The sequence below is a fragment of the Canis lupus genome, chromosome 33, assembly GCF_003254725.2.
Source record: "Canis lupus dingo isolate Sandy chromosome 33, ASM325472v2, whole genome shotgun sequence".
Lineage (NCBI taxonomy): Eukaryota > Metazoa > Chordata > Mammalia > Carnivora > Canidae > Canis > Canis lupus.
In genome coordinates this window covers 14,199,119-14,271,207 of record NC_064275.1, presented here as the reverse complement: position 1 = coordinate 14,271,207, position 72,089 = coordinate 14,199,119, and the positions used below count along the sequence as shown (strand labels likewise).

At 37.1% G+C, this 72,089-nt stretch overlaps 1 protein-coding gene across 1 annotated transcript; it reads right to left on the bottom strand.

The window, feature by feature from the left end:
* Positions 1 to 12,864: 12,864 nt before the first annotated feature.
* LOC112678847 (T-cell receptor-associated transmembrane adapter 1) lies at positions 12,865 to 49,614 on the bottom strand. Its single transcript, XM_025478212.3, has 6 exons — positions 49,397 to 49,614; positions 35,912 to 36,019; positions 28,954 to 28,990; positions 22,464 to 22,525; positions 20,312 to 20,400; positions 12,865 to 15,541 (listed from the first exon to the last, which is right to left on the bottom strand). The coding sequence occupies exons 1-6, from the start codon at positions 49,401 to 49,403 to the stop codon at positions 15,284 to 15,286; spliced, it is 561 nt and encodes a 186-aa protein (XP_025333997.1). The 5' UTR covers positions 49,404 to 49,614; the 3' UTR covers positions 12,865 to 15,283.
* Between the last annotated feature and the right edge of the window lie 22,475 nt (positions 49,615 to 72,089).

Below are 72,089 nucleotides of genomic sequence, written 5' to 3'. Positions count from 1 at the left end.
GAAAGGCTTTCCTCTTAGGTCTGTACATTGTCAGAAAAGTGGCGAAACGTTTTGCTTCGCAGGATATCTTGGAGCAGTCCCACAAAACCCTTGCAAGTTCTTGGATGCTGTGTCTTACGTATTATGGCTCTACTACTACAGAGCTCTCTTGGAAGAGTACAAACAGAGAAATGTCAGAACCAACTCCTGGCCAGCATGACCAGGGACAGCAGTTTGGAATCACTGTGGATTTTGGATTTTTCATAGGAATTCTTTTCTGGCCCTACTCAGGGAAAAATTGTTTCCAACATGCAGGGCATAATTAGACTTATTGTATAATCTCTCACTTTTTATACATCATGATAAATACATTATAAACAAACTGTTCCTTGACAAACAGCTTTCAAAACACACACACAAAAGATGAAAAAAAAATACCATTAAGCCTATTTTCTTCCCTAGAAAATTCCTATCACATCCAACAGCTGTTTGTTATTATGTTGTTTAGGTGGGGGTTCCTCCCCCCATGCCATATCTAGAGATGAAAGGAAAAAGCTATTATGGATAAACCGTGATGAAATTACCAAAGCCCAAAGATCCAGTGGAATGTTTTAATATGAGTATATTTAATTTTGGAGAAGTGGGACGAATTTCAAATTTAAGTAGAAGCTTTTGTTTTCACGTCAGAATCTCTCCCTCTTCCTTATTGAACACAAAGTTATTGATTATTGAACAAACGTTTATTCGATTTTCATCGAACACCTCCCAAAGCAGAGTCAGAGTTTGCTTTTCGCAAAAACATTAGCAGGTGCCGTTAAGCAAAATGCACACAGAGATAGCTCAGCCTTTCTGTTCTACCTTATGGAACATTCCTTTATAATTGAGTGTGTTTTTAATTCCCCTGATTAGAGTGCAACATTACCCAAATTGAAAGGAGAGAGATTAAATAGCAGCATGTCTGAGCTAGATGAATTATCTGCTGATGAGAATAGAATGACAAGCGATTGCCACGCTTTTCTCATCTTTATTTGTCCAATTATCTTTACTTGTTTAATTATCCTCGCTAGAAAATGAGGCCAATAAAATTTTCAAGACAGAAATTTGTATCATTTTAGCACAGCTTCTATTGATAAACAGCAGCCAAATAAAATAATCAGGACACAACAATGTCAACATTTAGAAAGTTTTATGATGTTGCTTTGTTAATATTTAGCACACGACTGACAGAGCCATCTGAGGGGTGGTGAATCTGGGGCGATCGTTAAACAAAAGCCTGGAAAGAGGTCGTATTCCATATTTTTGCCTTTCCCCCTTCCCTGTGGCTCTAATAATACCTCAAGGCTATAAATTCCTAAGAAATGAAACACCAGCAGACAGAATGAGAGGAGGGGGCAAGGCTGCAGTGCTCGTGGAACTGCACTGAAATGGAGCTTCTTGAGGGCAGAGACCATGGGACTCCCCCCTCATCATAACCCCAGTGCCTAGAACTGTGCCTGTCACATTGTAGGTAAACAATTCAATCTGGGCGAAAGTGAATACATGTAGGAATGAATTCTCTTTCTTCTATATGATGATGTTCAGTCCTCTCTTTTGACACCTTTCCTCCATCAAGAAAGGTTTACTTTATGTCAACCCTCTAGTATAAAATTAGACCAGTGGAAAATAGGGCAGTTGTAAGAGGTACGTGGTGTGATTTATTTCTGTGCGAAGCCCTATTCATCTGGGTTGATGTCTCCGAGTAGAACAGAGGGTCTACCTGTGGGTCTTTGCAGGCAGTAGTAATAACTACATGATCTTGGATAAAATACGAACCTCCATCACTCTAAGGTGTTTTTTTTTTTTAATTTGCATACTCCAAAAGAGGGCTGGTTTTCAAATAAAATGATACAAAATCAATCAGTTATTGAAAACCTTAATGTACCACTGTGGTCCGGAAGGTATGAGTTTGTTCTACAACACTCGGGGACAAGAAAAGGTATATTACTTTATTCGTGTAAATCAAATTAATTCTGGCTTCGTGACTTGGCTTGTCAAGGTTGTGTGAAATTCAATTATGATTATGTTCTGGGAGGCCCCTCCACTTCCCTGGAGGGAGGCTTTCATATTCATACTCCTGCAAATACAAGTAAGTGCAAATAGGTGTATATTCTTACTTCTTCGCCCTGACATTCTTACCTAAAAGGTGGTGTACTCTATGCACTCTTGTACACAGTGCTTTTTAAAAAATGTTCACATTTCCACACCAATGGACAGAGCATGTCCTGATTCCTCTTTAGAACACTCATTGATATTCCATTGAGTGGCAGTACCAGAGTTCCTTGAATGGGATTCCTACTGTTTCAAACTTCCACTATTACAAATAATGCTGCAGTGTTTGCCGTACGGAAATATGATTCCGTACATACCAATGTATCCACAGGGCCAATTCTTCAAAATCAGAGTCCTGTGCCAAAGAGCAAATGAGCTTGTAATTCTCGCGTTGTCCCCTCGCCCCCCAGCGGGTGACCCCCTGCTCTCATCAGCAGCAGGTGTAGAAGTGCCTGCCTTCTGCAGGAGGATAGTGAACTCTTGAGTCAATTTCTTCAACAGTTATAGGAAATCTTTGACTTTTCTGTTTTTTTTTTTTTTTTCCTTGAGCTAGTTCTGATCATTTGTATTTTTCTATGAATTTATGCATTTTTGTCTAAATGTCTACCCATGTTTGCATAGGTCTATTCTCATTATCCTTTTTAATCTCTTTCTGTATTTATGGACATCAGAATGTCCTTTGCATTCCTAATATTGTTTACTAGTGCTTCTCTCTATTCTTAATCCATCCAGCTAGGCAGGGCTTCTCAACCGTGACATTTTGGGTCAGATGATTCTCTGCTTTCAGGTTGTCCTGTGCGTGGTAGGGTGGTTGGTAGCATCTCTGGCCTGGACCCAGTACATGCCGGTGGTGCCCCCCACCCTGGGTTGTATTTCCAATTACAGCATGTCTGCACATTTTTCCAGATGACCCCTAAAAAGAAAGATTGGGGTATAGGGGGACAAAGCTACTCTTAGTTGCAAACCACTGATCTAGAAGACTGGCAGTGTTAGGCCTTTTTGAAGAAAGAAGTTTGGTTTTGTTAATTCTATTTTTCCTTTTTGCCACTCTTCTTCATGTGTTTTCTTTCTACTTAGACTCATTGATGTTCATCTTCCAACTTTTTATAATAGATATTTTACCCTTCAGTATTCACCCTATTTTTTTTTTTTTCCTAACATAAGCACTCCAGGTTCTACATTTGCCTACAATCCACAAGGAAGTGGGATTGCAGTTCCATTTTAGCTTTCAGTTTTGACTTTAATTATTTCCTCTTTTATCCAGGGGTTACTTAAAAATATGTTTTTACAATTTCCAAATGTATGGATGTTTAAACTTTTTTAAAAAATTGATTTCTAACTTAGTTTCATTGTCAAGGAATATGTCTGTGTAATCCTGGTGCTTTGACATATATTGAGACTCATTTATAGCTTAGAATGTAGTCAGTGATTTTCTTTTCTTTTTCTTTTTTTTCTTTTTTTCTTTTTTATTTTTTTGTCAATGATTTTCATAAAGGTGCCATGCATTCCTGAAAATAATGTCCACTGGCTGAATATAGTTTTCTATACAAGCCCTTTTTCCCAGTTCTTCACAAACATTTTCTGATCATGTCTTACTGGGATAAATGAATGAGGTTGGTTGTGGTCAGATGAGACAGATCTGTAAGGGTGAAGACACCCAGCCCGCTGTCAGCTCTCCCTGCAACAGAGCCAGTGAGGTCTCATCTGACTTGTAAATATACTGTAACAGGCTGCCAGAGCACAGCAGCTTACAGGTTTTGCATTAGGTCAATATTGACTATGTTTTGCAAAATTTTCAAATCCTTACTTGATTCTTTTGTGTGTTAATTTATTAATTACAGAGAAAGTTGTGGTTACGTCTGTTATTTTTATACTTTCTCTCTGTAGTTCCATAAATGTTGGCTTTACGGATGGTATTAGGTACATACAAATTTGCATTCTTAAATATTCCTAGTAAATATTAACTTCATTAGTTGCAGTGACTCTTTTATCTCTAGTCTTGCTTTCTGTCTTCCTGTCCATTTGTCTAACAGTATAACCATGCCAACTTCCTTTTATGTTATTTACTTATATTTTTTTTCATCCTTTTATTTTCAACTTTTTGTATCCTTATGTTTTAGGTATATTACGGATAGGGAGTAGGTAGGTGGATTATTCCTCCACAATATTTGTGAAATATTACTTCTGATAAGTTTATAGACTTGATCTCTTATTAAAACAAGAAAGTTGTAGTCATAGGCTTTAATTTTTTCCATCATGGCAGTGAATTCTTTTCTGATACGATCTGCTATTTATGTTTAAAAGCACTAAGTATTTATGTTTAAAAGCACTAAGATACCAGATATAACAATATTACCAGGTCAAGTGAGATAGCCATTCAGAATTGCAAGTTTTTTCGGTATTTGTTAGTATTTGTTACAGGGCATGGCAACAATCTCTAAAGTCTTCAAAGTCTTACAAGAATCTTTTCTGATACTTTCAAGGACAAATTTAAATTAATAGAAAGAACACTACAAGCTGGTAACAGTTATGAATATTCACACAAGTCTCCTTGTTAGAGGAAATAAGATTGATATTCTTGTGAATGTTCTCAATTTAATACCTTATCAAATCAGACCTCTTGAATGTGTTTTATGATGCAGAAAGCTCTCTCTCTCTCTCTCTGTAACTTTAGGAAAGAGGGGATATCTCTTTATCTCTTTTAGACTTTTTTGTTAATTGTGAAGACTTCTACTCTTTTTTAGATGAGGCTCTGTTAACTTCATGACTTACCATAGGAGGTAAAAGCCAGGCTTAAGGTCTCATTTTGATTTGCAGAGGTGGAATAAAGGATGAATAGGATTTTACTTATTAACAGTGAAAGAAGATGCATCTAGCATTAACCTTCCATATTCTGATTTTATAAATGAGGAACATGCTATTTGTCATTGAATGCAATGAATGCAAAATGACCAAACTGACAGGCAAACGTCACATATTCCTCTTTAGGTAATCCAAGGTTTAAACCTTATAGAGCAGGCGACACTGCAGCACTCTCAGTGAGAGGGACCCATTTCTGTGTTCACCCAAGTCCCCTACCACAAGATGCTGCAGACCTGCCCCTGATTAGATTAGTGACTGTCCCACTTCTCCATTCCTTTCTTTTCACCTGTATCAGAGCTGAACTCTGCAGCCAACTTGATTTATATCTTTGCTGGAGGCTTGTCTTCGGGGCCTACTAGGTTGAATGAATTAGGTCAGACTAATGTGACCTGGATAATTGAAAATACAGCCAGTGATATTGTCCTTAACAATCTGATGGGGAGATTGAGAAAGTGAATGAAGTATCAATAACCAAGGGATTGTTGGTCTTTTGTTAAAAATAGGTTGGTTAATATTTATTTAAAGTATCTGTAAATGTCTTGCCAAATATTTTCTTTTAAGTGATCTCCTGAAGGCACAATTTTATTCTCTTGATTGTATTTCCTCTGAATTGGTGAATATAACAATTAATAACTATGCAAATTTAGCCTTCCTAGTCATATATAAGATATTCTAAATTTTAATGGGGAGGAACAAGTTTATGTATTTGTGAGGAATTTTAATATTAATCTTCCTGAAAACTGGCTTTTTAAAGATCTCTAAGAATATTCTGAGTGATGTGAAGTAGATTCAGTCTGTAAAAGGAAGAAAAAAAAAACAACGCCACAGATTTCACTCTGACACCCTCACCTCACCCCATATGACATCATTTTAGCACTCCTTATTACCTCTTGGGAAAAAGTTCACTAAAAACTGAAACCAAGATATTTGTGGGTATATTAGATCAAGTCCACCCACAAGTAACAGAAAACTCAAATAACAATGGCTTAAATAAAACAGAAACTTCTCTCTCACATTCAAGAGGCTGCAGATAGTTGGTCCAAGGCTGGTGTGGTGGTGGTCTGCGTGTTAGGGAGGTAGGTTTTTCTTACCTTGTTTCTCTGCCATCCCCAGCCCATGGCCTCTTGCCTGTGATCTAATATGGCTGCTTAAATTCAGGCACCAGATCTTTCCTCCAGCTGGAGGAGATGAGGGCCAATGAAGGCCACACGGAGCTATAGGGAGGTCATTGTTCCTTTAGCTATGCATTCAGTATCAATTGCACTGGACAAAGTTAAACAGACAATTAAGACTTTACTCAAGACTATGGCAGTAGAGGATAGAAACCAAATTCCACTCTACAGAACCAAAAAAACTGGAGAGATTTTAAAAGCTGGGTGGGGGCAATCTTAGGCCAGCTGTGTTTCCGGATGGGCTTTACCCAAAGAAAAAATAAACTCTCTCCTAGTTGGGTTTTTTTTTTTTTTTCTCTCAGTTATTTGAAGAATAATTACAAAAACACAATAATGTTTAATTCAATAATTAATCTTATTAGCAGAATTTCAGGTACTACTATGACTTGTGTGGGAGAGATTTTGCAGGTGTGGAGGACCCTCCCAGTTCTGAAAATTCATTTTGTAAAGTTGACTTAGATTTGTAAAGTAGAACACTTGTTAAGTGATCTCCACTTATGTGAGCTATTCTCTCTCCCTTCTGTAAACAGACTGACTTTCGACCACAGCATGAAAAAAAAAAAACCACTCAGGCCAGTAGATATTCCTCTTATCACCTGTTGAGTTTCCTACATGCCCCAGCATGGTACGCTTTCCAAGAGTCAGTGGTATTCATTTCTAAAGTTGATTGTTCTAGCTATACTTGTTACTGTAGTTACATAAGATAATTGTTATGTTTCCTAATGAAATATGGGTGCGGAAGGAACATTTTCTTTCATAATTAACTTTGGTGCTTTGCAAAAAAATCAATAAACCTAACTTGCTTAAAAATTGCTGCCAATTTTAGATGGTAGCAGTACTTATAAAAGTCTTAGAAAAAAGGCCAAATATCTGGAGAAGTTCTGCACTTAGATTTCATCACAAATGTTTTAAAGTTTTATTCTACTTTAAAGAAACTAAAACTGGGGCTTTAGACAGTGTTTTATAGTCAGTGAGATTTAAATAAAAAATATGGCATGGAAATCCCATCATAGATGTACTCAAGAAAAAGTCTTGCCCTAGGTCAAAAGGTTAATACCGAAAAGTGTATACATTTGAGGTCAAAATGTTTATGTTCTTTTTATTATCCAATGCTTGGATCATTTTTAAAAATTAATCTACCAATTCTTGTTTCAATCAATTGAGATGAAAACAGAACAAAATTAAAGCTCCACTAAAACTGCCCAGTTTTATAACAGACCAAGAGAGTTGTTCATTACTTCAGAGGTGGCCAAGGACACTACTGATTGAAATGCTTATTCACTTTTCATTTTGGCTTAAATACAAAGATTTCTCTAATTTTAAATGAGATAACTTTAATCCTCACCCCACCCCCAGATAAAATGGGACAAAATTGAGCAGAAAATGAGGGTTTAGCTTTAATATTGGAATTTTTTGTGTGTCTAAGTTAGTTTTAAGTTTTGTCTTTTGAGGGGCATGAGCATGACCTTTGTATAAAAAAATCATCAAAATGATGATGTCTGTCTTTCAAGGTATTTAAAAGCAAGTGTCATTGATAAAATACTTTCCTGTAAAAACACTTTGCTGTTGTTTTTAAAGATTTTATTTATGTGAGAGAGAGAGAGAGAGAGCGCACACATGCATGAGTGAGGGGCATCAGGACAAGGAGAAGCAGGCTCCTCACTGAGCAGTGTGAGCAATGTGGGTGGGGCTCAATCCCAGGACCCTGGGATCATGACACAAGCCAAAGGCAGAGGCTTAACCCACTGAGCCACCCAGGTGCCCCAGTAAAAACATTTTGATATGAATATTTTGTGGGAGATGACTTAGTGTTTATAGGGAGCAACAGACTGTCATTTAGGTGGACTTATGTTTGGATTTGTCCTAAACTGGAGAGGCTCCAGTGTGTGAAAGCTACCATAAACTGTCATTATTTTTCAACATTTTAAAGAAATGTTTTTTATTTTGTTTTAATAATAGTTTTGACTTTAAATAACAGAAACTCAGGGACACCTGGGTGGTTCAGTGGTTGAACATTTGCCTTTAGCTCAGGGCATGATCCCAGAGTCCCAGGACTGAGTCTGGCATCAGGCTCCCTGTGTGGAGCCTGCTTCTTCCTCTGCCTGTGTCTCTGCCTCTCTCTCTCTCTCTCTCTCTTTGTCTCTCATGAATAAATAAATAAAATATTTTTTAAAAAATTTGTTTAAATAGTAGAAACCCAGTCTATTTAAAGTAGAGAGAGATTAATTATGACCAAATAGGTGGAGAATACGACAATCCAAAAATAGAGCTCGAAGGTCTTAGGGCCAACTGAAATGATCACTTCTGTACAGAGCCAGCTCTGGACTTAGACTGTGTGTTCAAATCTTGAATCTACAATTTATTTGTGCACTATTAGGGAAGTAATCTTCATCAGTCTTGGTTTTCTCATCTGTAACGTTAGTATTTAATAGCATCCATCTTTTAGGGTTTTATGTGACTAAATTAAGTATACAAGTAAACACTTAGCTCAGTGTCTTACACTTAGCAAGTTTTTAATATTAGTTGTTGTTGTTATGGTAGTAAATTGATTAGTCTGATTAGTTATGGAGTCTTGAATGCCACTCTGTAGCGACTATCATCCTGCATTTACTCTTAGTTTCTGTCCTTTGTAATCATGCCTCGCTTCCCAAAGCCCCCTTTCTATCTCATGGCGTCCTTATGGCTCTCGCTTCAGTGACCACTGTTCAATCATCTATGTATAGATTGCTTCTGAAGATGAGTTAACTATCTTGATTCGAGTATTCACCTCTGATCCAGGCAGCCATGACTTCTTAGATTGTAGAAGATTGTGGGTAGGGTGTTTTCCCACAGAACAGGTTAAAGGAATGACAAGCAGGATTAAGAGAGCACTTCTACTGGGTTTGTATTCTTTCTTGCTTCCTTCTCTAAATTTTGGTGTTTCCTGTTTTTAGTGTCTTAATATAAATTGTCTGTTCTGTTAATCAAGTGACAAAAAAAACCTCAGAGAGAGATTTAGAGCATATTTCAAAACTAATCACCCTAGTTTTACTTTGCCAGAAATAAGCCCTATAATACCAAAGGGAAATGAGTTATTGCTATTATTCTTGCAATTCGAGTGAACATTTTGGAGCTTTAACATTCTCAGTGAAAATATCGAGAATTCATCTGTTTTCTAGTTGCAAATTTTCTCTGTATTCTTGTCTGTGCAATTTTTTCTTAGTTGAAATGTGAATGCTTATAATGAGAGTCCTCTGGGACATAAGCCCTGAGAACTGCCACAGGTAAAGTATACATATACCCTTAATAATTGCATAATGATCAGTAATTCATAGCTTACTAATTAACATTTAAAAGACTACAAGTTAGGTTACAGAATTACACTAAATTACACGAAAAATATATTATAGAATTACAAAGTGGTATGAGAGACTTGGAGTTTTGCTTCTGGTCTTAAGATGAAATTACATTTTAGATTTACCCTCTCACTTGGATACATATACCCTCCGACCTTAAAGAATTACAACCCAGACAAAGTATATAAGACATTGGCACTCAAGGAATTGGCTATCAGGCAATGGAGGACAATCATCTCTGAAGGATGAGAAATAAGGTGAACTCTACTGTTGCCATATCTTGTTGTCTAGAGAAAGTTTTCAGGCCTTAGAGCAAGTAGAGGCATTGTGGGTATTGTCCACTGATCACCAGAGCCAAGAAGATGAAGCTTCATGTAAAAAAAAAAAGCCAGGAAGGTGGAGTACTGGAGGAGAGAGAACCGTACATGAACTCTGAGATATGTAGAGTCCCCGTGAGTAATTTAGCTGAATACTGATCAGTACGTGCATGTAAGAAAGCTACCAAAAGCTTGAAGGTAAAGACCCACCTAAAAAAGATTAGAGAAAGCAGTGCCCATGCCTCACACAAGACTGGACAGAGGACCTGTTTTCCACAACCAGAGCAGAACACCTTGTAATTGAGCAGGGTCTGCTGAGATTCTCTCTCTCCCTTTGCCCCTCCCCCAGTCACATGCACTCTCTCTGTCTCATAAATAAATAAATAAATAAATAAATAAATAAATAAATAAAATCTTTAAAAAAGAAATATAAGCAAGACTCTAAAGGGCCAAATTGTGTCCAAGTAACCTATTTTCCAGAACAAGGCTCAAGAGTATTAATAGGATTACAAAATATCCATCTCCAAACAGAGTAATTTTCACAATGTCTTCTGCCCAATTAAAAATTACTAGGGGGGGATCCCTGGGTGGCGCAGCGGTTTAGCGCCTGCCTTTGGCCCAGGGCGCGATCCTGGAGACCCGGGATCAAATCCCACATCCGGCTCCCAGTGCATGGAGCCTGCTTCTCCCTCTGCCTGTGTCTCTGCCTCTTTCTCTCTCTCTCTCTGTGTGTGACTATCATAAATAAGTTAAAAAAAAAATTAAAAAAAAAATTACTAGGGGGCAGCCTCGGTGGCACAGCGGTTTAGCGCCGCCTGCAGCCCAGGGCGTGATCCTGGAGTCCTGGAATCGAGTCCCATGTCCGGCTGCCTGCATGGAGCCTGCTTCCCCCTCTGCCTGTGTCTCTGCCTCTCTCTCTCTGCATCTCTATGAATAAATAAATAAAATCTTAAAAAAAAATTTAAAAATTACTAGGAATTTTAAAAAGTTGGAAAATATAGCCCATAATGAGATAAACTAGTCAGTTGAAACGCAGAAGACAGAGATGATAGAATGAGTAGATAAAAACATTATAGTAGTTGTTAAAGCTACATTCAATATGTTCAAAAAGTGAGAAGGAAGGTTAGACATGTTTGATAGAGATGTGGAAAATGAAAAAAAGATTACTCAAGCTGAATTTGTAGAGATAAAAATTAAATTGTTTGAGATTTAAAAATATCTATCTTGGATTACTGATAGATAAACATTTTAGAAGCAAATGTCAGTAGCTTTGAAGACATAGCAAAAGAAACTATCCAAAATGGAGCACAGAAAAAAGACTGAAGTAAATGTATTAGTGAAATGTGGGAGAATTTGCAAGTGATTGAAGAACTTGATGATGAGGGGGGAAGGAAAAATATTTAGGGAAATATTGGTCATTTATTTCTCTGCATTTGATGAAAACTATAAATATACAGATTCAAGATGCTCAAGAATGTCCTAATACAAGACACATAAAAACAAACAAAAAACTACTCCAAGGCATGTTATTTAAAACAGTGAGAAGGAAAATCTTAAAACAATCAGAGAAAACAAGAAATAACAGAGGGACAAAGACAAATATGACACTAGATTTTTTTCTTCAGAAAAATGTAATTGAGAAAGCAGTAAAGCAGTATCTTTGAATTACTGAAATATATAGTCAACTCAACCACAATTATTTTACCCAGAGAAAAGCTTTCAAAAATGAAGGCAAGTAGAGTTTTTCAGATACATAAAAGCTGAAGGAATTCATCACCAGCAGACCTGTTTTAGAAAAATGTTTAAGAAAGTCCTTTAAGCTAAAGAATAATGATAGTAGATAGAAGCCTGTGATCACAAAGGATTGAAGAGCTCTGAAAATGTTAACTATAGAGAGAGACATGAAGCTATTTATTATTATTTAAATCTTTTAAAAAGAGGATTGGCCTTATTAATAGAAATAACAAGGATAATTCCTTATTAAGGGAAAAATAGTAACAATGTATAAAATAAATTAAACCCAGAGCACAAAAGCCAGAAGGGCAGAAGTAGAAGTATACTGTTTTAAGGTTCTTATACTATACCAAGGTAGTAGCATATCATTTGAATATAGGCTGTGATAAGTTAAAGATGTTTATTATAAACTCCGAGCAATCACTAAAATGGCACAACAGACTTCTAACTAATATTCCAACAATGAAGATAAAACAGAGTCATAAAAAATTACCAATGTACAGTTGGCCCTTAAACAGCATGGATTTGAACTGCATGGGTTCGCTTACATGCAGATTTTTTTATAAATTTAGTACAGTATACAGTACTGTAAATGTATTTTGTGATTTTTTCAATATTTTCTCTAGCTTACTCTACTGTAAGAATATAGTATATAATACATAAATATACAAAATATGTGCTAATTGACTGTTTATGTTTATTGGTAAGGCTTTCAGTCAACAGGAGGCTATTAGTGGTTAAGTCAAAAGTTATATGTGGGTTTTTGACTGTGGGAGCAGGGAGTTATGTCCCTAACCCTTGTAATGTTCAGATATCAACTGCAATATAGGAGTCATAAAAAGGGAAAAATGAGTGAAGCCGAGATGAGAAAAATAGAAAACAGAGACCAAAAGTATTGGTTTAAACCCAATCATATCAATAACTGCATTAAATAAGAATGGTCCAAACACCCTAATTAAATGGCAGAGATTTTCAGATTGGATTAGAAAAGCAAAACAAACTCTATGCTGCCTATAAAAATGCATTTTAAATAGAGAGGATATAAAAGACTTGAGTAACTCTATCAACCAAATTAACTAATGGCATTTAAAGAATATTCTATCCAACAAAAATAGACTATGCATTTGTTTCAAATGCATATCATCATTCACTGAGATAGACTATATTCTGGGCATTAAAGGAAGGCTCAATAAATTTAAAAGGATTCAAGTCATGTTTTTTTACTACAATGGAGTTAAATTAGACATCAATAACGAAAAGAGATCCGGAAATTCTTAAAATACTTGGATACTAAGTAATACACTTCTACATAACCCATGGGCCAAAGAAGAAATCAAACGGAAAGTAGAAATATTTGAAATAAATAAAAACAATATATCAAAATTTGTGGGAGATTTATAAGACCAAATACCTAGTTTAGACAAGAAGAAAGGTCTCATTACTGACCTGCTTTCACTTTGTGAAGCCAAAAAAAGAAAACACACAGATGAAAACACATGATCAGAAAAAATAATATAGATCAGAGGGCAAAATAATGAAACAAAAATATAAAAACAATTGAAAAATTATGTGAATGGTAACTGGTTATTTGAGAAAATCAATAAAATTGATAAATCTCTATCTAGACAAAGTGGGGGGGACAAATTCCCAGTATCAAAGACAGGTTAAATCATTAGACTCTACAGATATTAAAAGGACAATATGGGGATATTTCAAATAACTTTATGCCAAGAAATTTAACTGCTCAGACGAGAGGGATACGGTCCTCAAAAGATGCAAACTACGTCATTCACTCAACAGGAAATAGATAACTTGAATTGTCTTTTCTCTATTAGGAAATTTACATTTGTAGTTAAAAACCTTCCAAATTATCAGTCATCAAGTATATTTGAGTAGAATTCAAATGATATAAACCAGAGGCAAAAAATTCAAATATCTTTAGGAGTAAGTGAATGATGTAGATTAGTTACAGGAAGAAGTAACTGCAAAAAATATAAACTTTATTTTTACTGAACCACAGTATGTATAGAAATGTAACACAATGCACATAATAGTGAGATTTTGAAAATTTCAAGTCAATATATAATTATTATTTCTATGTTTTTATGGCTCTTTTCTAAAACCAGGGACCTGGTTCTTTTTTCCTGCCCTTAGATATTAATATTTTTTGGAATTTTTTATGGCATTGTAGACTTCAAATATTTTACTTTAGCATTGGCATTTAATTTTTTTTTTCATAATGGAAAAACAATTATTGACAGAAGTTGGTACTTCTAAATGTGGATAGAGTTCTTCCTTCTTCTCTCTTCAGGTGGATGGCTCCTCATTGTTCAATTCTGAGAATTAAAATGTTCTCCTCAGAGATGCCCTTCTCCCCATTATTGTTTCTGATTCTTCCATTTTCTTTATTTTATTTTTTCCCTAGTACTTATACTTTATTAAACTGAGACTCATCTTTTCTACACATTTCTAGCTCCATGGGGGCAGTGTCTACCTTGTTTTACCTCTGTTTTCCTCGTAAACCAGTGTCTAAGTTAGTGCCTACACTGTGCTAGGAGCTCAACAAGGAGCTAAAGAAAGAATGAGTAAAATCCACTCAGTCCTGATTAGAGGGCAGGACTACAGCTCCCATTTACATTTTCTTTGGTTAGTGATGACTTGAGACTCAACCAAACTCCTCTTTCAAATGGAGAAGATAACAGAAAGATTTGTTTTTAAATAACTTCTTGGAGGGCAGTTTAGGAATTGAAATTGGACACATACTCTGACCTACTCATGACCTTTTAGAAGTATATCCTATGGAGATTCACCATGCACATGTTTTAAAGCAGCAATTCCTTTCCTAGGCATCTAGCCTCAATAAGTCCTGTAAGTACTCAAACGTGTGGAAATGCATTCTCATTGCAATATTATTTGTAAAAGTGAAAAACAGAACTTGGAAGTAAGCTAAATGTACTTTCAAATTATTTGAATAAATTCTATGTAGTCATCAGTGAGATGCTATGCAGTCATTAAAATTATAGTATGTAACTATACTTAGTTAAAGAAACAAGGAAAATAAGTCCCCAGTATATTAAGTGAAAAAAATTTGAATAATATGTATAAATTTATTTTTTTTGGTAAAAAAAGAAAGAGACAACCCATGTGTGTACATATGGAAAATTGGTCATACTGATTATCTCTGGCGAGTGGAATATCCAAATCCTTTTTTATTTTTATTGTTATAAGGAACACGTATTAACTTTATAATAATTTTTTAAAGTAATAAGGATACTTCCATTTGGAAACAATACTTCTTAATTCCATTTCTTGTAGGGATATATTTAATGTCTCATGTGTTTTGATTAGAAATTTCTTTCAATTTCTTTCAATTTCTTTCAATTTCATTTTTTCATATCAATGAAAAATGAAAGATGTTTTTTTAAGAGTGGATTTTATTTTTCTTTCAACATGTTCTAGAAGATGCTTATGCTTAAAACATTTTTTGTTTGTTTTATCTGAGTATTAAGTATTGTTGGTGAATTTGTGACTTTGTAATTAGGCTCAATTTGCGACCTTGAAATGTTTCATTTTACATTTTACTACTAGGCATGTGTTAAGCAAATCTAAACAACTAATTTTCATGCCATTACATTTGGTGTGCAAGAACCTAAGCTCTGGATGAGAGATAAGCCACCATCCCCCTAACAAACGATTTAGATCGTCGCCCTCCCATACCATGTTGTGCCGTATACGGATTTTGTTTTCTTTAACATCTCCAATAAGAGCCAGGTTATTGAGCTAGGTCACAGTCCAGCTAGTTTATAGATTCTTTCTTTGCACGAATCAATCCAAACAGTCTGATGGGATCATCATGAACATTTTCCTCTATTTCCTGGTTCTCAAGTGGGAAACTGTTTACCAAAGTGGTCTTAGAGAGGCTGACATCCTCTGCATGTAACTGCTCATCTTCATCCTTGTCTAACACATAATTATTCTGTTTCTTGGTCTTCCTGTGCTTCCCCTCACAGTTGTGATCCAGTGAGGCATAAAATACCTGTGCTTCCTCGGATGCCTAAAAAAGAAAGGCATGTTAATTTTTTATTGTTATCTCATTCCTTAACTTTGATGACTTCTGGGAATTTCTAAGTCTGTGAAAAACAAGCAGCTTGTTTTCTGCGCTTTGGCTACCTTGTTTTGCCAAATTTGTCCAGTCGGATGACAGCACAAAACAACAGCTAACTCAAGACTTTTGAGTAGAAAAACACTTCAATGAAATTTTTGCGTATTTTGATTTCTTTCTTGTACACAAAATATACACGAACATTTTGGGTGGACTTTCACAGGCCTCTCCCCCTGCCTTCACCTGATGTAGCTCTTGTGCTGCTTTTAGCAAGTGACAATATTCCGATTTGTTAAGCTGGGCACAAGCACGATAGGAAGGAAGGCAATGAATATCAAAATCTACCTTATATACATTTAATAACTGGTCATTTGATGGTACACACAAAAGTCCCCAATTTTTCTACATTTTTGAGATTCGGGAGTATCAACTATAAAGATTCAGATGACAGTATCCATTTATGTGACCAGCATCTGGCAAGAATTCTATTTTCCATCTCCCTCCCATGATTTCCTTCTCGCCTGCCTGTCTGCAGGTTCCCTCTGAGCTCATAACGGGTTGGCCTGTAGATCTTCATTTGCACCCAGGAGGGAGGGTGTGCTGGGCCTTGGCCTAGAGCCGAGTCAATACTAGAATAAGGACAGGAGACGAAGGAAGCCTGGGGAACCAGTAGGCTTGAAGGCAACACTTTGAATTTGGTGTGGGAAAGCCTCGCCTTGAATCCTGGCTCTGTAACGTACTTATCGTGGGACCTTGGGCGATTTTGAAAAATGACTTTGAGCCTCAATCTTCTCACTTATCAGTTGAGGGTACCTATCTTCCAATGTTAGGAATAAGTAGAGATAATATAGGTGGAAGCTATAATCATTGCCCAAAGATAAATTGGGGGATTATAGTTATTAGAAGTTGTAGGCTAAAACTTTACGACAGCCATTGAATAAACCAAAGGATTCACCCTTAAGAGCAGGCCCCAATTATATCAATTTGTGGGGGGCATGGACTAGAGAAGCAACAATGAGGTTAACAGAACTTCTAATGCATCAGTAAGCATCTCCCTGTTGCCCTCGTTTGCATGCTAAGAGTTACCTGTCTTAATATTTGCTACCAGGTGGAAGAGATGGTCCTATTTACAACCTCTCTGGTGTCTTGTCTTTATTTTCCCTAAAATAATCATTTTGGGGAAATTGCAATAGCTGCCTCACCGGTATCCTTGTTCCACTCTCTTCCCTTTGCCAATTAGCCTGGCTGTGGTCTTCAGAGTATCTTCCTAAGCCACAACTTGGATAGTTTTACCATCCTGTCTGCAAAAATTTAGCCTATAAAATCTGAGTTTCATATTCTGACATCTAAGGTCACCTTTTTTATTTTGATCCTGCTACTCCCACTTCCCCGGCCCCCTAAAGTGTATTCGAGGCAAGCGGGACAATTCACTGCTTCCCCCACACACCATCTACTTCTGCCTGCTTTGCCTTTGCCCAGACACACAGAGAAGGAGATTCAAAAATAACTAGAAGGCACTCAGTGATACAAAGGGATGGATATCTTTTTTGTCTGTCCAGCACTTTGTTCCCTTTTTTCTTTGATAAATTCTCCTTTTTATTTTGGGAAATCCTTCTGCTCTGAGTCCTGGAGAGGCTGCCAATTACAGTCCTGTACCCCAAGCCTAGCACAGAACTAAACATGTGACTCAGGCTAGAACCAACCATACCACCCATTTCCTTGGCAAAACAAGTTGGTCCAGGAATGGACATGTGAAGGATGCCTGGGTGGCACAGTGGTTGAGCATCTGCCTTTGGCTCAGGGTATGATCCCAGGGTCCTGGGATCGAGTCCCTCTTCGGCTCCCTGCAGGGAGCCTGCCTCTCCCTCTGCCTATGTCTCTGCCTCTCTCTCTGTGTCTCTCATGAATAAATAAATAAAATCTCTTTTAAAAAAAAGAATGGACATGTGACTTAAGCAGAGCCAATTATGTGGCATCTTTGGAATTGATGTACAGATGTAGGAAAATGTGTTTTTCCTTGGCACTGGGAGGAAGAAAATCTGGGTCCATTCATGGCTTGCCCAGCCTCCACAGAAGGGTCTGTTGGTAATAGAAGAGAAGGAATTCATTAAGCAGGAGAAGCAGGGAGGAGAAATGGAGAGAGCCCTCATATTCAGTCATCTCAAAAACAAAATACACCCTTCCATCTCCCAGTTATAGGAGGCAATAATTTCCCTTTTTTGCTAACGTGGTTTGAATCTGGTTTCTCTAATTATAACTATAAGCAATTCAGATAACATATGTTTGGTCAACAGTTGGTCGACTTTATCAAGTGCTTCAGAATTCAAAGAATGTAAATTCTGAGAAAGTATCACAGATTGTACATAAAGAGTCCCTTGTGACCTCCAGAGCGTGGTTTCCTTTGAATGTATGGGGTGGAAAAAATATTGCCAGTAGTAAAAGAATGTGTATCTATGGAAACAGTAGAGGAAAGTAAGAATCGCTTTAGGAATTAGGGAGAAATACAGGTAGAAGGCGAATTTTGTTGTTTTGTTTGTTTTTATTTTTATATATCCGGGTGATTTGTGCATATTGTTAGGTAGATAGTGATGGTTCTTTAAAGAAAAAATGGAAAATTGAGACAAAGGAAATAATTGAAGGTACAAGACCTTGAAAGAAATAGAAGAAATGATGAAAAGCATAAGTAGGGTATTGGCTTTGGAAAGGAGAGCGGATACTTCGGACATAGGAGGAAAAGGCAAGATCAGTGGGAGCTGTGACATCGAGGGGAGCAAGCTCACACTGGTGTCCCTCATGTGTATTACAATATAGGAATTTTGTGGACTCATTTTATTATTAGGTTTCCTGATGACGTCTTGCTAGTTAATGGTAGATGTTGAAATTATAATTTCTGAACTGTACACACCATTTTTAAAGGGCAAGAAGCTTATTTCTTTTTCCAAGAAACAGACACTTTATCCATAAAGCTTTCTGCATAATATTGTAGACTACTTTTGTAATTGGCCAAAGTAAGTATTGTAGCAGCAAACCGGGTAGTGGTTTTCATGATAATGATCATTCTAATAAAATGGAATTGAGCAAATATAAAGAAATTACGTTTAATTTGTGGAACTAAATTTGTGAGAAGGATATAATAGAATAAAGGCTAATCTCCTTAGAAGTGTCTTTAAATACATAATTTATAAAATAACAGGCTTTTAAAGACATTTAAAGCTTTGCATAATTTCCACTTGAGTAAAAACCAGATGTACCACAATTCATATGTACTAAATAGTAACTTTTATTATCAATTTTAAGTTCCTTTACAATTAAGGTGCGGTGCATCTCTACATTTTAGATGGTGTGGTTATATTTTAACTTTCTCTAAGAAGTTTTCTTTTTATTGTCATGGATTTAGCAGGTCATATGAGAACATGCAGGTTTATATATCTTTTATCTAAAAAAAATTTTAGCACTAATTGAACAGCAGGTGACAGATTTGTGCATCAGAAAGTGACTTCATATTCTGCTTAAACCTTACCACATCTTGGTTTCTTAAAAACTTCAAGAATTCTGATTTTTTGGTGGACTCATATAAAGGAAAAGAGAAAAATTCTATCTTAATGGAACTTTTCAAGATGTGACCCATCTTAGGGAGGAAAATATTTTTTGTAAGACAGAACTAAGTTTAGCTTCTCTTTCTACTTAGTACTTGAGTGCATTAGGGCAAGTTTTTCATCCTTCTCAGGCCTCTGTCAAATGGAAGAAATAATGCTGTTTCCTTCATAAAACTCTAAGACGATAATACATGTAAAGCAATACGACAAGTCCTGACACAAACGACTGCAGAGGAAATGCTGGCTGGCCCTGTGACTATTTTGAGGGGTAGCAAGAGAACACGTAATTGAAGGGACAAGATCTTTTAACTGAAATGTATAACATTTCAGGAGCATGTAGACAAAGAATTGTGCACGGCTTCTGATGATGTCAGTGCTATGTCTGAGGATGTTGAACTGATTTTGGTAGGAAAAGGAAAAACTATTTCTTCTTGGGTTTTTATATGTTTCCACTTACATTTATATCCTATTTAACCCTACACGAGTCATGTGAAAATCTCTTGCCATTAACCCACAGCCATAGAGCTGTGTTAAAATTTACACTCATTTGCCTTATAAAATAAAAGTATGCTCTTTTATATCCAGCTAATTTATCTTTTAACTGAAGCATTTTCTCTTTCGCCCACCCCACTCTCTCCTATTCTCTCTCTGTCTCTCTCTCTCTCTCTCCTCCATTTCTATCACTCTCTCTCATTCTGTAAGGCACAACTTTCTCTTTCTCTCCTTCCCTCTCCCCTCCTCCCCCTGTCCCCATAAATTCCTAGCATCTAGGTCTTATGAGCATTATATACATGTCACCTTTTACGTTTATTTTTGTGAGCTACATAATTTTTTCAACCTGAAAGAAAAAAGCTTAATTGGTTAATAATAGAATCCAGTTGTTTCCTTCAGTCTATTGCCTTTGTAATGGTACACAATTTTGACTTTTTGAGTGTGGCAAACTGTACTGTTTATTTGCCTTTGAGGTTCCCTTTAGAGCTCAGGTCCCAGAACTTGACAGTATTTGGCCTGTAAAATCACAGGCTTCAAATGTGAATCAGAATGTGCTGCTCTTATATTCTTGAAACATGCAGCTGTGCTGTGATCTAGGCTGAGCTTGACCCCTAATACAGACAATAAAACTCACCTGTGTAGGCAGGGTGGCTCCTTGCAGTTCATTTGTACATCTCTCTGGTCGGGCTTTCATTTGTTCATAGCAATTTTCATCCACTGGTTCTTTGAGATGAAAAGATCATGATTTACAATGGAAAAATGAAAAATGCTGGCACAAATAAAAATACATGACCCCCAAAACACAGCTGTAAATATGAAGCCCCCAAGGATCTTTCACCTTGTATTTTTTGTGGAGATGCAAAAAAAAAAAAAAAGGATGCACAAACCATTTTATGCATATCAGAATGTGAAGAAGTCATTTGACCCACAGCATCACTTGGGATAAAGACTAGATCATATTAGTTTATGCCATTGCAGGATATGACAGGCTCATCTCAAGCTTCCATTGGCTGTTATGGAGATCCCATGTGTTCTTTTCTATTTGGGTATAATTACAAGTGATGCAGGGGGCCATGGCATAGTGTGCATGCACTGATGATTGCAATTTGGTCATTTTTTCCCATGAGTAAGAAATTTTATTCAGAGGTATATAAACACTTATGTCCTATTTTTGAAAAAGAATGTTTAGATTATATTTTTTGTCCCAGAAATCAGTGATAACACAGCCAGGCTGTTTTGAGGGTCTAGAGCTCTGTAATGCTGATCCTAATTAGAGTTTTTGTGCAATGTCTGATACCCAGAAGACAAGCAGACATTTCATCCCATAGGGACATGCTTATTATATCATCCTTCCCTTCCCTCCACCTCCCCTCGCCCCAGATATGCCTGTTTGAAAGGGAGAAGAAAGAGAGAAAGTGACTTGTAGGATGGCCAGTCCACTTGGCAGAAATGTGGATTGCACTAACTTGATCCCATAGAAAAAAGACATATTTACTGCAATGCAAGTTATCTTATAATCAATCATTCAACCTTTCTGAAAAGCAACACAGAGGAGTGATGTTTCTTGAAGCATCATCCATGGGAAACATGCATTAGATTCACCTAGAGATTTGTCAACTAGCAAATTCCTAAATCCTATTCCTAAAAACTACTAAATCAAAATCTGTGGGGTGGCACCTGTGCTGCCTTAGATATGGAAATTGCAGATATGGTGCACATTGCACCACCAGAGTAGGTAAGAATTAAACTCTCAAATATTACAGGTGGATATGAGGATTCTACAACGTGGATCAGAAGAGCAAGTTATTTTTAATTGGTTAGTCTTAAGAAATAGTTTTGATTTCTCAGAGTATACAGATCAGAAGACACTTTACAAAGAAAGGAAAGACAAAGATTTAAATACATTTTTAAAATTAAATAAAATTTGAATCCTTTAATGGTTTCACATTCCTCATTTTAGGAGAATTGCATATACAGAGATTTAGATAGTTTGGATTTGATATACAAAGATTCAGATAATTAGTTCATTCCTAGAAATTTCTGTTAACCCCCAATTCATGAATTAAGTGACATGCTTGCAGGGCAAGGATGGGGTTAAATGCTAGTAGTTAAAAAAATAATAATAATAAATAAATAAATGCTAGCAGTTACCCTCACAGCTTATCTCATCAGAGCTCTGGGATCAGGTCATGGAATTTAGTGGCATTTTGTTTTGGGGTGGTTGGAATGTTTCAAATAATAAGGGATGCTGGGAATTGAAAAGTACTTGTTACCTAAGAACAAAAAATGTATAGCCTAGTCAGTGTGATTTAGCTCTTCTCTTTCCCCACTTGCCATCAATGTAGCCCTAGATTCTCTACTTAACATGAGCAGCTAAAACCAGAGAAACCAGTGAACATGCTTGTTGTTCCAGATTATTCACTGTAGATTTGCTTTTATAGACAGAACACAAAGCTCTGTTTCCCTGAGCCATTTTCTGTCCTAGAAATAGCTTTATTTCATAGAATTGTGTATGTCAAAATTCAAGATAATAGTCTTCCTGTATTCACATTTCTACTATAGTAAGATGAAGAGAATATAGAAAAACAGGATATTGTAACACAATTGATATATGCAGCTTTAGAAATATATACTAAATAATATGGTAAACATTATTGAATCTATGGTTACCATTGGGGTATTTAAATGTGATTGCAACCAAAAATAAGCCACCTCAAATGCTGTGGAAAGGAAGGGAGGGATATTAATTTATAAATAAACACAATTTCTAGAAAAATAAAACTTACCTGGGACCATGTCATCTAAGTTACCATAAATTGGTGTGTCTTCAACATAATACTCCTCCTCCCTATAATAATGAAAAGCAATTGATCTTGTTAGAACCCAGTTTACACATAGCTCTTAATTCCTCAGCTAAATTCTATATATGATAGCATCTTCTTGTTTAACCCTCGCCAACCAAGGTAGATATGTGTGAGTGATTGGATGCAATGAATGTGCATGAATGCCTATATGCACGTGTGTGTATATATTTTTGACCTTTCAGGAAATAATAATAGAAAATGCTTACTCAGCACTTATGTTTGTCAGATGCATTTTATATATTCATTTATTCCATTCTAACAACAATCCAACCAGACAGGCACCATTGCATCCCATTTTATAGATAAGTCATTTAAGGCACAGAAAAGTCATATAATCTGAAGGTCAGAAGACTAGTAAGTGGCAGAGCTGGGACTAGAACCTAGGTTATCTGTGCTCTTAACTGTACGTTGCACTGCCAGTTTACTTGCCCTGTGTATCACTCTGAATAATCCCCTAAAGCTAAGTTTGCTAAGTAAATACTAATTGAGAATGATGCTTAAAAAAATAAGAGGCCAAAGAAATACTGTAGACTCAGCTTGACTGATACAGTAAAATGATTGATCATCTATTACATCCATGTGGTGTGCTAAATATTTTTTATATATTATCCCAAAGTCCTGGGGAAATTCTGCAAAAATATTATTTCCCATTTTATAGATGGGAAGTCTGAGAGTCAGAAAAATAGATTAACATATTTTCCCTAGCCTTATGTGTAATGTCAGCAATAAGTACCAATTCTGAAAGCTTTTCTTTATGCCAGTGCTCACTCAGCCCTCAGAACAACTTTGAGATCCACCCTCCTCCCCCACCCCCTGTTTTTTTTTAAATCCCTACTGTGTATATAAGGAATTTGCAACTCCAAGAGTTAAATTGTCCGAAGACAAAGATAGTAACTAGCAGTGTTAGGATTGTAATGCTAGTCTGGTCCAAAAGCCCTGAATACTATTTGCTCTTGATGTTTGATTAAATTTCCTTACAGCTTCATCTGAGAAATCCTTTTAGGATTAGCCTAGACATCCTATCATTGTCACCAGACAACGACAATGGCCCTGGTGACCAGCTTTCACAATGACAGGCCGGGAACAGAGGAACATATCAGGCTGCGAGAGTGGCATTTCATAAAATAGTAGCAACTGCTTTAACTTTGAGATTACATATCATCAAGAACTGGAGGGAATTGCATGAAAAGAAAAAAGAACACTTATCTCAAGGCATAACACCTATTTTACTCCCTATGCTTCTGAAAGAAGACACAGTATATGTAAATAGTAAGTAGGTGTCTTTAAAAAAAAAACAGATCAAATGATACTTGTATGAAATGGCTTGAAAAGTCCAGATGCTGGCATGTATATCTCTCATCTGATAACAAAGGAACTCATCTGTAACCTTTCTTTCCATCAGTAATTCAATACAGCTTAATATTGGGATATGGAGTAGTCCCTGTTCATGGTTTTTCACCGGCTGCACAGAGAATATAATAGCAAAAGGTGAAGAATTTTTAATAAGACAATCCATCCATTTTCCTAGCTCACACAGATAGCAGATACAACCTGCAAATGATAAATCATGTCCAAAAAATGAATATCATTTCATTCCCTATGAATGAAAATAAGATGTGATTTATAATGCAGTGCCCTGTGTCTGCAGGCAGGTCTCAAATGATTAATCATCCCGAATAAACCATTATAAAGGAACAGTTGCCTAACCAACAAATTAAAAAACATATTTTTACTTAGCAATGCCAAATAGCTCCAGCCTATTTCAAATATCTAATAAACTTTAAGCACAAATGTTTGGTAGTGTTTTATGTGGAAGATCAATTACTATTACAAATAGATTAATAAATAAGCCCATATCCCAGAGGCCAGTGCAGCGCTCTGAACATGGCCTTCTGACCAATAAGCACATTTATTGATACTCCAAAATTTAAAATAATATTGATTGTATTTTTTGCTAGGGTCCAACTTTTTCTACTTTCATGTATTTTTTCTTAGTCCCTATTTTTAAAGTTTTAATATCATCATTATTTTTATTGTTAAGTCCTCTTAGAAAAATGCTTAAATACTGTATTATCCAGGCAGATTAAATAAGTAAATTAAAAAAAAGTAAATTCAATTTTTAAAAAATCATTACTTCTATCTAAATGACTCTGGACATAAATTCTCTGAGTTTCAATTTCCTCATTTATAAAACAAATTTATTAAACTATTTAATCACTATTGTTCTTTTCAGCTCTGAAATTCTATGATATAATTGTAGGGTTACAATACCCAAAGAAAAATTAAAGATATTTCTGTAAAACTAAATAAAGCTATTTTAAGGGGCTGGGAAATAGATTGAGGAAAGAGAAAACTTAGGGGTCTATCAGAAATTGGTTTGATAAGTGTTACCTTGATTTGCTTAATAGGTGTTTAAATTGGCAGATATATGCTTGGGCTCCATTCATGTATAAATGTTATACATTTAAACACATTTAAATGTTATTTAAAGCCATAAGAAAAGGTAAAACTACTTTATAGAATTAGAGTATAGATAGAGAAGAGGTTCATTAGATGAGCCCTGGTACTCTAATGTCAAAGGTTCAGGAACCAGCAAAGGACAAAGAGTCACTGGTGAGGAAGAAAACTATAGATGAGAGGACCTGGCCTGGAGAAGTGTTTCAAGAAGTAGAGAGTGTCAATATGTCAAACTCTACAGATGGACTACATACAAAGACACTAAGATTTGGCCATGGGGATTTCATTGGTGACCTTGATGAGGACTGAGCTGGTAATTATTGAAAGCAAAAAAACTGAATAGAGTAGGTTAAAGAAAAAGAGAAAAGTCAGCTGATATGGACAGAATGTAGATGGAACTTTCATGTTTTGCTGTAAAGCATACAGAGCAATGGAGAGGTAACTGTAGGCAATCTAGTACCAAGAGAGCTCTCCTCCCTCCCTCCCTCCCTCCCTCCCTCCCTCCCTCCCTCCCTCCCTCCCTCCCTCCTTCCTTCCTTCCTTCCTTCCTTCCTTCCTTCCTTCCTTCCTTCCTTCCTTCCCTCCTTCCTTCCTTCCTTCCTTTTATGAAACAATACTGTTATATACCAACGAGAATAATACAAAAGGGATAGAAAAAGCAATGATTCAGGAGAGAAAAAGGAAGGTTGCTGGAGGGACACATTCTTGAGTGCACGCTCACTGAATTTTTGCTTTCTTAGGCAGGGACCATGCCATGGGTGTAGGTATCTTGAACTTGAGGTAAGAGGACTAAATATAGACCCCTGGTCCTGGGGAAGGGTATGAACCTTGGTACTGGCTTGGATGGTTGGAGACTAAGAAGTGAATCCAGTGGCATTCCCTGTGAGGGAGATGATTAATGTACTCTCAGAGCTATGGTATCTAATGCTAAACTTTTATTCTCTTGATTAGTGCTCCAATTTTTTTCTAATATATCCACTTCTTTGTGATGTCAATTAAACACAAGGTACTTATATTGCCAGTGCTTTGGAGCACTTAAAAAAAGGGGGGGGGGGTCTTTTGCCAAAGCTTTGGGGAAGGGAAACTGGAAAGGTCAGCCAGCATGAAGAATTCTAATGATATGGGGAAAGACATGTAGAGCAGTGACACAGAGATAGGGGTGACAAAAAAGACAATTCAGAATAAGGTTTTTGAAACCTATCTGTACTTCTCAAGGATTTTTAAGAAGGCATACTTGAAGGGACTGGGCTTCTTGCAGTCACGTAGGGGTGGAGGTTGGCTTATGGTTATTTGTACATTAAAACAAGTAAACAGAAGGCTGGAAATCTTGGAGTTATTTTGGTTACAAGCATGGCAGTGATCACAATAAAGGCCTTATCCGCACAACCACTTGCAAGTCTCAGATGTCTAGGAAGGCTCCCAGTTCTCTCATCATAAATGTCCTCAACCTTGAGAATGGGTGAGGAGGACAGCTAAGACCAAAAGACAAGTTCAGGGCTAGGTTAGTGTGTTTAGTAAAGAGGGGAAGTGAAAGGAGTTTGTGGAGTCCCAGAAATCTAATAAATCACCTTGAGGTAGGAGAATGGCTGAGACGAGATATGTTTCATCAGAAAAGCACTTTTCAGTACCACCCAGGAGCAGACCATGCAAATGCTGCTGGGAATCTTTCCTGAGGTTTTTGAGAGAGACTCTGAAACTGAGGAGTCATGATAAATTTCAAGTAGTTGTAAACCTGAACTGATTTTCTAAATTAGAGGATAAATGTAAAGCAAATGGGCTGGAATTTTCTTAGACCTTAATTTTCATCTGATAAAGCAGTATTTTTTTCAATCACCTATGCTTTATAAGGAAAGTTATTACCTTATAATGTGTATTTTTTAGATGATAGAACTGAAGTTCATCGATGCTTATTTTGCTAAGACTACACAAGCCTCGTAATCACAAGAGTCTGATTAAAATCCAGAATTGTCTAGATCTTAAATCTATGATATTCTCACTGTATTAGCCTCCTAACACAGATCAAAAGACCAGGATTGTGTAGAATGAGGTTTTAAAGGAAAAATAAAGTGGCCCCGGGTAAATACCAGGAAGTGTATACCTGAGTTTCTGTTACATATAGATGCTACATTGTTCTTAAAGTGATCACAATTTTTGACCTACTAGTGCAGGAAGGGCAAGGATTTAGGGAAGCAGGAAGATAAGATCAGAGAAACAAAGTTCTTTCCCCTCTAGCATGGCTTCCTACCCAAACCAATGTTGAATGGGGCAGAGACAGGGTGCAATGGGGAGCCTTAGCCTCAAACCACCTAAGAACTGAGAAGCATCTCCAATTTTTTTTCTTCTACCTAAGAAATATAGCCTTTATTTCCACTTGCTGTTTTAATGTTGAAGTTTTAATGGCTGGAAATAGTTTTACATTTGTTTGTTTCCTGAAGCCTCCATGTCCTTCCTATAAAGGTGATTTGGGCTCCTAAACTACATAATCAGAAATCGACAAGCTGTGAAGTACATACATAATTAACATGCCCGCCACTTATTATAGATAAAATCTGCATTGTGTATTCAAATTATGCCTAAATTGAGATTTATTACAATAGATAATAGATTATTAAATCCACAAGGGACAATCTGCATTTTTCCATCTTTGCAACTCTTGTCTAGCACAACTCCTATTTGTTGAACAAATATTTATTGAATAAATGAATGAATGAGTGTTATAAAAGAACCAACCTCTTTTTCACACTTGCCTTATGGGTAAGAGACTGATTACTTTGAGGTGGGTATTTTACCAATTTTTCATTCTAACTCTTACCATCTCAATCCAAGAGTACCAACCCAGTCTTTAGCAGAATGATCAAATCACTAGACTTTCTATCACATTGCATCTTAATTGCCTTTCAAATGACAAGTGTCAAATCAATTGTCCAAGAGATTAACTTCCACGTGGAAAATCCATATAGGGTTTTCTTTGTCATGATGTTTGTTGTAACCAACTCTGCAAATACTCTTGATATGAGATAATGCACTGAAAATTATCTCCTGTTATAGAATCCCATGTTAAATCATAAAAATAAAGATTTTCTTTTTTGTGTGAATCTGCCTACAGCCTACATTCTGCATCTGTCAGAGATATTTCCACATGGAGAAAAATTCTAAAAAGACCATTTAGAGGCTAACAGCTTATAATCTTACCTACCCAGTGAGAAAGCTCTGTGTTTGTGAAAGACCTTTCTGCTTTTCAGTCTACCATTTCAGAAAGGTCTTGAAGAGTCCTGTAGGAAATTCTCTATATTTAGATGTTTTTTTATCCTAAAGGAGAAATCTCCAATTTAATAACACATTTGGGTCAGAATATACTGTACAAGAAAATGAAAATTCTTTGCTATGATTTACACCTGAAACCCATTGGAAAAAAAAAGAATCATACAAATTTCTTTGCAATTAAGCCAACAGGTATTAAAGAGAATCCATTATATCTGTAACCATATATTATTTTAGGATTAATGTATCACATTTCCCCCATTGATTGACATTACTCTTAAAAACAGCACACCACAGAGCACTTTTATCTAAGTATATATGTCTTAAATTTTATTAGATAGTGCCAGATTTCTTCTCCAGCTTGGTTTCTTAAGAGCCCCACAATTCCATATATAATTAGACTGCATTCTTACAATTTGGGCTAAATCCATCTGAAATTGTCAGGAATTCTGTAGATACCAGATTAGGATCTCATTTTGTCCCTTAGCCAGTTCTCTTATTGACAAAGGATAAGTAAGTAACTAAGGAAGATAATAACATAGCTTTTGATCTTCAGATAGGAGTAAAAGTGAGTAAAATTCATTTTATTTTATTTTTACCCAAATATGACATTGCTGAGCCAAACCTATAAGCAATATAGAATCTGTTACTTCCCCTTATTAGTTGGGAGTCATATAACTTATTTTCTACTTACCTGGGAATATAGTCTTCAGAGTAACTGTACATTTTATCTGAAAGATATTAAAAACAGACACATTAAAAGAAATTTTGACATACATTTGTTAAATCTTCTAGAGAATTGTGAAGTTGGTGAGGGTAGCTTAGCCTCAGTGTCAGTTCATATCTTAAATCAAGACACTTGGCCACCACAACCAAGGTCCTCTGCTTTGGGCCAATTGTATATATTCTTTCTTGGTAATTTGAGACGGAAATACAGCGCAGCTTGGAGGTAATGTAGGACCCAGATGTGTTGCCATTTTATGCAAGGGAAACAGCAAACTATGAACATGGGGACCTCTACCCCTGCCTTTCCTGTGGGGCAGCCCATCATGAGTGGACCATACTGTCCTTTCTGCCTTCACATTTCATGAAACACCTCTGCCTCCTTCTGACAAATTTCCGTCTTTGCCCTTGTTGATTTGAATAAGCTTTTCTTCCTTACCCAAAACAAGCAAATGAAAACAATGACACACACACACACACACACACACACACAAAACCTAGAAGACTTATTTATTTATTTTTGAAGTGTCTGTTAACACTTCATGTTATGTGAACAGCAACATAAAAATTATGTTCAGGAAGTTTCTCTGGTTGTGATTCTATCTCATCCACATGGTGCAAATAGAAGGAGAAAGAAGATTATAGGGAGAAGAGATCAGGAAAAAGCTGGGAATACAGTCTAAAGTAATCAAAACATAGAGTGACTTTTAGAAGAAACAGTATACTGGTCTGCAGTAACAATACTGACCAGAGATCTGAGGTAAGATCATAAAACCATGAAAAAAATTCCGAACCTGGGAGCCTGGGTTGCTCAGTGGACTAAGTGTCTGCCTTAGGCTCAGGTCTCAGGGTCCTGGGACAGAGCCCCATGTCAGGCTCCTGCTTAGCCAGGGACTTGCTTCTCCCTCTCCTCCTTGTTCATGCTTTCTCTCTCTCTCTCACTCTGTCTCTCTCAAATAAATAAAATCTTAAAAAAAAAAATTTCGTGCCAAGTCTCAGAAAGTAACCCACTGTTGAACCTTGAAGGTGGTGGTTCAAAGGCAAATAAAAGAAAATATTCTTGCTTCAAATTAAATATATGTATTCAAACTTGAAAAATTATTTTTAAGAATTTTTTGGTGAAAAGTAATAGATTCATAATGAATTATTGAGGGAAATTTAGAAATTAAATTTAGTTTTAATAAGATCAATGAAGAAGTCTTTATTATCTGTTCATCAATAAATGTTCTTAGATATTGAATGGATATGTATACTATGACATTTATTATATTTTGACTGGGTATCAGTCAACGTGGCATTGAATAGAAAAATTTTGCAAAAGCTATTTCTATAAAAATGAGGCCCATTATTATCTAAGTCTCTGGAAATAAGACAGAGAAAATAGTAACCAAAGGATGATCTTCCAGTTTTAACATATAAAAAATACCGTGTTTAGCAAAAATATTTCAAATGACTGAATAAGTCACCAAACAACTAGAAAGATTATATTTAGTTAGATTTATATGTGATGAAGTTGAAGTATTCTCCAGAAGGGTCATTAAATGTTAGAGAAACAGTATTGGAACAAACTATTAAAATCATCATATTGGAGGATAAAATGGACATGTCCCATGTCAGTGTATTTGGAAGAATTAAAAAATATATATAAGAATTTAGTGAAACCTTAGCCTGATGTATTATGGGAAAAATTCAGGATGAGAGATGAAAAGACTTTGGATTTGGTTAGCAGCTCTTCATGCATTTGCCATGTGACAATATGCAAAGTAAACTCTGATTCTCACTTTATCCATAAAATAGAGATAATAATGCCTGTAGCATATGCAAAGATGGGGAAGATAAATGAGATAATTTTTGTTAAAAACATTTTAGAAAACGACAAGATTGATTTCAATATTATACCTTCTAAATCCAATCATATTGTCAGTCACAACTTAATTGTGCTGATTTGAATAGTCTCTTCATTAAATGGATTAGCTGAAAACAAGCTGATATAATTAAAATGCTATTTACAAGATTTATAAATAAAGCTTGATTTGTAATGAAATGACCAAATCTCCCTTCTGGCAAGAGGATTGTCACCAAATGAGTGTGAAAAGAAAAGATAAAAATTAAACAGAGAATTTGAAAACAAAAATAATGACATGACTTAGAATAAGAAAAAATAGGCACAGAGTCAAATATTTCCCCACACAGACTAATATTTTTAAAAGATAGTATGGATTTTCCAGTGAGAAGTGCTTGGAGTATGAATGTTGGTGCCTGGAAGGTATGTGTATGTGTAAAAGGATAGCTTTATGGAAAGAAAATGTTGTTGGATATATTATCAGTAAAGAGAAGCAAAACAAGGTTTGGACCAAAAAGCTTTGTGGGAGGAAAAGGAAGCAGAAGCAACTCTATGAAGGATATGATAAAATGATGTGATGCTTATCTGGAAGGAAAAGAAACAAACAATGTAAGGAAGAAAATAAGTATTGGGAAAATGACATTGTCCATCCAGACTAATCATACATTTTTTAAAACATTTATTTATTTATTCATGAGAGACACACAGAGAGAAGCAGAGACATAGGCAGAGAGAGAAGCAGGCTCCCTGCAGGGAGCCCGATGTGGGGCTTGATCCCAAGACCTCAAGATCACACCCTGAGCCAAAGGCAGACATTCAACTGCTGAGGCACCCAGGTGCCCCTCAAACCAAGCATATTGAAGAAGCACCCTGAAAGGATCTTGAAAAGAGTTCAAGGTCCTCTTACAATTTAAATGTGTCATCTGAAGCTGGATGATGTGTACTCCTGTGGTTTTAGTAATTTCTTTCTCATAGTAAGATGTGTGGTAGCATACGATTTCTTTAAATGGGGGAGTGCTAATCAAAAGTTTTCAACGTTGGAGCCAAGGAGAATGGTCAGCCAGGCTCAGGCTCCTGAAGACTGCTCTGTCAAGAAGGCTTATAAGCTTATTTAAAATAAATGGCATGAAAAAAACAAAAACAAACAAACAAACAAACAATAAAATAAAATGGCATGACTTAAAAGCTGGCTAATGATCTCAGTGATATTTAGCAAAATAAAAAGCAGTTTTTATATTGCTATGAAGCAGTTATGTTTGCAAGATTCTGTGTTGAGAAGAGCTGGGTGAGTTTTCACAATCCTCCCTGTGATTCAGACACAGATGCCTTGCGGTCAGGTTCATGGTTGAGAGCGTGTAAGCAAACATTTCCTTTTATGTTTTCTCCTTTATAGTGTTTACCCTTCCGTGTGCAATACATAACAACAAGAAACAACAGCACATGGCTTAAACTCCATAATAACATTTTTGGATACATTCTTCATGTGAAAATGTGAAAAAGGTGCCATAATTTTCTAGGGAGTGGGAGATACACTGATAGGACTTTGATGTATGAGCAAACCATGCACTTACTTATCCTTCTTCTCGCAACAGAGAAGAAAGGTTGGATAAAGAAAATGTTTTGGATTTAAAGGAGGACACCGCTAATACATTCCTAGCAGAAAAAGAAATAAATATAATCCTCCTAAAGAACAAAGAATCACCTAAAAAACGTAAAGTTTATTTTGGGGAAAGGGAAAACTACGTTACAAAGCCTCTAGCCAGCTCTGCTGCAGAAAACATCAAGGAGAGGCTTATCATGTCTATCTGATTGAATGTGTAGATATTGCATTGTTGCTGGAATGGAGATTTTCTTTGGTAAGCTGTTTAATACACCAGCAAAACTTACTCTCCGACTGTTCGCCATAGGTGGAGTCATCTCTTGCAAGTTCCTTAGCCACAAAGAATAGCACAAAGATGCAAAAATAAGAAGTTCCAGGAGGCCAGATACAGGGGCACTGCGTTCGCAGACCAAGCGGCAGAAAAGCTGGCTAATAAATAGAATTGAATCTCCTCTGTCCGGTCTGTCTAGGAGAAACAAAGCCCAGAGGAGCCTTTAGTGGGACTGGAAAGAAGTCAGCTTGCAGAGCTTTTCCCAGAGCCACCTGGAACCTCTGCGTGAGACAGACAGTGCTGTTTGCTCCTGTGGACTCGCAAGGGTGGCAGTCATTGCTGATGCTTGGGGAAAGGGTCAGGAGAAGCTGGGGCAGTTGGGAGAGGGCTGCAGGGAGAAGAGGAGGAGGGAGGAGAACGATGGGCCTTTGGGCATCAACGAGCATGGCTAATCTTGCTAATAAAATGCAAGATGCAGGGTTGTGTGCTCCACCCAGGGAGGGCAAGTTATGGCTCAAATAAAATAAGTTGCAGTAGGAGAATGGTTAGAACCAATCCTCTGAAAGCCTACGGAGAACTCTCTAAAATGCACCTGTATATGACTTAAATGGACACAGCAGTTGTTGCTAAAAATTCAGGTTGTTGCATAGATGTGTTAAATGATACGGAGATGGGGCAGGAAGTGACCTGGAAGCTGGAAGGGACCTAGAGAACACAGAGATGGTGGGAGCGGGGAGGAGCCAGAGGAGCTAAGGTTCCCTGAAATACCCGACACTAAAATTAAATGGGATAAGATGTAGTCATAGCAAGCCCTTAACAAATACTTGTGGGAGGGGGGTGGGAAGCAGCAGGACCACCAAGAAGGGTGGGGGTGGGGGCTGTGCCATGTGCAGGACTCACCCCCTCAGTCCCCAGAACTGTGCTAAGGGATCTACAGAATTCTCGTGAGAACCCTGTGGTCTAGATGGTCTTTTTTCACATTTCATAGACAAGGAAACTTGTCAACAAGGCAACTATGAGAAGGTATGTCTCTTATACAAGAGATCTCCCAGGTAAATATTGAAAGCAGGGTTCTAGTTCATGACAGGTTGACTTCAAAAGCCATGATGTTAAAAACAAATTGAGAGAACTGAAATTGATTTTTAAAAATACAGCAATGAACGTAATTTACTATTTCTTGCTTTAAAAAAAAGTGATTTCCCAACATCCTGCTTTTAGACAAAGTAATTTATGGCATGCCTGAGGCAGTTAGGGTTTTGTACAATTGAAATGAAAAAAAAATTATTTTTTTTTAAAGCAAAACCCTGCTTTCCTTCCTTCCTCCCTTCTTTCCTTCCATCTTTCTTTTCTTAAAAAGTTAGTCTACTGTCTTAATAGTGGTCAACTAAATATTATAAGAATATAACTCCCCAAAGGAGTTCATATGGTGGCAAATGGTATGAATACAGATAAAAAAACTTCCAATGTACAAACTACCAAAAATGAGAACTGAAAAGGCCACCACTTGTTCCCTGACCCCACAAAGATCTTTGGAGGACTGCCACTGGAATCTACAGAAGGGTGAAGTACTAGTTCACATGGTTATTCTTGTCCTGGCTTCCATTTTAAATTATTTCACCTATATAGCTCTTGATTCACCTTTTTCCTTTTTTCTTTTTAAAAAGATTTTATTTATTTATTTGAGAGAGAGAGAGAAAAAAAGCATGAGCAGAGTGGGAGGGGCAGAGGCACAGGGAGAAACAGACTCCCCACTGAGCAGGAGACCTATGTGGGGCTCGATCCCAGCATGACCCGAGTCAAAGGCAGATGCTTAACCCACTGAGCAGCCCAGGCTGCCTTCAATTCACTGTTTTCTAATTCAAGGGACACTATTATCTGCATTCATAAAATATCTTAATGGAGAAATTAGAATATAGTCATTTTAAGCTATTATATAAAGAAGAATGCTACTACTCTTAGCTCATATTTTTCTGTGGTAGAAGCTTTTTTCAAAGGTATTAGATCATGGGTCATTCATGCATCTGACTTCTGAAATTTGTTTGAGAAAACATTTGATTTAAAAAAGAATTACTGAAATCCTTGCTAATGAAAAAGCATTGCTGCATTTCAGGCATAGAAATGATATAATAGAGATCCTAAAAGAGTGTTGGTTTTCTGGCCAAGGACATTTGGTCAACAATGTAAAAGCAGCATGTGCTAGTGGAAACCATTCTGGGCAGAGAATTAGATAGGGCCCTTATCCTTGACTTTGCTATTGAGTAGATGTGTGACCTCAGCTATGCCACTTCACTTTCTAGTGTCTCATATTTTTTGAGAGGTATAACAGTAACATTTTCTTCATATTTTATATTTGTGTTATCAACACTGAAGAAGACATTCCTAAAAGGATCAAGGACTGTCCCCAGAACCTGACCATTGTTCTAAATTAGCTTCATGCCTAAGGCAATTTTATTAACTTGGTTTTATTTCTTTTCATCTGTTAAAATGCACCAACATTTTCTTTTCTATTCATTATTACCACTGAAATGTCAGCTAGACTTTCATATCCATCCAACCATCCATCCATCCCCCCATCTCCCCCAACACACTTGTGTTGAATGCCAATAGCGCACAAAGACCGTGCCAATTGCTGGGCATTGCACTATTTCAATCGTGTCCATGAGGTGAAAGCCAAGTGGTTAAAACTGCTGACCAGCTTGTTGAAAGGGAAAGCCAACCTCAGGAGTGTTAGATAATAAGCCTGTGGGTCAGCCTGTTGCTTTTCCAGTTCTCCGATCCTGATGCAGGATCGTACTGTGCTGCTGTACTTTGGAGGCTCTAACTGAAGCTGAGGGGTTTGAGCAGACTGGAAGATTGACGAGCTAGTTTTCACTCTTCCCATAGTGTATCAGTGAGAACTTTTATGGCTGCTGCAGAATAGGCTACAATTTCATGAGCTGTTGAGTTGGAGGAGGAAAACCACATCTTATCAAGACAATTCCTTCCTCCTCTATATCTTAAGGCAGAGATAAAGCCAGGATTGGGAGTCTGTCTATATTCTAATATGATTGCATTTTTAAATTAGGAGAAGGGTGGAAAAAATATCAAATAGATTTCCTACAGATAAAAATATTCTATTGCATGACATTTCATAAAAGTGTCTTTTTCTATAGGTTTTCCAGTGACTTCTTTCCATTCAAGCTGGTCCTATCTGGCTATTTCTCAAAATGTCTTACCTTGTCGCTGCTTTTCCACATAGTGGGAAATATTGAAGATCAGTGATACAACCAGAGCTAATCCCAAAAAGGCTAGAATTATCCAGACATAAAAGCATTCAGAGCTTCCTGGAAAAAAACAAACAGACATCGTATATAAAATAGCTGCTTACCAATTTGTTTTGAATTAGGTATTCCCACAGTTAAAACCATAGTATTTATTCATAATGAAGAACAAATCCTCTGCCAAGAAATTAATTACCAGTGACAGACAAGGGATTCTTACAGATTTCAAATGGGTATTGGTGATAAGTCCCTGCATTCAGCATGGACAAAAGGAAGCAAATTTCCCACATTCTCAGTGTTGATGAAATGAAAGACATTTTCAGTCTAGCTGCTAAAATTCAACAACTGGTGACTGATTATAAAATTAAGTTCAAAATTTCAAAATTTTGAGCATCCAAATTATCCAGAATCATAATTTGCCACACTTTTCCCCTTTCTTTAGTCATCAGATACAGTTATACATACTTTCATTATTTATGGGTAACCACCTATCCCTATCTATAAATCCCAGGAGTATAGGATACTGTGTGTTGTGATAAAACAGTAATTCTGGCATCATAGTAACCTAGTTTTGTCAAGACTGGCCACAGGGTATTTTTCTCATACGATTTAGAGACCTGTGAATGGATATTGGAGAACCAACTATGCTTTTCTTTACCCTTGTGAAGAGATTCTTTTATCATTTCTGAGCCCTAAGGGGGTTTTGTGGGATAGTGCCTGTCAGTTGCCCTTGATTATTTATGGCAAGTTTTACATGTATATGAGTGATTTCTAAGATAATAACCTTGATTTTTATATATATGTGTATTATATATAATGCATATATAAAAAATACAGTATATTTGTATATAAATATATTGATTTTATGCATAATACATGATATGTATGTGTGTATACATTAGTCTATACCATATATCATAAACATACTAAATAAACATTATATATTATGATATACTTATAAATAACATATATTTATATTACATATATATGATATATAATTTATATATTATTTCTTTATATAAATATATTTTATATCTGTATATATTATAGTTTCATATATTTATATATATATAAATTAGACTAATCATCTTAGTAGTCAAAGACTCATGTGAATGCTGACCCCAGAAAAGGAACTTATGATTCTATAATGCTATATATTTATGTATTCAACTGATACCAGACATCTCTTCTGTGTGAGGAATGGGGCCCTATTTGGGAATCAAAAGTAAAGAAACGGGATCTTTGCCTTCAAGGAACTGTTTGGTTGGGGACGCAGATGTGTAAACACAATCAGAAGTCCTATGTGACCGTAGCTGCAGCAGAGCTTATATTCCTTCATGGTCTCAGCTTCCTACATGACTGCCCCGAATCAGACATCATGCTCAGCTCTTTTAAGAAATCTAAATAGCATAGTATTAGATACAATAAACAGAACAGGCAAATCCTTAATGGGAGGGAAAGTAGTTTTGCTTCCCTATTCTGTCTTTAAATTGGCAAGTAAAGAATCCCTAGACTGAAATGTTCTTTGTATGGCTCTCTTTTACCTATTTTTTATATCTCAAATTTGACGTTTGAATTGTTAATTTTTTTTTGAGTACTTATTGACATTGCAGTGTGGTTGTTGAACTGCTCTCAGTGGTCCTGTTAGAGGAGGTCGTTCTTTCTCTGTCTCTTTCTTCCTTTCTTGGAATCATTTATTTTTAAATGAACATAGTTAGGCATCTAGATGATTAAATATATAAAATAGATATGCATTTGTGATATAGATGTACCTATATGCATATAATTTGCATATTGCTTATTTATATATTCTTTGCTTTTGTTTGAACTAGCCTGTGGGTGTTTAAACACCAACAAATCTGTCCACTGCCTCTTTAATTCTGTACTATGTTATTTAGATGTTCAAAATACTGTAAACTCCACAGGAAATAGAATGATTTCTGCCTTCTGCTCTGCAGTGCCAGACATACTATACATGATTTAGAAAGATTTTTAAAGAATTAGTTAATAAATGGGAAAAGTTAACTGATTATGGTAGTGAAATGTATGGTTTTATTTTAAGGAAATTTTTATGTCTCATAAAGTGTAAGAAAATTGAGAAGATTTGAATAGTCTTTAATCCTCCAATAGACCCACTAATTAATGTGGTTAAAAACACTAAGCTTTGGAAGGGACTTATTTATCCATCATGAACATAATCTCATACTTACAAGAATTCTATAACATAGTAATCATTAACTACTTAAAATATACTAGAAATTCTAGGTATTGCGTGGTACTGCCCATATTCCTAGAACTGTTTCTTTGACTTTTTATGTTTATGAAAAAAAACCACAAGTGCCTGCTTGAGTATAAATTTTAAACATTCTAGCAATAACAAAATCTAGAATAACATGTGAGATTCTCTATTAAAGCATAAATGGGTCACTAACATTATACTAATTAGCCTTTTTAAAAAGACTTACCAGTGTGTCTGGGGGATTTTTACCATGTTATTGTGTTATTTTTAGTGGCAGCATGGAATTACACAGTATGGCTGTAATATAATTCATCTACCCACCTCTCTAAAATGGACATTCTGATTTTTTAAAATGTTTTCTCTTACAAACAATAATGCAACACACTTCATTAGACAGGCATCTTGGGCATATGTGGGCTTATCTGCAGAAAGAGGCTCCTCGGAATACAATTGCTGGATCAAAGGAAATTTTTAAAGCATGCTTTCGAAGAGAGCTTGTTCCCCACCTCCCATTGATAACAGTCCTTTTCAGGTAGTTAATGTAAGTATAATTGTGAACAAATGGGGCCAGCAAGCTGTCTCTTTGCCAGATGGGTCTCAGTTTCCCTCGCTACTATCACAACACGAAGGTATTCATTTTCTGCTTTCTATGACCAAATTAATGGTTAAATCAATGAATTCTGTTATTAAAGACTTCTTTTCTTCTTCGTGTATATATCACTTAAAGACCCACAGTCTAGATGCAGTTCTAGGTTCTTCCACATTTTAAAACTATTTGAGGGCATCGCTATATTTTCTATGGGATAGATCACAATTATCAATTCAGGATATTCAGTCTGTCAAGTAGACTTATCGTATTTGGTGACAAAGAAATGAACCTTAGTTGCTACACAGAGGCCAAACATGTTATATATATATCATCCATGTTCAATATTAAAAGCAACTAGTAAACTCAGACGAGCAAAAACAGAAAAGTTAAGACTCAACCATAATCCTATGATGAAGAGACAATCACTGAGAACACCTTCATTCATATACTTCCAGTCATTTTTCTTTGTGTAGAAATTGTTACGGACAAAGACATAATATTCAATTATATTGACTATCCTATTACCTATTTTTCACTCCAATAATTTATAGTGTGTTTCATTTCCTATAAATAAAATATGCTTTCATGTCTGTTAGCTGCCAGATATTCCATTGAATGAATTTTCCATAATTTATTTAAACAATCCCTTATTGTTAGGCCTTTAAGTTGCTTGTGATTTTTACTTATATAAGCACTGTTGTGATGAATATCTATAGCTAAAGCTAAATACATCCAACCTTAATTTTTTTCGACATAAAAATTCTTGACTTGCTAGATTGAAGGACATACACATCTTAAAGGATTTTAATATAATGATGGCCCAGGTTTTTAAAACACAATACTAAGCAGACCCTTTTCGGGTCGGTCTGGCCTCTGTCCCTGTTGTTTCAGCTGGCCCTGATTTTATGTGCATAGCTATTTTGGTTCATCCACACTACATCAACTGCCATTCCTGGCAGCTACTATCTTTCCACACACTGTCTCATATAGTCCCCTCCTTTGTGGTTTTTCGGGGAAGTTGTTCTTTTGTCTTTTTTCTGGAGGCTCTGATGTGGGTCCTTCATGAGGAGGTGCTTGCTCCTATCTCTGCCCTAAGCATAGTGACTGTAGAGGGTGAGTTGCTTTGTTTCAAATGAAGCATTTGATAGATATATTAATGATTTACCTTGTATTCTTGTTTGAAATTAGTCAAATTCTAATTTTCTTTCCTTTCCATGAACTATTTCCACAAAATGTTATTTTAGATTTCCTATCTTTTAGGACCTGTTTGTTATGCCTGCGCAATAATATACCATGCTCCAATCACTCTGAAGCACTTAGGTTTCTCAATAGATACCATACTTACCACTTCATGCCCCTATGTCTCGGTATGTTTGCCCCTTTCCCTTAAATGCCTTTCCCCTTAGCCATTTGACAAATTACTAGTCATTCTTCAAGACTACCTTTTCTTTGAAGCATTCACTCTATGCTACCTATCCACCACCAAGTGATATCTTTTATATCTGTCTATAGTTCAATGAATATTGAGGTAATATTTATCATTTATATATTTATAGGTCATCATTTATATATTAAAATCTCTCTCTACTTGGCTGTGAACTTATCAAAGAATGGAAAGGTCATATTCATGTTGGTCTTCATGCCTCCATATTCTTGTTGTACCTATTTTTGTGGAGACTGAGATTTATAGAAGAGTGTTCCTCACTACTAAGATGCTCAATAAATGTTAGCTATTATTTTTTAATTGTATTTGAGCATGGCCAATATACAGTGTTACATAAGTTTCAGATGTACAACGTTTCTATATGTTATGCTATGCTCACAAGTGTAGCTACCATCTGTGTCCATATAACACTATTACAATCCCACTGACAGTATTTTCTGTACCTTTTATTCCCATGGCTTATTCGATATATTTCTGGAGACTATTGTGTTTTTTTTAAAGATTTTATTTATTCATGAGAGTCACAGAGAGAGGCAGAGACACAGGCAGAAGGAGAAGGAGGCTCCATGCAGGGAGCCCGATGTGGGACTCTATCTCGGTACTCCGGGATCATGCCCTAAGCCAAAGGCAGACATTCAACTGCTGATCCACCCAGGTATCCCTAGAAACTATTGTTATCCTAATTCTCATATTACTACTAGTAAGACTCCTATTTTTATTTCTGCAACCTATTTAGCACAAAGTACGTTCTTACTAAACATGTGTTAACTGACTAAATAAAAGACAAGTGGAGTAAAGATGGGCAATGTAATGACCAGGGCCAACAGCAAGGTTCTGAGCAAGTATGGGGCCTAAGCACACTCACAACCTTGGAGAGACAAGTTGAAGATTCTATTACATTTGTCTCTGGTACTATTGAGAAAAGACCTATCTCCCAGCAGCTGGAAAGAGATCTCTGTGAGAAGGAGGGTAGCACATTAGGCCACTGTAATCTTGGTGAAAGTGCTCATCAACAACATCCTAAATCTTTCTGTCCTGAATCCATATTTACCAAAAACCCTATAGACTATTGTATTTTTTCTAAGAAACTTGATACAAGGAATTGGTGCTAACAGCTAGTCATCTGATTAAATTTATGGGGTGTCCACCACTAGAAATATAAAATTTTATTTTCTTGTTTAAAAATCAGTCTTTGGGAGTTTGGTTAGGGTCAGTGAACTCTCTGGGGAAAAAAGAATTTAGAAAACACCACTAGTTGAGGTAAGCAGTCTGAGCCAGCCAGATACAACCCTAGGAAATATATGCCTGCATAAAACTGGAATGTTAATGACATAAGAGTCAGGGTAAGAAGAAATAATCTCTTCACAAAATGCACAATAACTTTCAGAGGCATGAAATGGGATGTGCTTTCAATCTCTTCAACTTTTCCTTGAAGACTAATGTTTCCATTTTTACTTATTAAATACACAAGCTCCTACTATGAAAAGACACAAATAAGGGTTTTCCTGTATACTGATAACATGGTTATCATAAATCAAGAGTGGCCTCATGAAATAGTTGTTCTGTCTGGTTATTATTAGAGGAAGAATGGACAAAATGTAACTGCTTAACATTCAAATTGTTTTAGACAATATCCATTATTATTTTTTCAGCATAGTAAATATATACCATAATATAGTATAATATAATATAGCTTATGTAAGAACATATCACAACTAATTTTTTATAGAGCTGATGAGAAAGTTGCTTTGTTTGCATTTGATAGATATATTAATGATTTACCTTTTGGCCAAATTGGGTGACTTGTAATCTTATGTCAGAAATAGTCAAATCTAATTTTTCCAAAGACATACAGATGGCTAACACATAAAAAGATGCTCAACATCACTTATCATCAGGGAAATACAAGTCAAAACTATAATGAGATACCACCTCACACCTCTCAGAATAGCTAAAATTAACAATACAGAAAACAGCAGCTATTGGGGAGGATATGGAGAAAAGGGAGCCCTCTTGCACTGATGGTAGGAATGCAAACTAGTGCAGCCACTCTCGAAAACAACGTGGAGTTTTCTCAAAAAGTTAAAAATAGAACTACCCTACCATCCAGCAATTGCACTACTAGGTATTCACCCAAAGGAAATAAAAATACTAATTTGAAAGATACATGCACTGTGATGTTTATAGAAGCATCATAAACAATAGCCAAATTATGGAAAGAGCCCAAATGTCCATTTACTGATGAATGGATAAAGAAGATGTTGTGTATACACATATACACACAATGGAATATTACTCAGTCATCAGAAAGAATTAAATCTGGCCATTCTCAATAACATGGTTGGAGCGAGACAGTATATGCTAGGTGAAATAAGTCAAAGAAAGAAAATATCATATGATTTCACTCATATGTATAATTTAAGAAATAAAACAGATGAGCATAGGGAACAAAAGAGAGGCAAGTCATAGAAAACTGAAGGTGGCTGGAGGGAGGTTGGGGGGCGGACTAAATGGATGATGGGCATTAAGAAGGTCACTTGTGGTAAGCACTAGGTGTTGTATTTTACATTATAAATCACTAAACTACTCCTGAAACTAATATTACAATATATGTTAACTAACTGAAATTTAAATAAAAACTTGAAAAAAAAAAGAAAAAAGAATGTTTACTTCAGAAAATTTGTAATTGGAAAAAAAAATAGTCCTGTCTAGAATTATTGCATCAAATACTTAGGCATATACTTTGGAACCTTGATCATTCACCCATGCACATGCTGAAAGGATGTAAAACTGATTTTGGAAGGAAATTTTCACCCTGCCTATAGGTTCTCCCAAGATCTACTTCTTCTTTTTTTTTTTTCTTTTTTTTTTTTTTAAGATTTTTATTTATTTATTCATGAGAGATAGAGGGGGGAGAGCAGAGACACAGGCAGAGGGAGAAGCAGGCTCCATGCAGGGAGCCTGATGTGGGACTCAATCCTGGGACTCCAGGATCAGGCCCTGGGCTGAAGGCAGATGCTAAACCCTGAGCCACCCAGAGTCTCCCAAGATCTCCTTCTAAAGGGAGATAGAACTGGCTTCAATAGCTTCCTATTCTGGGACATGTCCCAGTTAATATTCCTAAAACGTTTTAAGAGAATATCAAAGCTGTTTCCATTTCAGCTGACAATCTGCCCTAAAATGTCAACAAAATATTGAACTTCAGGTTGTAGTCAGAAAATAAAAATTAAAACACTTTGTTGTTCTTTTTGTTCTCTTCCATTTTGTACAGTTTCTGCCTATGTTATCAGGGCAAAATTAATTTTGATTTATTAAAAGAACCAACTGTGTGAAACTTGCTATTGAATTCATTAATTATAATGATTCTATGGACTAGAAGATATTGTTTAATGTATCACTTGGCATCTTAGGTAGAAGAATCTGGGAATCTCAAGAACTGGCACATTTTCATTCTTATAGTTCATGTGATTATTACCATTGGCCATCTGTCTGTATTTATGTATCATTTCATACACAATCTATCTTAAGCAAATCTCTGGGTTTATGGGATACCCATTTTTGTGGCCTAATCATATCCCTCCCTCCTTATTTTCCTTTGTCTTGATCTATTTGGTTATCTTTTATACTGTACTATATACTTCAATGTACTTTGAATACCTCTTTTTCTGGGGGAAGGGAAGGAAAGCAAATACATACATAAAAAAGAAAAATAGATCTCTAGAACTTATCCTTGAGAGAACTAACAATTTACTTCATATTTAGTAGGGTTTTTTCCCTTTCCAGTTCTCATAGCCTCTAGTATTTAGTATAGATTCAAAAATAGTTGTGGTTTGGGTAAATAAAATAGAACACTGTATAAAAAGGTATACTTCAAGGCAAAACCCCTCATCTTATCTTTATAATTACACTGACTCTAGCTATAATATACCCTACCATTTGTGCAAAATTGTATTTCAATTAGAAGTTTCCCTTTATCCTTTTTAATTAAAAGGAGCACTGAAAAAGTTGTATCAGCCCATTAATTGGGACAAGAAGATAATTTGCTCTCAACTACAAAGTAACAACCAAATCAATGTCATGAGCCTACATTTTGCATAAAGGTCTTAAGGAAAGTCCTAGAAATTTTTCTGAAATATGTTAGCAACAGTAAGGCAAGAACTTAGACCACACTGTACATTCTCCTAGGGCTCGGTTTTGTCATTTACTGTAATGATAAATTTGTTTCACATAATCAACTGGAGGTTTTTGAAAACACATGCCAAATTCTAAAATATGGAGTTGGTTTAGCATGGTCTCTGGTTTTCCTCTGATTTCAGGAGTCTCCAACTCCTATCTAACCTTCTTCTGTTTTCCAAGATTCTTTTCCTTGTGTAATGTGATGTGAGCTTTAACCAGGAAGATTTTCATTTAGAAGCTTTATATTTCATGACATTCTGGATGGCTTTCATAATTTTTTTAAAAGGATTTTATTTTTAAGTAATCTCTATACCCAATGTGGGGCTCAACCTCATGACCCTGAGATCGAGAGTCACATGCTCCACCAACTGAGCCAGCCAAGGGCCTCAGCTTTCATAATTTTTTGATTGCCAACAATAAATGCCTCCATATGCAAAAAAAATATGCATTTAGCTACTATGTACTAAATGTATTGACTAAGTAGCTAAATGGTGGAGATTTTCAACCTGAATGGCAGATCTATGTAAATGCTCACATGCCCATGCACACACATACCTTCATACCTCCCTTCACCCAGTTGTGTTCCATATGCAGTATGATTCTCTCCAGACCCATGTGGGTATCCATTCAGTGTAGAGAATGCTTCTCATAATATTAGATGCACAAAGTGCTCAAAAATTCTTGCCCAACAAATGCCATCTTTAGTATCATTATTCCATAATTGTAAATAATTCCCTTTAAAAAACTTTTATCAATTTAAAAAGAGCTCCCACACAATTGGAATTTAGTTCTTTACACTGTTAAAAAGCCAAAGGCCTCAGGAAGTTATTAGTGAGGCCATGACAGCTAGGAAAAGCATGATTTAAGTTTCTATCTAGCTTTCAATTGCCGGGGGCTAATCGGCTAATCGTTGTAGCTTTGATTACAAGAACTCTGACTCCTTTAAAGCCAGCAGTAGTTGGCAGGCACTGTATCTGGAATTCACACTTGCATGTGCTCTGGAGGGAAACTCAGGTGAGCAAATGTATTGTTTTTCTGCCGGCAGGTTTGATTCATATAGAAGCCTTTGCATAACTAACAATGGAAAAGCAATACATAAAATGCCTTGTTTTTCCCTCAGGGAGTCTGTAACTGAGACAATTGTGTAAGTTTATAGTATATGGAATATGGTGTTTCATGATTGTTTCTCTTCCTTGGCTTATAAATTCTGTCAGAGTGGTGACCATCTCCTTGTTGCCTTCCACAAATATGTGCATCCACTTTAGGCACACTGGAAAGTTCAAAGAAAAAGTTCTGCTATAACCATCCCTATGGATCCTATGAGTAACAAGAATTTTTCTTACTGTGATGATGGTTTGGTGTGGCACTAGGTGCATTCTTGATGACTCTTTGTGGTACGTTGTCAGTATTCTCACAGCCCCCCACTCCACCACTACCCATCCCCATTACCCCACCAATAAAAGCCATTAGAGTCATAGATAGAAGCACAGGAAGGGATTCTCAAATCCACTCCCAGGCTTTTGAGTCAATAAAATGTTGTTTTTAATGCAACATTGAAATCTGTCAACCTTAAAAGAGTGTCTGTTATGAGCAGAGGGTTATTTGAGAAATGGATGGTGATGGGGAGAGGGACAATAAACAATACGGGGCATTGGAATGTCTGCTTCAAAGTGCACAGGCAGATTGAGTGTTGCCCTGTGACTTTTTGAACCTCACTAAGCCAATTGTAAAGTTGGAGTTCAGATCCCCATCTGTGTGACACCAAGGTCCCTCTTTCTAGTACATCATGATTGCTCTTAACCAACACTTACTGAATTTGTTTTTTATTTTTTAGATTTTATTTATTTATTCATGAAAGAGAGAGAGAGAGAGAGAGAGAGAGAGGCAGAGACACAAGCAGAGGGAGAAGCAGGGTCCATGCAGGAAGCTGGATGTGGGACTCAATGTGGGGACTCTGGGATCATGCCCTGAGCCAAAGGCAAGATGCTCAACCACTGAGCCACCCAGGCCAGGCGTCCCCTTACTGAATTTGTTAAGGAGAACACACACGTGGAATGAGGTGGGGGGAGATTTTTAAGACAGTATGTAATTATTCCTCCAGTACTGGACTACTCATCACATTTATAAAGAAACTTGAATTGGGATTGGTCAACTTGAGAAATCCTATTGGCATTGCAATGCTGCCAAAGTCCCTGCTGTTGATGCGTCTTTATCTGTATTCACTACTCTGTTTTATATACATGCTTATTGTTTTCTGTTGGAGAAACACCTTGGTGAGATCCTCTGAAGATGCCATGGGTGTGTGGGAAACTGTCATCCAACAAAATTTTAACTACTGTGTTTCTTTATTGTTTTAAGAAGGCCTGTTAATTTTTTTCTCTCTTCTTTCTAGTTCTGGAATACTGAGAGAATTAAATAAAATACAAAAAGCCTGGAAATATGACTGATAATGATGTTTACTATTATTATTATTATTATTATGGGTTTTTTTCTAACTTTACAAACCCTTGTGTTGAGGATAATGATGTTTACTATTAACTAGCAATTTATGGGCATTCATTTCTCAAAGCTGAGACCCATAAGTGACAATCTTTCCTGGATTGACCTTCCTTAAAATCATTACCTAGATTAAATGATGAAACATATTGTCTTTGACCCATCTTTAATTTAAAGAACACCTAAGTTTAAAAGATGATTTATAAATTAGTCCTACCTTGTCTCTAAAGGAAAGGCTCATTGTTCTCAGAAAGGCAATTGAAGCTCAAGGGAAGAGGAAACAGAGTAAAGACAATGAAAATCCTTTTTTTTTTTTTTTTTTTTTTTTGAAACCAGCAATGTGTAACTAAGTGTGGATCACTGTGCAAACTAAATTAACGGTAGCCCACAGGAGTTGTTCTCACCAGTTGGTTCAGCTAATATTGATTTTATGTGCATGTAGAAACATGAGAGGAATTATGATATTGGCCCATTTATTGATACAGTGAGTGCAAAGCATGTAGGCAGGAGGAAAGGAAAGATTTGAGTTTTTCTTTTCTTACGTTGTTTTACTTAACTAGGAATAATTTTGTTTTTCACACTTTTTAACTTCACCTATCTAAATGTAAAAAAATGCTATCATCTGACTCTTTTTTCACATGAACGTTTTTTTCTCCTCCTTTTAAGATCTATGGGTCTTTAATGGTATTTTCATCTCTTCTGTGGCATTGGAAACACTTGGTATTTTCATCTCTTCTGTGGCATTGGAAAAGGTCTCAACTGACAATAGAGGAACTCCTGTATTACCTCTAAAGGGAAAATCTAAACTATGAAATGGTATGGAAGAAATGTTATCATATCCCTCATAAAATTAGAATTAATTAATCCTGAAGATAGTTGAATGTCATATTCACTACCTTTTCATTCCCACCCTTCCTGAATTCTCCAACACCATCAGCTCATGGCCACTGTTCATAGTATTGCCATATCTATTTTTTGCAGGCACTAGCAAAGCTGGAATAGTTATTTTTATTCTCTGCTAATCTATGAACCTGGGAAAAATAAAGACAGGTGTGCAAACCATATGTCAGGCTTATGCTCCCTGTGTGATGAATCCAATCAATTGATTCTAAAAGCCAGCAAACAAAATACTGGGAAGCAAATTCATTGAAATTATATATAATATCTTTACCCTATCAATGGCTCATACAAATTGATATTAAAAGCACTATAATTAAGCAAAAGGTATAATCAGACAATGTTCAGGTTGTATGATGATAAACAGTTTAAAAACCCATGTAAAAATGTTCAGCTTCATTATAATCAAAGTAATAACATTATCAACAATGGGTTGGCATATTACACCTTTATGCATAGAGATTTTTTAGATTATTCCAGCCTGTTCAGGAGAAACATGCTAGGATGAGAGTGATTGACCTCACTCTTGGAAAAGCAACTTAATAATAATGAGACTTACATTGTTCATAACCTCTCACTCAGTAATGCCAATTCTAGAAATTATTCCTAAAAAAACCCTTAACCTCGAAAAAGTACAGAGATGATCATCTTCCTGTCATTTGAAATATCGTACAACTGGATACAACATAAATGTCCAACAATAAAGAAATAACTAAGAAAACTACAATTAACCCAATGGATGTCATTGCCCACATTCATCTAAAATGATTAAGCAGAAATTATCGTAAAAAAGCAAAGAGTTATTTTCTAATGTTAGCAAAAAATCTGGATATATGATTTTATGTTCATTATTATTTCAGGTATGAAAAGCAAACCATGTAGAACATATTGAATAAAAAAGTAGGAAGGAAATACAACATAATGTCTCATGTTTTTTTAAGGTGATGTGAAGTATGTAAATTTTTTTGTTTCGTATATATTTCAGTTTTCCTACTTTATATGTGTTTTCTTTTACAACGAAAAGGTGTTTATTAAAGAAATTAAAAGTACATAAGACATTAAAAGAGAAATGAACCACCAACGTGGAACAGACGCTCAGCTAATTGATGGGAATTTGAGCCTTGGGATCCATGCCACGGAGACTGAGTTTTCACTGGCCTTTGGAGACTAGTCATCTCTCTACTATCGACAATTGGATTAATTTCTGGGAAGATAACACAATTCTTAAACTCAAAGGAATTAGAACGTTGTTACTACTAACCTGCTTTATAATTAGACAAAAGAGGAATATGCATCATCAACAAAAATTTCTTCAAAAATAACAGATACTATAAATGGCTTTATTATCATTGAACACTTACTGACAGCTGCAACTAGCTTTATGTTATAGAACTTTTTTTCTTTTCGAAAAAATAACATATTCATTAAAATATTTCCAAGTATGTTCTAATTATACTAAAGATTATCTCACATTTAAAAATAATATGTAAACTAGTTTACTTCCCAAATCTTCAATTTTTTTTTGGCTGGAGACATGGAAATTTTTTAGTGATTTTTTAGGCATAGGAATAGAAGAAAAGAATTAAAAATACCACTTACCTGGCATGCTTCCTTTGTCAGAGAAATCCTTATGTAGCCATAAGGCAAATGTAAGGATGAAAAATTCTCCTACAAACTTTTTTTTCTAAGTAAAGTTGCTCAGTTATTTCAGAAGCAGTGTGCCAGTAAAACTTGTTTAACCGTACCTCAGTTTTCTCTCTTCTGTGTCTTAAAATCTTTTGTGTGTACTTTGTTCAGTAACAAACAGGAAATGTGGTGATGGAGGCTTCTAGAGTTTTGATCTGAAACCAGTACGCTCTTAAATTTTCATGTTACATGAGAAGAAAAATCCCACAAGCCTCTGTATTCTGATATTTGGATTTTTATCAATACTTGAATCTAATTTAAAAACAGTAATGAAAGCAGCATATGAATTAGCCTGGGAGGGTTCTCCTAGGCCTCTGGAGAGAATCCAGGGATCTCCTCAAAAGTGACTTCACATGGAAACAAAATAAAATATATTAAACCGGGGAGGAAACAGTGAGAAGCCCCCAGGTGTGCTCAGCTGTTGGTTGTGCTTTCTTTGAGGCACAATGGAGGAAAGGGGATTGATGCTTTTTGAACATTGTTATGTGCCAGATGCCTTTTTACCTGGTCCCACTGGGACACTGGGTGCCAACCTTCTTTCCTGGCAACCTTCACTCCAGCCAATGGGAGTCCCTCTGTCCAATCTATGGCCACTAGGCAATGAGCACCAGCTCGCAACACACAATCCAGTGTCTTGGTAATCAGAAATTCCTAAATATTAGTGTGCATAAGTGTGATACATTGCACTGATTTAACATGCATATTCCTGAGCCCTACTGAATCCAAGTATTTGGAGCAGAGTCCAAGAATCTGCATTTTCACAAGTGCCTCCTGGTTATTTTAAGATATAGGTGTTCTCAATGATACTCTGAAAAACACCATGTATATGTCAATGGTAGTGTTTATTTTTGGCATCAGTCAGATAAAGATGATCTGGGCTGTATCTGCGTATATGGTTTGTATGCATTTGCGTGTACATACATCTGCTGCATATTGTGTGTCTATAGATATTTGCTCATGGATTCCACTGGTTTTAATTATAGAAAAATGACAAACCTGGATCTGGTTTACTACAAAAGGGGATGCACATAAACTTTAAGAACAACTTAAAAATGAGGCTTTTGATGCACAGACTCAGAACAAAAATATTAAATGGCCTGCAGGATATCTTACTCTTGCTGATTTCTCTAAGGTTCTTGGGGCAGGGGAGTATTGCTCTTATCCATCATAAAAACCCCAGCATCTGCAATAATGTCTGGCATGCTACAGATCTCAATAAATATTCTCAGAATTATTGAATAAATAAAAGAATGCTAATCTTCTGCTTTCTCCTTGTTCCATTAATAGAAAACAACTTCCTAGTAATGAAAATACGGTGTTCTTTATTCTCTGAACGGAGTTGTCTAAAACTAACAGATTTTTTCACTTCAATCACTTTCCTCCCCAAATATTTCTTGTGAATCATTGAATCAGAATCTGTAAAACTGAAAGAGACCATGGAGATTCCGTAATCTTCTAAAAGAGCATTTTTCAAAATACATTTCATAGAACAGCCCTTTTAAGAAAATTTGAGGATAAATTCACCTCAACAGATATATCTGGAAAAGCTCTTATTTTCACTTTCATGGATGCATATAGTATATTAAAAGCTTAGGTAAGTCCTACAAAAAGTAAACCTGAATAACCACTTTAACAGAGCTTTTTCTAAACCTATTTGGCCAGAAAACTTTTTGTTCAGAACCATCCATTAGCAGGGTATCAGGTTGAATGAAGCAGGCCTTGATGCCCACAGACCAAGAGCTCAAGGGAATAGAAGTTTCAGGTTCATGGAGGGACCAGAGGACAAAAAAGAATTAGAAGGATCCAGCCAACAGTTAGGTAGGACACAGGAATGGAGATCTATTCAGGAGGAGAGGGCCCAGTCGTGGGGCAGTTTTGAACAGTTGAGCTTTGTGCCTAAAAGAGGACACCTGGCAAGGAACATGGAAACCCCAGGCTCAAAAGGAAACTGCATAGATTGCCTAAGCAGGAACATGGACTCTTGAAACATGGGCAGGGTAGATGCCCATTTAGATCAGCCAGGACCTACAGAGGATGTGGGAGAGATAAGGGGTCTCGGGACTGGAGATTTCTTTGCAGAAATCTGTTTCCTCCTGTTCAAGCAGGAATCATGCAGAGGATGAGGAAAGAAGGAACAAAGATGCCCTGGTTGATCCACAGAGCACAGATCCAGAAACAAGGGTGTTCAGTGATTAGCTTTGGTTATGAAAAAGGTCAGCTTTAGTGAGAAAAATTCAGGTGGAATTCAGGTAGAATAATTCAGGCAGGAATCCTGAGGTTAGCCCCAGGGGTGTATGGGATACAGGGATATAAACTCAAACCAAGTGAACCAGTTGGGACAGCGCCCAAAGCTGCCGAAGCTGTCCCTGCCTCAAGCCTGTGTTATACTTACCAGTCTGCAGAAATCTGGGGAAGGCAAGAACAGGGGAGACAGGCAGGGACACAGAAAGGGTATATCCTGCTCCTTCAGGTCAGTAAGGCAGCCTGTGGTACATGCTGAGTGATTACTTAATGGCTTCACAGATTTATGAACATGATGCATGATTGGCATCTCTAAAATGGTAAAACTTTAACTGATAAATCTGAACCACTTCACAATTTCTAATTATTATAATATTTTTGAAAAGTGATCTGCATGACAATGTTCTCCATCCTGTAGATTTATAAAATCAGGATATAGAGCAAGATTGTCCAAGGTCACATAGGAAGTCTGTGCCTGCCTGTGCATTGGATAGCTCCACATATGTTTGAAATTTGCCAGGAGGATAAAAAAAAGATAGCTTTTCATTAAATATATGTGGCTGACCACATGGAGGCATCAGAATATAAAAAGGCTTATGGATTTATGTTTGTTATGAAATACACTAGTGAGTACAATCAGAGATTTGAATGATGGCTTCATGAGTCATGTTCAAATAATAAATAAACATGAGGCTTCTGTAGTACTTTTTAATGAGTTGAGTTCTCGAAATGAAGTTTAGCAGATAGCTGGACTAAGCAGATCTGTCCTGACAAGCTTGAAGCAGTTAAAAATATTGTAGGAAATTTGGGGGGGAAAGGTATGTGGTTCTGATGGGCACCTGTCAGGAAATGAGAATTTTAAGGTCAACAAAATTGAGGTTTTTGTTGCCAAGAGAAAATGAAAAACATATCAAAATGGCAGCTGCCATTCAAAGCTTCCACACTCAGAAAAATGGGTCATAGGGTATAGAAAGAAGACCAATTTTCAAATCTTTTTTTCATGGTCATCTATTTTATTTTAATCTTTATCATTATAGTATATTTATTTATATCTATATATCACAAATATATATTATATATGAATATGTATTTTAAAGTTCAAGGGGTTTCAAACTGTTAATAGTAGTTACTAATAGGGAATTACCTCGAACTTCGGATTTATGCTTTATAAATTTGTCTATTGTTTAAATTATTTTCAATAATATGTACTGAATAAAATAGCTGGACCAAAAGATGCCTTATTTTTAAAAAATATTTTGTCTATTCATTCTAGAGAGAGAGAAAGTGTGAGCGAGAGAGTGGGGGGAAGAGCAGACTCCACATTGAGCAGGGAACCCGATGTGGGGCTCAATCCCAGAAGCCAGGACCCTGAGATCATGATCTGAGCCAAAACCAAGAATCAGATGCTTATCTGACTGAGCCAGCCATGTGCCCAAGATGCCTCCTTATTTTAAAGGATCTTTGGAGCACCTTTATTTTACAGAAACAACTTATCTCTCTGTGTGATTTTTCTTTATTCTGGTAAGTCATTCTTCAGTAAGACTGAAGCTGGTATGCAAACAACTTTATGAAAGACAGGATGGGAGGGACCCTGTGCTTCCAATTACGTGGTTTTAAAATATGAAAGTATTCCAAATTAATGATGATATTACAATTACATCTGATTAGACTCTACTGATGATTCATTCATTGAGTTCACACTATAAGATCCTCCAGAAAACATAATTAATTATTTATGGTGGAAAAAAAAAGTTAAAAGCAATTGAACAATGCATGGATTTGGCATAAGATTCTCAGATCTTTTTATTATACTTATTATAACTTCGTAGGACCATAATTCTTGGAAAATTAAATATTAAAATAAAAGAAGAGGTAAAATTCAGAAACAAGGGAGAGTAATGACTCTCTAATTAAGACTACCTAATAGTAGGTACAGTCCATCTACCCACATGTGAAAGGCTTAAGTATTCAAATTCTCTAGGAGAAAATAATTTGCCTTATTACAAAAATTTCTATGTAATGTCCCAGAGAGAGTGCTGTTAGCAAAGTCAAAGCATCCTGAAGAAAATTTGTTCTTATTTGGAACACAACTGGCTCAAAGTAAATCCAGTTTACTTACCATAGAACTTCTCATAGCTTGGGATCCCTGGGTGGCTCAGTGGTTTAGTGCCTGCCTTTGGCCCAGGGTGTGGTCCTGGAGTCCCGGGATCGAGTCCCACATCAGGCTCCCTGTTTGGAGCCTGCTTCTCTCTCTGCCTATGTCTCTGCCTCTCTGTGTCACTCATGAATAAATAAATAAAATCTTAAAAAAAAAAAGAACTTCTCATAGCTTTAGTGAGCTAATATACAATTTCTCTTTTCAAGAGGTGGGTAAAAAATTATTTCACAAGAGAAACATGCTCTTATTTTTTTAAAAAAAAAGATTTTTATCCATTCATTAGAGCATGAGCAGAAGGAGCAGCAGAGGGAGAGGGAGAAGCAAGCTCCCCACAGAGCAGGGAGCCCAACCCAGGACTCAATCCCAGGATCACAAGATCATTATTTGAGCCCAAAATGGGGCTCCGTCCTAGGACCCCAAGATCATGACCTGAGCCAAAGGTAGATGCTTAACTGACTGAGCCACACAGGTGCCCTAACTCTCTTACTGTTTTTTCAAAGCCTTTTGCAGGACTATCACTTTGATGTGTGTGTTTTAGGAAACACTGGATCAAGCAAGCAACTTTTCTTCCTGTGGAATGGCTCTTCTGACCTCCTCCCACATTCAGGCCTGGCTTACCCAAGGGACACCACAGATAATATCGACTTTACCACCTATATATGAATTTCCATCTGTAGGAATGTTTTGCCTGAGATTATAAAGGGATGAGTCCTTAAAATTCAGATGTCCCAGGATGGGTAACACAATTAGCATCCTCAGAACAGCCTTCCCAGTGAGACTAGTTCTAGTGGACTTTCCACCCAATACAACATACAGTAGACTAAATTTTGATCAAAAGACGAGATTTGGGAGTAGGATATTTCTAGAGGGTAAGCTCTAGTTGGAGGACCAAAGGGACTGGAAAAAGAATGGGAGGAGGGAGAAATGATACACCAGTTGGGGTCCTGGCTGGAAACAGATGCAAAAGTCAAAAGGGTTAGTTGAATGAGTTTAAGGAAGAAACTATTTGCAGAGGTGCAGCCTGGGCTAATGGGAACAGGGATGGTGAAGCACCTCTAGGTTAACAGCAGAGGGAGGAAGCCATGACAGCTCCTAGGCTGGAAGGTATGAGAGGAATGTCCACTACTGGAACCCTGTGAGATAAAGAGCTGTAAGAAAGGGCTGCCTGACAAGAACTGTGTCTTTCAGTTAAAAAGCAAAACCAAGCCAAAAACATAGCCATTGCCATCTGTGACCAGGCAAGAAGGAAGCTGTGGGAAAACATGCCAATTTTGTTCTTCTCTTCCCTCAACTCTCCCACCCATTTCCTCATTAGTCACACCCAATGAAGTCAAAGGGAAAAGCAGCCCTCATGGGCAGTCCATGGAGGTCAGCCTCCCACGGACCAAAGAAGGGTGCAGAGTAGAGAATGGATCTGGAGTGTAAATGTGCGAAGAAGCAGTGCCGAGGATGAACTTAATTTTAGACAGGTACTATCCATCCCGCCAGACATGGACTTCATCATTTTAGAAGTAGAGTTTTTCTCTAGAGCATGGAAGAGTTAAATAAGAGCAATTAATTTTGAGATTTTTAAGCTATATTCATCAGGGCAGTTTTGTTGACCCTAAAATAACACTTGAGATATCCTAAATCATATTACATTGGTTCTGTCATAGTAAAACAAAACTGAGGATAAAATTTAAGGATAAAAGTAAGGATAGAGGGGGGTTATGCCTAAAACCACTATGTAGAAATTAAGAAATGCTTATTCCTAGAAAATTGTGACAGCTTCAGACAGGAATGGCAGCAGTTTGGGGTCTTCTGGCCTCTACTGTTCTCATCCTCTGTCTTCTCCTTCACCCTTTGCTGTTTGGTAGATTATTGGCCTAAAAATGGCAGAAAAAAAATCAACAGCTCTAAAACGAGAGGTGGCAGACTTGATTGGGGTGGGGGAGGAGAAGAGCAAGGGGGAAGGATGGGTGTGAAAACCCCAACACTGCTGGCTAAAAGTGAAGCATCATTTCAGAATAAATGGGGAAAGACTACAACTTTGCTAGTCTGAAGTTACAGGTCTGGTTTAGGACAATGATCTTCCAGATAAAATTTAATAGTGAGAGCTGTAACAGGGATGAAGGAAACTCTCCACTCATCCCCGCCTGCCACTTAATGATGCGTGGTGTTGCGTCTGGGGGGACCCAAAAAAGACCAGGGTAAAACGAAGGCCAAGTATCTCTGAGAGCTGGGCTGCAATTTTGAGAGTGTTTTTCAATACAGACATACCTCAAACAGGGAAGCCTTAGAAAATTCAGATGTCTGCTCAAATCATTGTTTGACCACTAAACTATGTAAACAGGCCATGGCAGGTGAGAATGGGGAGGTGGTACAAGGAATGAATGCTAAGAAATAAAAAAACAAAACAGCAAAACTAAGCAGAAATTTCAGAAGACTTCAGAAGTTAAGTGCAGGCAAGTTACTAAAACAAAGAAACAATAAGAAAACCCCACGATACAGTGAACCTTAGAAAAATGACACAGAATGCACAGTGCTACAATATGTTTTCTAAAAGTTTTATTTTCAAAAACATAAATAAATAGAAGTTTTATTTTCACATAACCATTACAAGATTGCCAAGAAACAGAAGAGCACAACCCATACTCAAGAAAACAAAACAAAAGCAGCCAATAGAAACTGGCTTTTAGAAACCCAGATGAAAGAACCAAATGGAAATTCTAAAGTTGAAAAATATAATAACTGAATAAAAAATTCACTAGGGGGACTCAACAGCAGATTTAAAATAGCAGAAGCCTCAGTGAATTGAAAGACCAACAGAGGGGATCCCTGGGTGGCGCAGCGGTTTGGCGCCTGCCTTTGGCCCAGGGCGCGATCCTGGAGACCCGGGATCGAATCCCACATCGGGCTCCCGGTGCATGGAGCCTGCTTCTCCCTCTGCCTGTGTCTCTGCCTCTCTCTCTCTCACTGTGTGCCTATCATAAAAAAAAAAAAAAAAAAAAAAAAAAGACCAACAGAAGTGATTGAATCCTAATCCAAAGAGCAAAAAAGAAAGAGATTGAAAAAAAAACAGTTTCAGAGATCTGTAGGACAATTTAAAGAATTCCAGCATCTATTTATTGGGACTCATAAACAGAGAGGAAAGAAAGGGGCAGAAAATTATTTTAAAATACAGGGATCCCTGGGTGGCGCCGCGGTTTAGCGCCTGCCTTTGGCCCAGGGCGCGATCCTGGAGACCCGGGATCGAATCCCACATCCGGCTCCCGGTGCATGGAGCCTGCTTCTCCCTCTGCCTATGTCTCTGCCCCCACCCCTCTCTGTGTGACTATCATAAATAAATGAAAAAAAAATTAAAAAAATAAAATATAATGGCTGAGGAGTGCCTGGGTGGATCAGTTGATTGAGTGACCAACTCTTAATTTTGACTGAGGTCATGATCTCAGGGTCTTGGGATCAAGCCCTGCATTGGGCTCCAAGCCCAGCAGGGGCTTATGATTCTTTCTTCCTCTGCCCCTCCTCCTAAAATAAATAAATAAATCTATATATATATATATAAAATGGCTTAAAACTTCCCCTTTTGATGAAAAACATTTATTTCCAGACTCAAGAAGCTTTATGAACACCAAGTAGATACATACATAAAAGAAAATGCAACTAGACACATTATATTCAAACTCCTGAAAGCCAAAGAAAAGAAAAGATCCTGAAAGCAGCAGAGAAAAAGAACCCATTGTAGAGAAGGGGAAAACAATGTGATTAATAGTTAACTCCTTTTTTTAATATATAAGGTTTTATTTATTTATTTGAAAGAGAGAGAGCATGAGTAGGGGGAGGGAGTAAAGGGAGAGGGAGAAGCAGACTCCCCACTTAGCAGAGAGCCTGATGTGGGGCTCAATCTCAGGACCCTGGGATCATGACCTGAGCCACTCAGGTGTTCCAATAGTTAACTTCTCATAAGAAACAGTGGAAGCCACAAGAAAGAGGAATGACAATACTACACATCTGGGCAGCCCCGGTGTCTCAGCGTTTTAGCGCCACCTTCAGTCCCGGGCCTGATCCTGGAGACCAGGCATCAAGTCCCACATCGGGCTCCCTGCATGGAGCCTGCTTCTCCCTCTGCCTGTGTCTCTACCTCCCTCTCTCTCTGTGTCTCTCATGAATACATAAATAAAATCTTAAAAAAAAATAGGAATGACATATTTAAATGCTAAAGGAAAAAAAGTCAACCAAGAATTCTATAGCCTAGTGAAATTATCCTTAAAAGCAAAATAATGACATTCCTAAGATAAACAAAAATGGATAGAATTAACTGCTAGCAGACCTGAATTACAGGGAAAAACTAGAGAAGTCCTTCAAGACACAGGAAATGAGACCAGACAGTAACTCAGATCTGCAAGAAGGAATAGAGGTCACCAGAAATACGTGAGCCAATGAAGATTATGTGTATACATGTATATGTTTTTTCTCTTCCTTCCTTAATTTCTTCAATGTCAGAAGATTGTTTAAAGGCATAATTCTAATACAGTATTATTAGGTTTATAATATGCATGAAGGTTCTATGTGTATGACAGTAACACAAAGGAATGTGGAGAGATGAGATGAAGTTGTGCTGGTATGCTATATTTTACTGAAATTAAGTCTGTATTAGCTTTAAGTGAATTGTAAAAGTTAAAGATGAATATTTTAACCCCTAGAGCAACTAACAGTAAAAAAATACTTCAAACACAACATCTAAAATATTAGGGTATTAAATGGTATCCAAAAGTTTTGTTCAACACAAAAGACAGTGGAAGAATAGAGGAACAAAAAAGAAATGAGATATATAGAAAACAAAATGGCAGATATAAGTCAACTATATCAATAATGATATTAAATGTGAATGAGCTGAATACACCACCCCAAAGGGCAGAAGTGGATTGGATTAAAAAAAACAAACAAACTAAAAACAAGATCTTACTCTTTCTACAAAAGAAATACTTAAAATTCAAAGATACAAATAAGTGAGGGTAAAAGTATGAGAAAAAAATGCCTGTCTACAGTAATCATAACAGAGTTAGAGTGGCTATATTTACATGAGATGAACTAGACCTCAACATAAAGACTATTATGAGAGATGGTTTTGTTCATAATATTTCATAATGATAAATGGGTTAATACATCAGAAAGATATACTAATTGTATATGTTAATAACAACGAAGTCCCAAAACAAATGAAGTACAACCTGACAAAATTAAGAAGAAACGGAAACTACAACAGCCATATTTGGAGATTAGCTACTTTTATCTCAGTAATCAATAAGAGCAGAGAGAAAATAAATAAGAATATAAAAGCATCGAACGATACTATTAACCAAGAAGATCTAATTGACATTTAAAGAATATTCTCCACATGGCAACAGCAAAATACATGTTTTCAAGAACACATGGAATAATATTCAGGATGGATTATATGCTATTCCATAAAGCAAGTCTTAAAAAAACAAAAGGATTGAAATAATACAAAGTACTTTTTATTGTAACAGAATTAGATTAGAAATACGAAGTAGAAAGGTATTTGAAAATCCCCAAATATTTGGAAAATAAACTACAGACTTCCCCAAAACTGATGGTCAAAGAAGAACTCACAAGGGAAATTGTGCAATGTTTTAAACTGAATAAAAATAAAAATACAATATATCAAAATGTATGAGATGTGGCTCAAGCGATGCTTAGGAGGAAATATAGGTCATAAAATGCTTCCATAGTTAAAGGTGAAAAATCTAAATCAAAGCTTGTCTTTTACCTTGACAAGCAAGAAGGAAGAAATCAAACTCAAAGTAGATAGAAGGAAATCATAAAGCTCAGAGAAGAAACCAATAGAATAGAAACAGGGAAAGATGTGAAAATATCAGTGGACCCCCAAGCTGGTTCTTTGTAATGATCCATAAAATTAATATACGTGAGTATACACCTTACAGGAAGTACAAGCATTTTAAGGAAATAGAACCAACTTTATATGCCTACAAAGTTAACACTTCAATGAAATGGATAAATTCCTAGAATAATACAAATGACCAAAACTGACTTGAGAAGTAATGGAAAACCTGAATAGACCTCTGCAAAGTAAAGAAGTAAAATGAGTGATTAAAAACAAGAGAGGAGGGAAATTGCAGTGGAGAGTTTCCTTTGTAAAATTCCATATTATATGAATCTTTTTCAATGAGAGAAGGTAGTTCCTAGTCGTTTGCGTGAAAATGAAAATGTCTGTTGCTGGCTGTAGTTGTTTCATATTTCAGCTTAGCCAACTCAAGGCACACGTTGGGCTTGACCCAGCACCACATTTATTTCCTTTTGAAAGAGCGCACAGGATACAGTGCAGCACACAGAGCAACGGAGCCCTGGTCTTGTACCTCCCAGGCTGGCTTGCACTGCTCCTGCCACGCTGCTCAGAGGACACGCAGGGTCATAAGAAATGCAGCTGAAAATGTGCACAGTACCAGGGCCCAGGGAGTCCTCTGCTCTGGGCTCCTTTAAGCTTTCGCTCCCCCTAAGGCAGCCTGCTCTCAGGTGTGTGCAGCCAGCCCCAGCTCTCTGGGACAGCTCTGCCTCATAAACACCAATTATTCATTTCTTGGTCCCAGCAATGGGTGTCATTGGGTCCTGGACCCAGTCCTTGGCCAGATGCTTTTTAATACAGATCTGCTAGAGTTAAATTCCTAAAAATTATTTCAGTTAATACTGCAAGGAGGACTGAACGTGGGTCAGATCATCAGACTTTCCGTGAGACTGAAGGAAATGTCAAAGAAACAGCTGTTAACTCCCTTTTTGCCCTTCATTTTTTAAAATTTAAATTTAATGAATTTACATATATTGTATTACTAGTTTCAGAGGTAGAGGTCAGTGACTCATAGGTCTTACATAATCCCCGGTGCTCATTATATCACGTGCCCTCCTTAATGCCCATCCCCCAGTGGTAACTTCTTTTAAAAGTCTAGACAGATATCACTCAAAGATTAATAACAGATATGTGATAAGATTATAGATGATTTATTTTCTTCTTTATCGATATTCTTCTTTGGTAATTTTATAATGAGCAGCACTTCATTTTACATTCAGAAAAATAAAGCCATTTCCCAAAAATAAATTATTTTTTTATAAACAAAATCACATATCTGTTCAACTGGGGAGACCAACAGTTGGTGCAGATGGCAAATACTTCCACGTTTGCCATTAATTGTCAAAATGACAAAGAATTTCATTGACCTGTGGCCATCTTACACATGACATGCCCACTTGAATAATGGAGTTTTAGAAATTACATCTTTAAAAGAATTCCACATTAGCTTTACAACTAAAATAGAGAAAGGAACCTGTTAGGAGTACATTTAATTTCCTATTTTATTTTTGCAGCAGGTAGGGGTTCCCCAGGAAGGAGACTGGAGACGGTCATTGGCATGCAGGAGGCTAAGTGGCGGTGCCCTTGGGATTGTGTGTCCCTGGAGGCGAGAGGGCCAGGATTGGGCAGAGGGGAGAGTTATGGGGCAACACAGTCTCCACCGAAGCTTCAGTTGACCACCAGCTCCGAGGAGATGACCTTCCAGCAGAAGAACAGTCAGAGAGAGGGACAGAGAGGGACTCCTCCTAACGTAGGAGGAGCAGGGTGGCTGAATGGGCAGAGGCGCGGGTGGGGCCTCTGCAGGCTGGTGATGATGAAGATGGCCCTGGGAGGGGGGCAGTCCTTGGCAGGGTGACTCTCCTCAGTTGGGTTGATACCCGAAGGGGCCCGATAGCTCAAGGGCTGCCCTTCTTCCAGCAACCCTCCAGGCAGAGGGATGACCAGTGCTTTATTCCTGATGGGCCCTCTGGGGCCTATATTACAGTGTGCAGTACAATCTGCAGGACGCACGACTTCTCCTTGCCCAAGATTCTCCTCCTCCCTGTGGTCTCATTTGTTTGAAGCAACAATGTGCCAAGGCCAGGTGAAGGGCCGGGGCGGGAGGGGGGTCTCAGCCGATCCTCAGAATCCTGTTCTCTGCTTTCCCAGAGCTCTTCCCTGCTCTCCCACCCTCTGTGGCAGTTAGATGAGGTCAAAGAGCCTAATGAAAATAAATAAATAAATAAATAAATAAATAAATAAATAAATAAATAAATAAATAAATAAAATTTTTCCCTTCAAAAAAAAAAAAAAAAGAGCCTGATGATGGTAAGATAAGGAGCCTGGAGGAAATGTCTGCTGCAGGAATTCTGGGGGAAAAAAAAAAGTTGTTTTCTTTGTTAAAAGGAAAGAATGAAGCTGATGTCTCCCCTACTACCTCCCGATTCTCAGACACAGCTTGTAACTGTAGAGGTTATCTGGCAACCGAGAGGATAAAGGTCAAGAGAATGTTTATGAGTTTGTGCTGACATTTATGAGCCACTGAATAAAGCCACCAACCCACCTCTGGGTTTCTTACTCTTTAATGAAAACCACCCCTAATTGTGTAAGCAGCTAAAATAGCATATTCTGTCACTGATAGCAAAGCATGATGAGTTGAGCTAGAAGATGGGATCATGACTCTTTTGAAAACATAGAACTGGTTAATCTAACGTATGTGTGTGTTTACCAAACTGTGGTGTATTTTCAATAAGTCTGAAAACACTTATTGTGTTACTGAAAATATCATCCCTATGGGGTTTCACACTGCGTATTAGCATGAATGACATCATTAGCGTTAAGATGCTCTGTCCTAAATCTATTTCAGAGTTTATCCTTCTTAGACATATTTGACCAAAAAATAACTATGAAAACCCCTTCACCTACTCCTGTGGAATGGGTTAGGAAACTTCGAGTACACACGTTCTGACCCATGGCTCGCCAACTAGCTCCCTATTTCTCTGATGATTTTCTGCAGCAGTATTCCCAGGAGCATGCAGTTCATGGTGAGTTAAGCAAAAGCAGTAAAACATGGTTACTTTTTTCCTTACGCCTGTGACTGGATTATTCAAACAAACAAACAAACAAAAACTTAGCTCTGAAATATTGACGCGTCTGTGTTTTAGGATGTGGTCAAAGCTTAGCAGAGAGAAACACGTGTAGCAGCACAGTTGCAGGTCACAACTAACCTGCAAACTGTTTGCTGGTCACAATTAACATCCTGTGTCTTTACACTAATTATTTTTATCTGCCTGCAATCAGCCCCCTTTCACTCCTGGGTAGGCTTACTTAATGGGAAACAGCATGTGGAGACACCCAGCCTCCTATGCTGAAGAAGGAGGGCGTCCTTTATTTTGACACAGGAAGGAAGGGTTGAGGCCACTTCAACAAATGTCCTGAGTTGCACCTGCTCATGTAGTTTCTCACCCTGGCCCCTACAGAAGGGGCTGTGAGACATCCCCCCCCCCGCCCCCCCAGAGTCATGCTAGTGTGAATGACGGGGAACTGGCCTTCTCTTTGACCTGCTAAGGATCCATCTCACAGTTATTCAGTCATTCCTATCCTGAAGGATGACTCAGAACATCTCACGCATGGCAAACTAACATTTTCTGAAACCCAACTTTCGATTCCTTCTCCATCTGCCACATTTTGATACCAGCACTATCATCACCCAGAACTAGAATTCCCCCTTCCTGCCTTGGCGTGTCCCTTCCCCTCAGATGGATCCAATCCATCTCCGGGTGCTGGCCTGAGAAGACCTCTTAATTCATTCCCACCATCTCTCCGCTGCCCCCTGTACACCAAGCGTCATGATCTCTTGCCTAGACCACTGCCTCCCTACTTCTACCCTGATGACATTTATGATCTATTGCCCACCCATCACCCAGAATAATATTTTAAAAACTGAATTAGACCAAGTCATTCCTTTGCTTAATGGGAGCTCTCAATGACTTTCTGTTGCACTAAGAATAAAATTTCAACTCCTTACTGTGCCCTCGGGCCCCACACTGGACTATGCACAGTTTTCCAACTTCAACGTGTGACATTTTTTTCCTTTTGCTCTATAGTCTAGAGCAAATTACAACCCATGGGGCAAATCCCCCCATCGCCTGTTTCTGCAAATCCAGTTTCGTTAGAACACGGCCACATTCAGTCGTTATGGACATCTGTGGGGGCTTTTGTGCTGCAAAGTTGAGTAGTTTCCACAGAGAACATCATATGACCTGAAAAGACTATTTTAAGTCACTGTCAGACTTGTTAGAGAAAAAATGTGCTAACCCCTCCTCTAGAGCCTCACCAGCCTTTTTTTTTGTACCTCCTTGATCAAGATAAGCTCTTTTTTTCTCTCCAGCCTTTGCACTGCTTGGAAAGGGTAAAATGTTTCTTTATAAAGCTTCTTTTATCTCCTCAGTGGCTCCTCTCAAATTTAAATATTCAGAACAGTCTTCCTTTAGAACTCTAACTGAAGTAGGGCACTCATCTCCCCAGGTACACACTACTCTATTATATCCTATTTCCTGCGTAACACATTAGAATGGAAATTACTTTGCTTATGTCTTTGTTTATGGTCTACTTTCCTCCATGAGATTCTAACCCTTAGGAAGTCAGGCCCCATGTCCATCCTGTTCAGCACTGCTTCCCCAATATCTAGAAAGTGACGGCACATAGTAAGTGCTCAACAAATATTTGTTGATTTTTTTAAAGTAACTATCATAACCAACTTTCCTGAGTGACAGTTGTCATTTATTTGACATCCAGTATAAATTTCCCACAGGAAATACAGTGCTTTTCCTTTCCCTTCAAAACAGCCTAGAACACATGAGAGGATGACAACAAATATTGGGACTGCTGCTCCTAGAGGTAGTCCAGTTGTTCTTTGTATTAATTCATTCATGCATTTATCCGTTCAAATATTTATTGATTGCCACCGGTGGGAAGTGTGGGGCAAGACAGGATATAATAGGCTTGTCCATTGGGCAGAAGCGGGATTATTATTATCTTAACTTGACTAAGAGATTTCGAAAGTTAGAGAGACACCATTCTGAGATTTCCCCCACCCTGCTGCCCTGCTCATCCAGCCTCAAAGACTCAGCAAAAAAATGTGCTGTCAACCCCAGGTGGGAGTAGTCAGCATAGGTCTTACAAGACCCAGTGGAAACTGTTCTGTAGGACTCAGCATGGATAGATCGGTCCGGCCCAAGTATTCTATAGAGCTGGGTCCAAGTAACTCATGTTTTTTCAGTGATTAGGAGTCTGGTTAGCTACAGAGAGGGAGGAGCAGTTCGAGATAGAGGACTTTCTGGAGTTTGGCGATATTGGGCTTGGATGTGACTCTGTAGTAGAGAGCTGCGGGCCGTGTGGTCACTGGGTATTGGTGCAACTAGAGAAAATGTCATCTGATAGCTAAGGAAAGAAAAGCACAATTTTTCTACATTATGACAACTGCTCCATCTCCAATTGCCAATCCCTTCTTTTTTAGGGATGGCCACAGCTTGCAGGTCTTGCCTTACTTGTGTTTGTACCTCTCAAAGTGTCCAATTCAAAGATTTCACACTGTTACTCTCTTACATATTTGCTGAATTAAATAACAAGTACACTTCGAGAGAGGGGATTTTCCCTATGATTTCATCTACGATGAATACACCGAAAGCGTTTGCGTGGTTTTTCACTAGAGTAAGGCTGGTTGGTGTTCCAAGCTACTAAACCCATTCAGTTTCTGAAACTCTTTGTAAACTGTATGTATAGGTGAATTTGCAATGGCAGGAGTGAAAGATAGACCTAAGGGCTTTTGGTGTTAAGAGATAAAGCTGCCTGATAATTGCCATCTTGTTTGCAAATAGCAAAGGATGGGGTTTAGGATGATTAGCAGGCAGTAATCTCATTAACCTGCCTTTGAAATCAGTTCTACTATAAACTGCAAGATGGATTTCCTGTGGGAAACCACCACTCTGCCCCTAACCCTCCTCCTCCCACCACTGAGTCTTAACTGGCATCATTTCCAAGAAAGCTCAGCAAACTTAGCAAACAACAACAATAATAATAATGATGATGATTTTTAAGCATCTACATTTCTAGACAAAAAAGGAGACAAGAAGGAAGGAGCCCATAAGTGTTATGTATACACTTGCTACTTGCAACTTGCATACATTGGCGCAAACCCTTTCAGCTTTAGCCTATTCTTACTATGGAGAGAGTTACAATTTTAAAAAGGCTCTTTTGCCTATTTTCATTTTCATACTTGAGAGGCATTCCTGCTAATTATCTAGTAAATATTCAGACACATGGTTCCTATCTGCCATCATTCTTCTATCAGTGAAGACTTTGTATTAGAAATATCAAAACAAATTGCTAGCAATCAATGGTTATACAAAAAAACGCAATATTGCCCTGTCATTAATAAAAGCAAAACTACTTGGGTGGAAGAGATCACAGCATAGGGACATCACTCTGTTCCAAATCCGTGTCCTCTTTCGATACCAAAATGCTGCCAGATTGAAGCACTTAAAACCATCCGGACAAAATAAAAGGCTAATAAGTCATTTTGAGAATCGTGGCTAAGGGTAAATATTGGAATTTCACAGCTGTTTCAGAAACTTCCATGATTTGAGTAACACCGAATTAATTATGTCCACAAGAAAAGTGAGAAAATAGTCTTAGGTAAGGAACTGCAGATAAATTTTTAAAAATTAAATAGCACTATTAATAGCTCATTGTCAACTGAACTGCAATGTACTTAAGAAGTCAATACTGTTCCTCTCTTACAGGTGAAACACACAAGCTCATGGTCCAGCAAAACCCTATTAGGCCAAGGTCCAACTTAGTTAGTGGCTCTATTAGTATGAAAAGAATCTGGATTTGTAGGAAAGGGTAAATGTTATAGAAGTTGTATGTAAAGGCCTTTAAATTGTATTATGTAATCTTTTTAGGGCAGAGACTATTTCTGATGCATTTTTGTGATTCTCCATAATGCCTGAAGCAGTTCCATGAGTGTAGGAGCTGCCCAGGGTTTGTTTCCTAACAGAATGGACTAAATCACACTGGTAAACCGAGACAATCCTAAATTGTACGGTGACCTATCCACATTTTACACTTAAATATTGTAAAGGACTTCATTTTGTTAAATACCTTTTGTATTTTTATCTCACCTGAAATTCAAAGGTATAGAAGTGGGTAAATTAGTATCAGTTCTCGGTGAACAATAAGCAGATAATACAGAGGACTGGTTTTTGAATTATATATTCTATCAGCCTGATGTATGGTTACTATTCATCATTTAGAGCAGCGCAGCAAGCTAAAAAGATACAGTGATCTTTAAGATGCACATTTTAGAACAGCTTCAGTTTTTTTCTAATTCAAAGATATTTTATTTTTAACTTTAATTTTTACACTTAACTGTTATCCCTTGTTTCTTGCTCAATTTATTATACACCTATTTTGGGGGAAATTTAAATTTTTTTAAAGATTTTATTTATTTATTCATGAGAGACACAGAGAGAGAGAGAGGAAGAGACATAGGCAGAGGGAAAAGCAGGTTCCATGCAGGGAGCCCCAAGCGAGACTCGATCCCGGGTCCCCAGGATCACACCCCGGGCTGAAGGCAGGCACCAAACCGCTGAGCCACCCCGGGATCCCTGGGAATTTGTAATTTTTGAACACTTTTAGGTTTACAGAATTATGGCAAAGATAGCAGAGTTTTCATATGCCTCACACTCGGTTTCCCCTACGATCCTTCCTTACTTTGCTGTCGCAGTGGTAAGGGCTAGCATGGTGTATCTTTCTCCATCTCTTTACTTTTGACCTATCGGTATCTTTATATTTAAAATGGTTTCCCCCAGACTACATATAGTTGGGTATTCTTTTTTTAATCCACCCTGACAGTCTCTGTCTTTTAATTAATGCATTTAAACCATTCACATTTAGGAGCACCTGAGTGGCTTAGTTGGTTAAGCACTGAACTCTTGATTTCAGCTCAGGTCATGATATCAGGTCGTGATTGTGAGCCCCACATCCAGCTCTGTGCTGAACGTAGGGCCTACTTAGGATTCTCTCTCTCTCTCTCCCTCTCCCTCTGCCCCTTTCTGCCTTCTGCTTGTGTGCATGATCTCTCTCTCTCTTTTAAAAGAATTAATTAATTAATTAATTATTTGAGAGAGAGAGACAGTGAGACAGAATAGGCAGGACAGTCAGAGGGAGAGGGAGGAGGAGAGAATCTCAAGCAGACTTTGGGCTGAGCATGGAGCTCAACGTGGGGCCGATCCCAGGACCCTGAGATCATGACCTGAGCTGAAACCAAGAGTTGGAGGCCTGACTGTGCCACCCAGGTACCTCCCTCTCGAAAAAAAAAAAAAAAAAAAAAAGTTCACATTACATTTAAAGTGATTATTGAGATATATGAATTAATATCAGCCAATTTTGGAACTGTTTTCTATTGATTGCCAGAGATATCTATTTCTGCCTTCTATGCTTCAAAATGTGTATAAGTATCTTCAATTTCACTCCTCTCTTAGCATGTCAGTTATACTTTTTAAAAACATAATGTATTGTTTGTCCTAGAGTCTGTCATATACATTTTTAACTAAATCTACTTTCAGTGACACTATTCCACTTCATGTGTAGTGTAGGGACTTTATGACAGAGTTCCCAATTCCTCTCCCTCACCTATTGTGACATTGCTGTCATCCATTTATTTACTCATCATGTTATAAAGACCCACTATGTTGTTATTATTATTGCTCTAAATAGTTATGTTTTAGATCAATTAAGAAAAAAATACTTAATATCACTCATATTTATTCCCTCTCTAAAACTCTTCCTTTTTTTATGTATATCCAAGTTTCTGACCTATATGGTTTTCTTTCTTCCTGGAAAAAGTCTTTAAACATTTCTTGCACAGCAGCTGTGCTGGTGATGAATTTATCCCATTTTTATTGGTCTGAGAAAGTCTTTATTTCTCCTTCACTTGTCAAGTATAATTTCACCACATAGAATTCTAGGTTGATGGATTTTTTTTTCTTTCAACACTTTCAATATTTCATTATACTTTCCCTTGGCTTGCCTCTTTTCTCAGAAGCTTGCTGTCATTCTCATCCTTCGTCTTCTATAGGTAAGGTGTTTCTTTGTTTGCTTTTTTCCTCTTGGCTCCTTTCAAGATTTTCAATTAGTCTTTGGTTCTCTGCAGCCTGACTCTGATATAGGTAGGTTTTTGTTTTGTTTTGTTTTTGTTTTGTTTTGTTTTTTATCATGCTTTGTGTTCTCTGGGTTTCCTGAATTTGTGGCCTTGCTGTCTGTCATTAATTTTGGAAATGTCTCCACGACATTATTTCAGATATTTGAGTCCCTTTTCTCTTTCTTCTTGTCTTACAGTTCTTCAAAATTCTGTTCCATTTTTTTAAAAAAAATTTTTCTCTTTAAATTTCAGCTTGAGAATTTTCTAGTAACCTGTCTTTTGACACACCAGTTCTTTACTCTGCCATCTCAAGTCTTTCTAGCATTTCCTGGTGATTCTCAGAATTCCCATATCTTTACTTATATTATCCATGTGTTCTTTATGTTGTCTACATTTTCCATTAGAGCCTTTAACATAACCACAATTATTTTATGATTTTCTGATAATGCCAATATCTGTGTCGTATTTGAGTCTAGTTCTGATGATTTGTCTTTTTTTAGGCTGTTTTTTCTTGCCTTTTGTCATGCCTTTTTGAAAACCAGGTCTATTGTATTGAGAAATAGGAACTTAACTAAATAGGCCTCCCATGTGAGAATTTATGTTAATTTGGCTAGAAGTTGGGTTTTGCCTAATATTTTCAGTAGCTGACAGAGGCATCAAATTTCTCCAGTGTCCTCATTTTCTATCTTCCACATTGACTCTGGACTTTCCTAAGTATTACATTTTAAACAGAATCTGTGATTCTTAGGTCTCTCAGCTGTAATCTGCTGTAGTTTCACTGGAACCCCATTGGTGTGGTGGTGAGGTGTGGGTGGAGGGGGCGTTCTATAATCTTCCAATTTAGAATAAGGCCTTTCAGTGAGCTGCATCTCTGGCTTGTGACTTTCACAAGCGATTCTTCTTGGGTAGCTCTCCCCACCCCTGCCACCTTCCTTAATGAGACAGGAGAGCTAGATGAAGCTGGAATGAGAAGAATGCCCCTCTGCTGCAGTTGTGGAACATCCTGATAAAGTTTCTTTTTTTCCCTTGAGAAGTAGGCCTTTGTTAGGAGGAGAGCTCCAGGCAGGTGCATTTCGCAGTAATTATCCTTCCATTCTCCTTGCCAAAGCCAAAAGGGCTATCATTCTCAGATCTTTACCATGAGAACTTGCTGGATTTCCTAGACATAAAGTCCATAAAAGTGAGGAGTGCCACCTAAAACCTTGACCCCAAGGAGTTACTCTCACAATAGTCCATAGTCAACCTCCAGCAATCCATTAAAATTGCCATTTAAGTGTTTCCACATGATCAGTGGTATCTACTCTAGGTAAGCAAATCTTACTGTGACCCTTACTGTAAATCATTCTCTGATGGCTCCAAGAAAAGGTACTGATTTTCTTGGTAGCTTGGAGTGATGGCCTCCAAGCTCTTTAAATATTGGAGCTGAAACCTATATTTAACTTTCGTTAGCTGTCTTTTGCAGATGGAAGTTTCATACTTAAATCTTAAAATATTTGTGCTTTTCTTCTTGACAAGACATCAACGGCCATTGATTTAGATTTTTATCACCAGCAATAAAAAGGCAACAGAACCATTTTATATTTCATGCTGCATGTTTTGCATCTACAGTGCTTCCTTTCATTTTGCTGAAAATGCCTGGCTTCACATCCTTCAGCCACAAATCTTAAATGTACAAATGGACATAAATTACATCAAATAAATACCTTTTTAAATGTATGTATATATGGTTTTCTTATGTTACACTTTTTACCTTTTTATTGTAAAATGCATATTCATAAAGTATACAAAGTACACATGTACAATTTAGAGAATGATTATAAAATCATTACCCCTGTAGTGACCCACGTTAAGAAATATAATATTGCTAGTTAAAAATCTCCAGCGTAATGCTAAATAGTAATAGAAATAATGGGCATCCTTGCCTTGTTCCTAACTTTATTTGGAAAGCGTCTAGAGTTTCTCCATTAAATGAAATGATTACTGTAAGTACCAAAGTATATGCTTTTTGTCATTTTTACTGTTTGAGTATTTTTATCAGGAATGGATGCCCATCTTTTTTTTTTTTTTTTTAAGATCTTTCAACATGTTTGGAGATACTGAAATGATTTTTCCCTTTGGCCTAGTAACATGGTGAATAAAACTAACAAATTCCCTAATATTAAATGATCCATGTATTCTGGAGATAAATCATACTTGATTGTCTTGTCTTTTTTAAAAAAAAATATGCTGATAAATTCAGTTAATTATAAGGGATAAAGAAGTCATATGAATGGGCCCATATCTGATATGTGTGGTATCCTTATGAGAAGAGATTAGGATGTGGACATACACAGAAGGGACACTATATAAAGACACAGGAAGAAGATATCTACTTGTAAATTAAGAAGAGAGGCCTTGGAAGAAATCAACTGTGCCAACACCTTCACTTCTAGCTCCAAAACTCTGACAAAATACATTCCTGTTGTTTAAGCCACCCAGACTGTGATAACTTTGTCATGGGGGCCCTAGCAACTGATACATGACAATATTCACTTTGGTGCTTATAAATCCAGTCAGGAAAATCACTATGGTATGATGACCAGGATTCTGAAGCACGAAGATTTCAGGCAACTGTTAACAGAAATTTGGATGTGTACATTTTTCCTGAGAAGTCAATTTTTTGTGTCATATGAGGGGCTAACAGAGTTGCTCATGTTTGGTCCATTAAACATTCTCTTTCAATCCTTCAAAGAAGTATTTTTTGGCCAAGAAAGATGACTAATGATAGTACCATTTTTTAATCCAACCTTGTAAATGAAGCAAGAGTCCTAAATAATCCATTTTCTCTATTATCAAAACTCTCACCGAACTGTTAAATGTTGACTGGTTTAAATTCATTTTGTTTTGGGACCCCTGGGTGGCTCAGCGGTTGACTGTCTGCCTTCGGCTCAGGGCGTGATCCTGGGTCCTGGGATTAAGTCCCACATAGAGCTCTCCACAGGGAGCCTGCTTCTCCCTCTGCCTGTGTCTCTGCCTCTCTCTCTGTATCTCTCATGAATAAATAAGTAAAACCTTAAAAAGAATAATAAATTTGCTTTGTCTATGCTGCTACATAGTCACAGTGCACTGACGTAATGTATTGAAAGGTTCAGCTTTGAGAAATTATTTGCTGAATAAGCTA

What these genes read in the sequence shown, in the direction of transcription:
- LOC112678847 (XM_025478212.3), bottom strand. An exon ending in CTTAGATGACATGGTCCCAG is followed by an intron (nt 20,401 to 22,463) that starts GTAAGTTTTATT and finishes TTCATCTCAAAG; the next exon opens with AACCAGTGGATGAAAATTGC. An exon ending in GAGCCACCCTGCCTACACAG is followed by an intron (nt 15,542 to 20,311) that starts GTGAGTTTTATT and finishes TTTCTTTTTTAG; the next exon opens with GCATCCGAGGAAGCACAGGT.